Source organism: Ranitomeya imitator, chromosome 1 (assembly GCF_032444005.1).
Source record: "Ranitomeya imitator isolate aRanImi1 chromosome 1, aRanImi1.pri, whole genome shotgun sequence".
Classification (NCBI taxonomy): Eukaryota; Metazoa; Chordata; class Amphibia; order Anura; family Dendrobatidae; genus Ranitomeya; species Ranitomeya imitator.
This window is the reverse complement of record NC_091282.1, coordinates 709,231,062-709,302,759: the sequence shown is the minus strand read 5'-3', so window position 1 is coordinate 709,302,759 and position 71,698 is coordinate 709,231,062.

Genomic DNA, 71,698 nt, shown 5'->3' with positions numbered 1-71,698 from the left:
GTCAGGGTGACCGACGCTGCTGTAGGGTCCGCTGGGGTGATGGAATGGCAGCTGGATGGTATACCTTCCCACAGGTGAAGTATGTCCCCAGGGCTTCCCAGTAGGGTGGATGGTGATGGTGTGAGGTGCAGGCAATAACGAGGACACAGGGTTGCAGTCTCTTTACCTTTTACTGAAGGCTTCAGTACACTCAGTCCAGCGCACGTTCAACCAGGCTATCAGAGACTGGCCGGTCCGATGGGCACATCCAGAGTTTCCCTCGCAGATGGAAATCGTTGCCTACCAATAGCGCCTGTGTGTTGTAGTCCTACCCTGCTGAGCATTCGGAATAGTCCTCATGACTGCTGTTCTCTTTTGTTCGTTCTCTACAGCTTTCTCTCTCTCTCTCTTTCTTTGGTTCCAGATGTTGCTAGTTTCTAACGTCCCCCAGATATGTTATGGCTAGGACGCCACCCGTTTGACGGGAAGGCTTGGAGGTCTTCTGGGACCCTAGAGACGCCCCTCTCCCAATGTTGCCCCCTATGTCTTCGTAGGTGTAGAAGGTAGACAGCCAACCTATAATTGACTGTCCAGCGGAATTTGAAGTAATGCGTGAAGTCAGTTACTCCTACGGTGATCCGGCCACCGACTACGCGCCTCAGTAAGATGTTGCCTTCCTCTCTCGGCACGACTCTTACTGGCTCTCCTTTGTGCTGATCTCATTTACACTGTTCTACAATATTCTTCCCCTCTTGTCTCTTCCTTAGGATACCGCCGCAAGGTGTGCAGGTGCGGTTCCGTAACGTTCTGTTCTGTCGCTAGGCACCTGCCAGGTTGCCACGCCTGACAGGGACCCCCCTGTGTCTTCTCCCCGCAACACCCCCTGCCACGGGATGTTGCCTAGTTCCAACCCAGTCAGCTTCTGACTAACTTCCTCCCCAGCCCCTAGTTTTACCAGTGTGAGGAGTGGCCCAATAAATGAAGCCTTTTTCTCCCCCTAGTGGCCGGAGTGTGAAGTGTAAAGTGTTCTGGTGATACCTGGTCAGGAGAACTCTTTAGTGCCATCGGACGTACCGCTACTCGCATTGGGGCCATACTGCAATGACCAGGTCTCTGGGGCACTGCACTCTTCCCCGGTTAAATCCAGTACTCCTGGACTGGTGAGAAGAACAACAATATAATGCAGTGAAAGACATACAAAATTTTTAAATGCTAAGAACAATAAATAGAAAAGGTGCTTCCCTTTATGGGAGGTAAGGACACTTGAACGTTACAAACAAAAATAACAGTTAAATATTTTTAAATAACATTATGACTATAAATTACTCTCTGTACCCAGCCGGGTATTCTACTAAGTGCAAAATTTTCGAACATTAAACTAACTCTTCCTTTAAGGGAGTATAAGCTGAAACCACTAAAGGCCTACTAACAAGTACTATAACAACTCGACCTTCTTTTCCGTTCTCACTTCGCCAATGCAGGACCGCCTAGCTCCTTTGGCTGAGCCTACTGCCATTGCGCCGACCATCTTTCTACGTTTCTCAGGAGGACACTCTCTCTAACCCCTACGGGCTCACTTCAGACTTTCCTGTCCTCAATTTTTATTAACATTATCAAAACTTTCTAAATCCTTCAACATTATTAACGTTTCAGTAAAACAATCATCAACATTCCCTTTAAGAGGGACCCAAGTCTCTGTGCAGATTCTCTTTTCGGCAAGCAAGTTTTTCTGCAGCAGGTCTTCACAAAGTCTTCGCAAAGTCTTCGCAAAGTCTTCTTTGACTTATAAAACCAGTAGGGGGCACCTTTAAGAAGGTGCAACTATTTACAAGACCAGTTTGTGAATCATTCACCGTCCATGATTCGGCAGTCTTTAAACAGTGATGAACAGTAGAAAAAGACAAACAATAGAAAACTATAGGGATCCCGGGTCAACAAAGGGATCCCTAGGAGTTAACCCTGGACGGGTTGAAGGTAGCAGCAGGAAACAGTTAACTATTTACAAATCGGGTTTTCGAGGTTTAGTGCTGTAATGGGTGACACGACGTCGGCCGGTGGCGACCACATCCCATCCGGGAAAAGCCTGGCTCCGTGTCACCTTCCAGCACCATCGTATCAGCAGCGATCTGGATGTGAACGTTGATACCGGTGGCAGACTCCGCAAGCAGAGCACCACACATCGGGGTGGTAGTGCGGGGTCCTATGGGGTCAGGGGTCAGTGGAGTCCTGCCACCAGTTTCAGTCGTGATCATCGATGGCGCAACCACTACTGCACAGCGTTTGACTCTCTTGGCATACCACCCTCGCTCACTCCAGTGGCGGGTGTAAGTCACATGGTCCCCTCTGTACAAATTGCGGAGTGGAGGGACACTGCGGGACTGGGGTTCCACGTTGCAGCTAGTCACATAGACTTCGGTCAGCAGCCCTGGCTCCAATATGAAGCCGCAACCCCTCCCCCGGTGGAAGGCCAGCACAATCCCCTGTTTTATCAGACTCTCAGGGCAACAATTGACAAGGGGCACCCGTTCCTCGGGTCGGACGGTCTGTTCCATTCTTTCTCGATCTTCCCATTGCGAGATTAGGCTTCGCCTATACTGATCCCAGGTGAGCCTGATGACGTAGGAGCCCTCCTGTCGGGACCCGTCTGTCTGAAACCGGGGGGCATTCCACTCAAAGACCAATCCCTTGGGGCTGATGTTGATCGGTATACCCAGCGGTGTTGGTAGTGGGGGCAGGATCCCCTTCATGGCGTACAGGGCCGCCACCACAATCTCAGTAGCGGGATACCAGTCATCAATGGGCTGGGGAGCGGTCGCCGGAGCCGGAGCGGTCGGTGGGGCAGGGCGCTGCTGGTACCTGCATCTGATGTGGTTCCACCGATGTCGGTCGGCTCCACTGACGAGGACGCTGGAGTCTGCTGCGGCCCTGACCACGGCTTCCCCTGGGCGGCCTTCCAGCACAGCTTTGACTTCCATTTCCTCGCCGTCGCCAACCCCCCGTCTGGAGTTGGGTGGCCCAAGGCCTCCTCCGGCAACTCCAGGGGATCCGGGTCCCCCTGTGACGGCAAGCTCTGGTTCGGCTCCGCTTGGCTGCGGTGCTCCGGGGTCACTCTGTCGTCGTTCGGGTACCCGCTGGTCATCGGCTCCGCTCCTGGGTCTGCAGCAGCACTCGCACGAGGCTCCGTCATTTTCTGGGGTTTGAGCTCCTCTATTCCTGAGTTCGTCATCCTGCAGCCGTAGTCGGAGTGGGCGGGTTCTGCTGTTTGTGCCGTTTTCTCGATCTCCTCCCATGACACGCCCTTCTTCTTCTCCTGCGCTCCTCGTGGCGCGGCAATGGCGGCGGTTTTGGCGGGAATCATGCGTCAATAGCAATTCACAGTCTTTGCAATAAATCACAGTCCAACACGTTTCAATCACAGTTCCAAGGCACACATGACCTGCTTCTGAGGCTTAAGTACGATCCTGTTCATGACGCCAAGTTGGAGCGCCCCCAGACACAGGGCCATGACGTTTCGGTACCGGGCCTCCCTGGTTCGGTTCTGAGGCTGTCACGGTGGCTAGACCCGGTCCGCGACCCTGCTAAGGGGCGTCCAATGAAGGTGATAGTATAGTCTGTCAGGAATTCGTGACGCCACCTGTGGTGTTTGGTCAGGGTGACCGACGCTGCTGTAGGGTCCGCTGGGGTGATGGAATAGCAGCTGGATGGTATACCTTCCCACAGGTGAAGTATGTCCTCAGGGCTTCCCAGTAGGGCGGATGGTGATGGTGTGAGGTGCAGGCAATAACGAGGACACAGGGTTGCAGTCTCTTTACCTTTTACTGAAGGCTTCAGTACACTCAGTCCAGAGCACGTTCAACCAGGCTATCAGAGACCGGCCGGTCCGATGGGCACATAGTTTTACCAGTGTGAGGAGTGGCCCAATAAATGAAGCCTTTTTCTCCCCCTAGTGGCCGGAGTGTGAAGTGTAATGTGTTCTGGTGATACCTGGTCAGGAGAACTCTTTAGTGCCATCGGACGTACCGCTACTCGCCTTGGGGCCATACTGCAACGACCAGGTCTCTGGGGCGCTGCATATGAGGGGCTTCTGCTGGGCTGTATATATATATATGAGGAGCTGGTGCTGGGCTGTATATATATGAGGGGCTTCTACTGAGCTGTATATATATGAAGGGCTTCTGCTGAGCTGTATATATATATATGAGGAGCTTCTGCTGAGCTGTATATATATATATATATATATATGAGGGGCTTCTGCTGGGCTGTATATATATATATATATATATATATATATATATATATATATATATATATAAGGGGCTGCTGCCGGGCTGAATATATATCTCAAGGCTGTTGCTGTGCTAGCTGTATACTGTATGTATGAGAGGCTGCTGCTGGGCTGTATATATATGAAGGGATTCTGCTCGGCTGTATATGTATGAGAGGCTTCTGCTGGGCTGTATATATATGAGGGGCTTCTGCTGGGCTGTATATATATATATATATATATATTTATATATGAGGGGTTTCTGCTGGGCTGTATGTATATATATGTATTTAGGGTCTTGAACTTGGAAATGTAGCAGAAGGTACAAGAAGGCTGAGAAAATGCCGAGAACCAGCTGATGGAACTGGAACTCGGATGGCTACCCGAAGGTCCAAGAGCCAATGGAACTACCGAGGACCAGCTGACGTTACTGGAACCCGGTTACTAAGCAGGAGGTACCCGTGCCAGAAAGCACTACCAAGGACCACCTGACGTAGGTGGAACTCGGATACCCAGAAGGAGGCACCTAAGCCAAAGGCTCTGCCCGGAACCAGCTGACGGTACTGGAACCAGGATGGGGAGCAGAAGGCACAAGAGCAAAAGACACTGCCGAGAACCAGCTGACGGTACTTGAACCCGGATGGGTAGCCGAAGGTCCAAGAGCCAATGGAACTACCGAGGACCAGCTGACGTTACTGGAACCCGGTTACTAAGTATATATACATATATACTATTACTATATACATATATACATATACATATATACTATATATATACATATATATTATGTATATATATATATATACATAAGGGGCTGCTTCCGGGCTATATATATCAGAGGCTATTTGCCTGTATATATCAGAGGCTGTTGCTGTGCTGGCTGTATATGTATGAGAGGCTTCTTCTGGGCTGTATATGTATGAGAGGATTCTGCTGGGCTTTATATATATGAGGGGCTTCTTCTGAGCTGTATATATATATATGAGGGGCTGCTGGGCTGTATATATTAGAAGCTGCTGTTTGGCTGTAGATATATGAGGGGCTGCTGCCGGGCTGTATATATCAGAGGCTGTTGTGTTGCTGGCTGTATATAGAATAGAGGCTGAAGGGCTGTATAAAGTGTATACACAGCACTATACTGTAAACAGGTCCACACTATATACATACAGTATACACAGACACACTGTAATGCAGGATACAGTGTGGACCTGCATATACAGTATGCTACTGTGTAGGACAGGAGCTGCAAGAAAGATACACAGACAGACACACACACACAGACAGACACACAGACAGACAGAGATCATACTCACCCACCGTGACACTGTGATGACTGACCATTTCACCTCTGGATCTTTAGTGACTGAAGATCCAGAGAGAAGTCCTGCCGCGCTCTGACATTTGTCCGCGTTCAGTTTGGCCTGCAGCATCAGGCTTTATCCAGGGGCACCACGAGGAGGAACGGACTCACCCCCATACACTGCTTAGTCTTCTTCTGCATATAATTTAGATAATATCTTTTGCTCTGATATTAAGTGTTATGCTTAATGTTCTTCTGCTCTTTGTTCTGCAGCCTCTTGTTCTTCTGCCTCTCGGTCTTCCATGTCGTCGTCTCCAGGGTCGTCGTCTCCAGGGTCATCGTCTCCGGAGTCGTCATCGTCGTCGTCGTCATCGGGGTGGTCTTCAGGGTCGTCGTCTCCAGGGTCGCCGTCATCTCAGTGGTTGTCGTCTCTGGTGTCGTCGTCATCTTAGGGGTGGTCTTCCGGGTCGTTGTCTTTAGGGTCTTGAACTTGGAAATGTAGCAGAAGGTACAAGAAGGCTGAGAAAATGCCGAGAACCAGCTGATGGAACTGGAACTCTGATGGCTACCCGAAGGTCCAAGAGCCAATGGAACTACCTAGGACCAGCTGACGTTACTGGAACCCGGTTACTAAGCAGGAGGTACCCGTGCCAGAAAGCACTACCAAGGACCACCTGACGTAGGTGGAACTCGGATACCCAGAAGGAGGCACCTAAGCCAAAGGCTCTGCCCGGAACCAGCTGACGGTACTGGAACCAGGATGGGGAGCAGAAGGCACAAGAGCAAAAGACACTGCCGAGAACCAGCTGACGGTACTGGAACCCGGATGGGTAGCCGAAGGTCCAAGAGCCAATGGAACTACCGAGGACCAGCTGACGTTACTGGAACCCGGTTACTAAGTAGGAGGTACCCGTGCCAGAAAGCACTACCAAGGACCACCTGACGTAGGTGGAACTCGGATACCCAGAAGGAGGCACCTAAGCCAAAGGCTCTGCCCGGAACCAGCTGACAGTACTGGAACTAGGATGGGGAGCAGAAGGCACAAGAGCAAAGGACACTGCCGAGAACCAGCTGACGGTACTGGAACCCGGATGGGTAGCCGAAGGTCCAAGAGCCAATGGAACTACTGAGGACCAGCTGACGTTACTGGAACCTGGTTACAAAGCAGGAGGTACCCGTGCCTGAAAGCACTACCAAGGACCACCTGACGTTGGTGGAACTCGGATACCCAGAAGGAGGCACCTAAGCCAAAGGCTCTGCCCGGAACCAGCTGACGGTACTGGAACCAGGATGGGAAGCAGAAGGTACAAGAGCAAAAGACACTGCCGAGAACCAGCTGATGGTACTGGAACCCGGATGCGTTGGCCAAGTGTGCAAGAGCCAATGGCACGACCGAGGACCAGCTGACGGTGCTAGAACCCGGTTACTAAGCAGGAGGTACCCATGCTAAAAAGCACTACCAAGGACCGCCTGACGTTGGCGGAACTCGGATACCCAGAAGGAGGCACCTAAGCCAAAGGCTCTGCCCGGAACCATCTGACGGTGCTGGAACTAGGATGTGGACCAGAAGGTCCACAGGAGAGGAGAGAACAGCTAGGCCGCGAGGCTGCCGCAGTTACCGAGCACCAACAGTCCTACAGGGGGAGCTTGGCCTACTGGCACTACAGAACCAGCCTTGATTGCCAATTACCGCAGCCCACATAGGAAGCTCCTAAACTGGAGGCACCATGGAGTTGGCTAACCCGACCGCAACACGATGGGACAACGTATTGGAGTCTAAGTGACTTTGACACTACCCGGAACCAGCTGACGGTGCTGGAACCAGGCTGGGCACGAGGGAGTACCCGTGACAAAGACACTGCCGAGAACCAGCTGACGGTACTGGAACCCGGATGCGTTGGCCAAGTGTGCAAGAGCCAATGGCACGACCGAGGACCAGCTGACGGTGCTAGAACCCAGTTACTAAGCAGGAGGTACCCATGCTAAAAAGCACTACCAAGGACCGCCTGACGTTGGCGGAACTCGGATACCCAGAAGGAGGCACCTAAGCCAAAGGCTCTGCCCGGAACCAGCTGACGGTGCTGGAACTAGGATGTGGACCAGAAGGTCCACAGGAGAGGAGAGAACAGCTAGGCCGCGAGGCTGCCGCAGTTACCGAGCACCAACAGTCCTACAGGGGGAGCTTGGCCTACTGGCACTACAGAACCAGCCTTGATTGCCAATTACCGCAGCCCACATAGGAAGCTCCTAAACTGGAGGCACCATGGAGTTGGCTAACCCGACCGCAACACGATGGGACAACGTATTGGAGTCTAAGTGACTTTGACACTACCCGGAACCAGCTGACGGTGCTGGAACCAGGCTGGGCACGAGGGAGTACCCGTGACAAAGACACTGCCGAGAACCAGCTGACGGTACTGGAACCCGGATGCGTTGGCCAAGTGTGCAAGAGCCAATGGCACGACCGAGGACCAGCTGATGGTGCTGGAACCCGGTTACTAAGCATGAGGTACCCGCGCTAAAAAGCACTACCAAGGACCGCCTGGCGTTGGCGGAACTCGGATACCCAGAAGGAGGCACCGAAGCCAAAGGCTCTGCCCGGAACCAGCTGACGGTGCTGGAACCAGGATGTGGACTGTTATGACCTGGTGGTAAGGACAATAATGGACCTGGTGGTTAAGAGCACACGGAATGACCTGATAGTTACTAATAATATAGGACGAACTCTGAGACGTGGGAACTCTGCTGACCGCAATCCCTAATCCTATCACACACACTAGAAATAGCCGTGGATTGCTCCTAACGCTCCCTATGCAACTCGACTGTGAGTAAAGATGAAAATTACAAACACAGAGATTAAATAGATTTAGCAAAGTGAGGCCCGACTTACTGAACAGACAGAGGATAGGAAAGGTAACTTTGCGGTCAGCACAAAAAACTACAAAAAGACCACGCAGAGGGCGCAAAAAGACTCTCCGCACCGACTCACGGTGCGGAAGCGCTCCCTCTGCGTCCCAGAGCTTCCAGCAAGCAAGACAAAAATCAAAATAGCAAGCTGGACAGAAAAATAGCAAACCAGAGAAAAACAAGCAGGAACTTAGCTTCTGCTGGGAAGACAGGTCACAAGAACGATCCAGGAGCGAACTAGACCAATACTGGAACATTGACAGGTGGCATGGAGCAATGATCTAAGTGGAGTTAAATAGAGCAGCCAGCTAACGAATTAACCTCGTCACCTGTGGAAGGAAACTCAGAAGCCGCAGCTCCACTCACAACCACCAGAGGAAGCCCATGGACAGAACCAGCCGAAGTACCATTCATGACCACAGGAGGGAGCTTGACAACAGAATTCACAACAGTACCCCCCACTTGAGGAGGGGTCACCGAACCCTCACCAGAGCCCCCCGGCCGACCAGGATGAGCCAAATGAAAGGCACGAACCAGATCGGCAGCATGAACATCGTAGGCAAAGACCCAGGAATTATCTTCCTGACCATAACCCTTCCATTTGACCAAGTACTGGAGTTTCCATCTCGAAATACGAGAATCCAAAATCTTCTCCACCACATACTCCAACTCCCCCTCAACCAACACCGGGGCAGGAGGATCAACGGATGGAACCACAGGCGCCATGTATCTCCGCAACAATGACCTATGGAATACATTATGGATGGCAAAAGAAGCTGGAAGGGTCAAACGAAATGACACAGGATTGAGAACCTCAGAAATCTTATACGGACCAATGAAATGAGGCTTAAACTTAGGAGCGGAAACCTTCATGGGAACATAACGAGACGACAACCAAACCAAATCCCCAACATGAAGTCGGGGACCCACACAGCGCCGGCGGTTAGCGAAACGTTGAGCCTTCTCCTGGGACAATGTCAAATTGTCCACCACATGAGTCCAAATCTGCTGCAACCTATCCACCACAGTATCTACACCAGGACAGTCCGAAGACTCAACCTGCCCTGAAGAGAAACGAGGATGGAAACTAGAATTGCAGAAAAACGGCGAAACCAAAGTAGCCGAGCTGGCCCGATTATTAAGGGCGAACTCAGCCAAAGGCAAAAAGGGCACCCAATCATCCTGATCAGCTGAAACAAAGCATCTCAGATATGTCTCCAAAGTCTGATTAGTTCGTTCGGTTTGGCCATTTGTCTGAGGATGGAAAGCCGAGGAAAAAGACAAATCAATGCCCATCCTAGCACAAAAGGCTCGCCAAAACCTCGAAACAAACTGGGAACCTCTGTCCGAAACGATGTTCTCCGGAATGCCATGTAAACGAACCACATGCTGGAAAAACAATGGCACCAAATCGGAGGAGGAAGGCAATTTAGACAAGGGTACCAAATGGACCATCTTAGAGAAGCGATCACAAACCACTCAAATGACCGACATCTTTTGAGAGACAGGGAGATCCGAAATAAAATCCATAGAGATATGCGTCCAGGGCCTCTTCGGGACCGGCAAGGGCAAAAGCAACCCACTGGCACGAGAACAGCAGGGCTTAGCCCGAGCACAAGTCCCACAGGACTGCACAAAAGAACGCACATCCCGCGACAAAGACGGCCACCAAAAGGATCTAGCCACCAAATCTCTGGTACCAAAGATTCCAGGATGACCAGCCAACACCGAACAATGAACCTCAGAGATAACTCTACTAGTCCATTTATCAGGGACAAACAGTTTCTCCGCTGGGCAACGGTCAGGTCTATCAGCCTGAAATTTTTGCAGCACCCGCCGCAAATCAGGGGAGATGGCAGACAAAATTACCCCCTCTTTGAGAATACCGGCCGGCTCAGGAACACCCGGAGAGTCGGGCACAAAACTCCTTGACAGGGCATCAGCCTTCACATTCTTAGAGCCTGGAAGGTACGAAACCACAAAATCAAAACGGGAGAAAAATAGCGACCAACGAGCCTGTCTAGGATTCAACCGTTTGGCAGACTCGAGATAAGTCAAATTCTTGTGATCCGTCAAGACCACCACGCGATGCTTGGCTCCTTCAAGCCAATGACGCCACTCCTCGAATGCCCACTTCATGGCCAACAACTCTCGATTGCCAACATCATAATTGCGCTCAGCAGGCGAAAACTTTCTAGAAAAGAAGGCACATGGTTTCATCACCGAGCCATCAGAACTTCTTTGCGACAAAACAGCCCCTGCTCCAATCTCAGAAGCATCAACCTCGACCTGAAACGGGAGCGAAACATCTGGTTGGCACAACACAGGGGCAGAAGAAAAACCACGCTTCAACTCCTGAAAAGCCTCTACAGCCGCCGAGGACCAATTGACCACATCAGCACCATTCTTGGTCAAATCAGTCAATGGTTTAGCAACACTAGAAAAATTACTGATGAAGCGACGATAAAAATTAGCAAAGCCCAGGAACTTTTGCAGACTCTTCACAGATGTCGGCTGAGTCCAATCATAAATGGCCTGGACTTTAACAGGGTCCATCTCGATAGTAGAAGGGGAAAAAATGAAACCCAAAAATGAAACCTTCTGAACTCCAAAGAGACACTTTGACCCCTTCACAAACAAAAAATTTGCACGAAGGACCTGGAACACCATTCTGACCTGCTTCACGTGAGACTCCCAATCATCCGAGAAGACCAAAATATCATCCAAATATACAATCAGGAATTTATCCAGGTACTCTCGGAAGATGTCATGCATAAAGGACTGAAATACTGATGGAGCATTGGAAAGCCCGAATGGCATAACCAGGTACTCAAAATGGCCCTCGGGCGTATTAAATGCTGTTTTCCATTCATCGCCCTGTTTAATACGCACAAGATTATACGCACCACGAAGATCTATCTTGGTGAACCAACTAGCCCCCTTAATCCGAGCAAATAAATCCGACAGCAGCGGCAAAGGGTACTGAAATTTGACTGTGATCTTATTAAGAAGGCGGTAATCAATACAAGGTCTCAAAGAACCATCCTTCTTGGCCACAAAAGAGAACCCTGCTCCCAATGGTGACGACGACGGGTGAATATGACCCTTCTCCAAGGATTCCTTTACATAACTCCGCATAGCGGCGTGCTCTGGCACAGATAAATTGAACAGTCGGCCCTTAGGAAACTTACTACCAGGAATCAAATTAATAGCACAATCGCAATCCCTATGAGGAGGTAGGGCACCAGATTTGGGCTCATCAAATACATCCCGGTAATCCGACAAAAACTCCGGGACTTCAGAAGGGGTGGATGACGAAATAGACAAAAATGGAACATCACCATGTACTCCCTGACAACCCCAGCTGGACACAGACATAGATTTCCAATCCAATACTGGATTATGGACCTGTAGCCATGGCAACCCCAAAACGACCACATCATGCAGATTATGCAACACCAAAAAGCGAATATCCTCCTGATGTGCAGGAGCCATGCACTTGGTCAATTGGGTCCAGTACTGAGGCTTATTCTTGGCCAAAGGCGTAGCATCAATTCCTCTCAATGGAATAGGATACTGCAAGGGCTCCAAGAAAAAACCACAGCGCCTAGCAAACTCCAAGTCCATCAAATTCAGGGCAGTGCCTGAATCCACAAATGCCATAACAGAATAGGATGACAAAGAGCAAATCAGAGTAACGGACAAAAGAAATTTTGACTGTACCATACCAATGGTGGCAGACCTAGCGAAACGCTTAGTGCGCTTAGGACAATCGGAGATAGCATGAGTGGAATCACCACAGTAAAAACACAGCCCATTCCGATGTCTGTGTTCTTGCCGTTCAGCTCTGGTCAAAGTCCTATCACATTGCATAGGCTCAGGTCTATGCTCAGATAATACCGCCAAATGGTGCACAGCTTTACGCTCACGCAAGCGTCGATCGATCTGAATGGCTAAAGACATAGACTCATTCAGACCAGCAGGCATGGGAAATCCCACCATGACATCCTTAAGGGCTTCAGAGAGACCCTTTCTGAAAATTGCTGCCAGGGCACATTCATTCCACTGAGTGAGTACAGACCACTTCCTAAACTTCTGACAATATATTTCTACCTCATCCTGACCCTGACACAGCCAGCAAGATTTTCTCTGCCTAATCCACTGAATTAGGTTCATCATAAAGCAATCCGAGCGCCAGAAAAAACGCATCAACATCACGCAATGCCGGATCTCCTGGCGCAAGGGAAAATGCCCAGTCTTGAGGGTCGCCACGTAACAAAGAAATAATGATCTTTAGTTGTTGAACAGGGTCACCTGAGGAGCGAGGTTTCAAAGCAAGAAACAATTTACAATTATTTTTGAAATTCAGAAACTTAGATCTATCCCCAAAAAACAAATTAGGAATTGGAATCCTAGGCTCTAACATCGGATTCTGAACCACAAAATCTTGAATGTTTTGTACCCTTGCAGTGAGATTATCCATACAAGAGGACAGACCTTGAATGTCCATATCTACACCTGTATCTTGAACCACCCAGAGGTAAAGGGGAAAAGAGAGACAAAACACACTGCAAAGAAAAAAAAATGGTCTCAGAACTTCTCTTATCCCTCTATTGAGATGCATTAATACTTTGGGCCACGTGTACTGTTATGACCTGGTGGTAAGGACAATAATGGACCTGGTGGTTAAGAGCACACGGAATGACCTGATAGTTACCGTACTAATAATATAGGACGAGCTCTGAGACGTGGGAACTCTGCTGACCGCAATCCCTAATCCTATCACACACACTAGAAATAGCCGTGGATTGCTCCTAACGCTCCCTATGCAACTCGACACAGCCTAAGAAACTAGCTAGCCCTAGAGATAGAAAAATAAAGCCTACCTTGCCTCAGAGAAATTCCCCAAAGGAAAAGGCAGCCCCCCACATATAATGACTGTGAGTAAAGATGAAAATTACAAACACAGAGATTAAATAGATTTAGCAAAGTGAGGCCCGACTTACTGAACAGACAGAGGATAGGAAAGGTAACTTTGCGGTCAGCACAAAAAACTACAAAAAGACCACGCAGAGGGCACAAAAAGACCCTCCGCACCGACTCACGGTGTGGAGGCGCTCCCTCTGCATCCCAGAGCTTCCAGCAAGCAAGACAAAAATCAAAATAGCAAGCTGGACAGAAAAATAGCAAACCAGAGAAAAACAAGCAGGAACTTAGCTTCTGCTGGGAAGACAGGTCACAAGAACGATCCAGGAGCGAACTAGACCAATACTGGAACATTGACAGGTGGCATGGAGCAATGATCTAAGTGGAGTTAAATAGAGCAGCCAGCTAACGAATTAACCTCGTCACCTGTGGAAGGAAACTCAGAAGCCGCAGCTCCACTCACAACCACCAGAGGAAGCCCATGGACAGAACCAGCCGAAGTACCATTCATGACCACAGGAGGGAGCTTGACAACAGAATTCACAACAGTGGACCAGAAGGTCCACAGGAGAGGAGAGAACAGCTAGGCCGCGAGGCTGCCGCAGTTACCGAGCACCAACAGTCCTACAGGGGGAGCTTGGCCTACTGGCACTACAGAACCAGCCTTGATTGCCAATTCCCGCAGCCCACATAGGAAGCTCCTAAACTGGAGGCACCATGGAGTTGGCTAACCCGACCGCAACATGACGGGACAACGTATTGGAGTCTAAGTGACCTTGACACTCCCCAGAACCAGCTGACGGTGTTGGAACCAGAATGTGGACCTATTCAAGATTGTCTTCCTAGAGCCCCAACTAGCGGTGTTGGAGCAAAGGGAAAACAGGGGGAGCAGAGTGTAGGCCGAAGCCTGCACTGGAAGCAGCTTTGTGTCTGCGTTGCGTTTGCAGGACACGTTGCCGGCTACACAGCAGGGGAACAGCTGGCGTTGCTGAACCCCACTGACACAATGGCGGGTGTTTTGCTCTGTGCAGCCAGCACTTCCAGGCACCAACTGGCGGTGTTAGAGCCCAGGGTCTGCAGGAGGAGCAGAGTGTAGGCCGAAGCCTAATTGAACAAATTTCAAAGGTAACCTTTAACCCCCCCTCAGGTGTTACAAACTAGAAGCTGCACAAGTAAAAGGTTGCTCTATGAATTTTGATACTTGCACACGCTGAATGAAACACGTATACAATTTAGCCCCTTATACAGTCAAACTGTCTTGGAGGCGTGACTTGCCTTCTTAATGAGACGCAGCACAGCTGTCAAAAAATCCCACCTTGGTGCTGGGCGCAGCCTCCTGAGCGTCGTTATTTGCTGTACAGAAGTCTGCGCTCTTGTGTTATCCCTTGGCCATGCGCTTTTAGCGTTGCCTGTCTTCTCACCTCATTTCATGTCGGCCGGTGCGGTTAGCGATGGCCATGAATCCCAGACCCGCAGTGTCTTTTCATAAATTCACACTGCGGGGCTGGGATTCATGGCCTTGCCCAGTAAATATGTTCGCCTCTCACTCGTGTCCTTACACCCGCTTCAGACTATGCGGCGTCAGCTGATCCCTTATCGCATGCCACGGCCATGAAGCCGCACAGTCTGAAGAAGGCGGAAGGAGATGAGTGAAGACAGGCGAAGATATGGACTGCTCATGCCCATCAATCACACCCTCGCAGTCAAAATAAATAAGACAACGAGGGGCGTTGTGTCGGGCAGGGAGGACGCACAGGCGCAGCCAGCCAACCAATGATGTCATAAAATGGGCAGTGCTACCAAGGGGGTTGCTGCGTATCATTAGAAAGGCAAGTCACACCTCGGGGACGGTGTAATGGTCTCAGGGGACACATTTTTTACGTGTTGAGTTCGACGTGTGCAAGGAGAAAAAAATTTGAACCACCTTGTACAAATGCAGCATTACAGCTGTACAAGATGGCTGTTATACATACAAATGCCGGGGGGGGGGGCAGGGTCCCTATAACTTCAGTTCAGGTGTCTGCGTGGCGTTTGCAGGACACGTTGCCGGCTACACAGCAGGGGAACAGCTGGCGTTGCTGAACCCCACTGACACATTGGCGGGTGTTTTCCTCTGTGCAGCTAGCCTGGGCCCCCTACCAGGAGGACATCCAATCTAGCCTGGGTCCTTTACCAGGAGCCCATCCATTCTAGCCTGGGTCCCCTACCAGGAGTCCATCCATTCTAGCCTGGGCCCCCTACCAGGAGCCCATCCATTTTAGCCTGGGTCCCCTACCAGGAGCCCATCGATTCTAGCCTGGGCCCCCTACCAGGAGCACATCCATTCTAGACAGGGCCCTCTACCAGGAGCCCATCCATTCTAGCCTGGGTCCCCTACCAGGAGCCCATCCATTCTAGCCTGGGTCCCCTACCAGGAGCCCATCCATTCCACCCTGGTCTCCCTACCCAGGAGCCCATCCATTCTAGTCTGGGCCCCCTACCAGGAGCCCATCCATTCTAGCCTGGGCCCCCTACCAGGAGCCCATCCATTCTAGCCTGGGCCCCCTACCAGGAGCCCATCCATTCTAGCCAGGGCCCCCTACCAGGAGCCCATCCATTCTAGCCTGGGTCCCCTACCAGGAGTCCATCGATTCTAGCCTGGGTCCCCTAACAGGAGCCCATCCATTCTAGCCTGGGTCCCCTACCAGGAGCCCATCCATTCTAGCCTGGGCCCCCTACCAGGAGACCATCCATTCTAGCCTGGGTCCCCTACCAGGAGACCATCCATTCTAGCCTGGGTCCCCTACCAGGAGCCCATCCATTCTAGCCTGGGTCCCTACCAGGAGCCCATCCATTCTAGCCTGGGTCCCCTACCAGGAGCCCATCCATTCTAGCCTGGCCCCCCTACCAGGAGCCCATCCATTCTAGCCAGGGCCCTCTACCAGGAGCCCATCCATTCTAACCTGGGTCCCCAACCAGGAGCCCATCCATTCTAGCCTGGGTCCCCTACCAGGAGCCCATCCATTCTAGCCTGGGTCCCCTACCAGGAGTCCATCCATTCTAGCCTGGGCCCCCTACCAGGAGCCCATCCATTTTAGCCTGGGTCCCCTACCAGGAGCCCATCGATTCTAGCCTGGGCCCCCTACCAGGAGCACATCCATTCTAGACAGGGCCCTCTACCAGGAGCCCATCCATTCTAGCCTGGGTCCCCTACCAGGAGCCCATCCATTCTAGCCTGGGTCCCCTACCAGGAGCCCATCCATTCCACCCTGGTCTCCCTACCCAGGAGCCCATCCATTCTAGTCTGGGCCCCCTACCAGGAGCCCATCCATTATAGCCTGGGCCCCCTACCAGGAGCCCATCCATTCTAGCCTGGGCCCCCTACCAGGAGCCCATCCATTCTAGCCAGGGCCCCCTACCAGGAGCCCATCCATTCTAGCCTGGGTCCCCTACCAGGAGTCCATCGATTCTAGCCTGGGTCCCCTAACAGGAGCCCATCCTTTCTAGCCTGGGTCCCCTACCAGGAGCCCATCCATTCTAGCCTGGGCCCCCTACCAGGAGACCATCCATTCTAGCCTGGGTCCCCTACCAGGAGACCATCCATTCTAGCCTGGGTCCCCTACCAGGAGCCCATCCATTCTAGCCTGGGTCCCTACCAGGAGCCCATCCATTCTAGCCTGGGTCCCCTACCAGGAGCCCATCCATTCTAGCCTGGCCCCCCTACCAGGAGCCCATCCATTCTAGCCAGGGCACTCTACCAGGAGCCCATCCATTCTAACCTGGGTCCCCAACCAGGAGCCCATCCATTCTAGCCTGGGTCCCCTACCAAGAGCCCATCCATTCTAGCCTGGGTCCCCTACCAGGAGCCCATCCATTCTAGCCTGGGTCCCCTACCAGGAGCCCATCCATTCTAGCCTGGGTCCCCTACCAGGAGCCCATCCATTCTAGCATGGGCCCCCTACCAGGAGCCCATCCATTCTAGCCAGGGCCCCCTACCAGGAGCCCATCCATTCTAGCCTGGGTCCCCTACCAGGAGTCCATCGATTCTAGCCTGGGTCCCCTAACAGGAGCCCATCCATTCTAGCCTGGGTCCCCTACCAGGAGCCCATCCATTCTAGCCTGGGCCCCCTACCAGGAGACCATCCATTCTAGCCTGGGTCCCCTACCAGGAGACCATCCATTCTAGCCTGGGTCCCCTACCAGGAGCCCATCCATTCTAGCCTGGGTCCCTACCAGGAGCTAATCCATTCTAGCCTGGGTCCCCTACCAGGAGCCCATCCATTCTAGCCTGGCCCCCCTACCAGGAGCCCATCCATTCTAGCCAGGGCCCTCTACCAGGAGCCCATCCATTCTAACCTGGGTCCCCAACCAGGAGCCCATCCATTCTAGCCTGGGTCCCCTACCAGGAGCCCATCCATTCTAGCCTGGGTCCCCTACCAGGAGCCCATCCATTCTAGCCTGGGTCCCCTACCTGGAGCCCATCCATTCTAGCCTGGGTCCCCTACCAGGAGCCCATCCATTCTAGCCTGGGCCCCCTACCAGGAGCCCATCCATTCTAGCCTGGGTCCCCTACCAGGAGCCCATCCAATCTAGCCTTGGTCACATACCAGGAGCCCATCCATTCTAGCCTGGGCCCCCTACCAGGAGCCCATCCATTCTAGCCTGGGTCCCTACCAAGAGCCCATCCATTCTAGCCTGGGCCCCCTACCAGGAGCCCATCCATTCTAGCCTGGGCCCCCTACCAGGAGCCCATCCATTCTAGCCTGGGCCACCTACCAGGAGCCCATCCATTCTAGCTTGGGCCCCCTCCCAGGTGCCCATCCATTCTAGCCTGGGCCCCCTACCAGGAGCCCATCCATTCGAGCCTGGGTCCCCTACCAGGAGCCCATCCATTCTAGCCTGGGTCCCCTACCAGGAGCCCATCCATTCTAGCCTGGGCCCCCTACCAAGAGCCCATCCATTTTAGGCTGGGCCCCCTACCAGGAGCCCATCCATTCTAGCCTGGGCCCCCTACCAGGAGCCCATCCATTCTAGCCTGGGCCCCCTACCAGGAGCCCATCCATTCTAGCCAGGGCCCTCTACCAGGAGCCCATCCATTCTAGCCTGGGCCCCCTACCAGGAGCCCATCCATTCTAGCCTGGGCCCCCTACCAGGAGCCCATCCATTCTAGCCTGGGCCCCCTACCAGGAGCCCATCCATTCTAGCCTGGGTCCCCTACCAGGAGCCCATCCATTCTAGCCTGGGTCCCCTACCAGGAGCCGATCCATTCTAGCCTGGGTCCCCTACCAGGAGCCCATCCATTCTAGCCTGGGTCCCCTACCAGGAGCCCATCCATTCTAGCCTGGGCCCCCTACCAGGAGCCCATCCATTCTAGCCTGGGCCCCCTACCAGAAGCCCATCCATTCTAGCCTGGGTCCCCTACCAGGAGCCCATCCATTCTAGCCTGGGTCCCCTACCAGGAGCCCATCCATTCTAGCCTGGGTCCCCTACCAGGAGCCCATCCATTCTAACCTAGGTCCTCAACCAGGAGCCCATCCATTCTAGCCTGGGTCCCCAACCAGGAGCCCATCCATTTTAGCCTGGACCCCCTACCAGGAGCCCATCCATTCTAGCATGGGTCCCCTACCAAGAGCCCATCCATTCTAGCCTTGGTCACCTACCAGGAGCCCATCCATTCTAGCCTGTGCCCCCTACCAGGAACCCATCCATTCTAGCCTGGGTCCCTACCAGGAGTCCATCCATTATAGCCTGGGCCCTCTACCAAGAGCCCATCATTTCTAGCCTGAGTCCCCTACCAGGAGCCCATCCATTCTAGCCTTGGTCCCCTACCAGGAGCCCATCCATTCTAGCCTGGGTCCCTTACCAGGAGCCCATCCATTCTAGCCTGGGCCCCCTACCAGGAGCCCATCCATTTTAGCCTGGGCCCCCTACCAGGAGCCCATCCATTCTAGTCTGGGTCCACTACCAGGAGCCCATCCATTCTAGCTTGGGCCTCCTACCAGGATCCCATCCATTCTAGCCTGGGTCCCTACCAGGAGCCCATCCATTCTAGCCTGGGTCCCCTACCAGGAGCCCATCCATTCTAGCCTGGCCCCCCTACCAGGAGCCCATCCATTCTAGCCAGGGCCCTCTACCAGGAGCCCATCCATTCTAGCCTGGGTCCCCTACCAGGAGCCCATCCATTCTAGCCTGGGTCCCCTACCAGGAGCCCATCCATTCTAGCCTGGGTCCCCTACCAGGAGCCCATCCATTCTAACCTAGGTCCTCAACCAGGAGCCCATCCATTCTAGCCTGGGTCCCCAACCAGGAGCCCATCCATTTTAGCCTGGACCCCCTACCAGGAGCCCATCCATTCTAGCCTGGGTCCCCTACCAAGAGCCCATCCATTCTAGCCTTGGTCACCTACCAGGAGCCCATCCATTCTAGCCTGGGCCCCCTACCAGGAGCCCATCCATTCTAGCCTCGGTCCCTACCAGGAGCCCATCCATTCTAGCCTGGGCCCCCTACCAGGAGCCCATCCATTCTAGCCTGGGCCCCCTACCAGGAGCCCATCCAATCTAGCCTGGGCCACCTACCAGGAGCCCATCCATTTTAGCTTGGGCCCCGTACCAGGAGCCCATCCATTCAAGCCTGGGTCCCCTACCAGGAGCCCATCCATTCTAGCCTGGGTCCCCTACCAGGAGCCCATCCATTCTAGCCTGGGTCCCCTACCAGGAGCCCATCCAATCTAGCCTTGGTCACATACCAGGAGCCCATCCATTCTAGCCTGGGCCCCCTACCAGGAGCCCATCCATTCTAGCCTGGGTCCCCTACCAGGAGCGCATCCATTCTAGCCTGGGTCCCCTACCAGAAGCCCATCCATTCTAGCCTGGGTCCCTACCAGGAGCCCATCCATTCTAGCCTGGGTCCCCTACCAGGAGCCCATCCATTCTAGCCTGGGTCCCCTACCAGGAGCCCATCCATTCTAGCCTAGCCCCCCTACCAGGAGCCCGTCCATTCTAGCCAGGGCCCTCTACCAGGAGCCCATCCATTCTAGCCAGGGCCCTCTACCAGGAGCCCATCCATTCTAGCCTGGGTCCCCTACCAGGAGCCCATCCATTCAAGCCTGGGTCCCCTACCAGGAGCCCATCCATTCTAGCCTGGGTCCCCTACCAGGAGCCCATCCATTCTTGCCTGGGTCCCCTACCAGGAGCCCATCCATTCTAGCCTGGGCCCCCTACCAGAAGCCCATCCATTCTAGCCTGGGTCCCCTACCAGGAGCCCATCCAATCTAGCCTTGGTCACATACCAGGAGCCCATCCATTCTAGCCTGGGCCCCCTACCAGGAGCCCATCCATTCTAGCCTGGGCCCCTACCAGGAGCCCATCCATTCTAGCCTGGGCCCCCTACCAGGAGCCCATCCATTCTAGACTGGGCCTCCTCCCAGGAGCCCATCCATTCTAGCCTGGGCCCCCTACCAGGAGCCCATCCATTCTAGCCTGGGTCCCCTACCAGGAGCCCATCCATACTAGCCTTGGTCCCCTACCAGGAGCCCATCCATTCTAGCCTGGGCCCCCTACCAGGAACCCATCCATTCAAGCCTGGGTCCCCTACCAGGAGCCCATCCATTCTAGCCTGGGTCCCCTACCAGGAGCCCATCCATTCTAGCCTGGGTCCCCTACCAGGAGCCCATCCAATCTAGCCTTGGTCACATACCAGGAGCCCATCCATTCTAGCCTGTGCCCCCTACCAGGAGCCCATTCATTCTAGCCTGGCCCCCCTACCAGGAGCCCATCCATTCTAGCCAGGGCCCTCTACCAGGAGCCCATCCATTCTAGCCTGGGTCCCCTACCAGGAGCCCATCCATTCTAGCCTGGGTCCCCTACCAGGAGCCCATCCATTCTAGCCTGGGTCCCCTACCAGGAGCCCATCCATTCTAGCCTGTGCCCCAACCAGAAGCCCATCCATTCTAGCCTGGGTCCCCTACCAGGAGCCCATCCAATCTAGCCTTGGTGACATACCAGGAGCCCATCCATTCTAGCCTGGGCCCTCTACCAGGAGCCCATCCATTCTAGCCTGTGCCCCCTACCAGGAGCCCATCCATTCTAGCCTGGCCCCCCTACCAGGAGCCCATCCATTCTAGCCAGGGCCCTCTACCAGGAGCCCATCCATTCTAGCCTGGGTCCCCTACCAGGAGCCCATCCATTCTAGCCTGGGTCCCCTACCAGGAGCCCATCCATTCTAGCCTGGGTCCCCTACCAGGAGCCCATCCATTCTAGCCTGGGCCCCCTACCAGAAGCCCATCCATTCTAGCCTGGGTCCCCTACCAGGAGCCCATCCAATCTAGCCTTGGTCACATACCAGGAGCCCATCCATTCTAGCCTGGGCCCTCTACCAGGAGCCCATCCATTCTAGCCTGCGTCCCTTACCAGGAGCCCATCCATTCTAGCCTGGGCCCCCTACCAGGAGCCCATCCATTCTAGCCTGGGCCCCCTACCAGGAGCCCATCCATTCTAGTCTGGGTCCACTACCAGGAGCCCATCCATTCTAGCTTGGGCCCCCTACCAGGAGCCCATCCATTCTAGCCTGGGTCCCTACCAGGAGCCCATCCATTCTAGCCTGGGTCCCCTACCAGGAGCCCATGCATTCTAGCCTGGCCCCCCTACCAGGAGCCCATCCATTCTAGCCAGGGCCCTCTACCAGGAGCCCATCCATTCTAGCCTGGGTCCCCTACCAGGAGCCCATCCATTCTAGCCTGGGTCCCCTACCAGGAGCCCATCCATTCTAGCCTGGGTCCCCTACCAGGAGCCCATCCATTCTAACCTAGGTCCTCAACCAGGAGCCCATCCATTCTAGCCTGGGTCCCCAACCAGGAGCCCATCCATTTTAGCCTGGACCCCCTACCAGGAGCCCATCCATTCTAGCCTGGGTCCCCTACCAGGCGCCCATCCATTCTAGCCTTGGTCACCTACCAGGAGCCCATCCATTCTAGCCTGGGCCCCCTACCAGGAGCCCATCCATTCTAGCCTGGGTCCCTACCAGGAGCCCATCCATTCTAGCCTGGGCTCCCTACCAGGAGCCCATCCATTCTAGCCTGGGCCCCCTACCAGGAGCCCATCCAATCTAGCCTGGGCCACCTACCAGGAGCCCATCCATATTAGCTTGGGCCCCCTACCAGGAGCCCATCCATTCAAGCCTGGGTCCCCTACCAGGAGCCCATCCATTCTAGCCTGGGTCCCCTACCAGGAGCCCATCCAATCTAGCCTGGGCCCCCTACCAGGAGCCCATCCATTCTAGCCTGGGTCCCCTACCAGGAGCCCATCCATTCTAGCCTGGGCCCCAACCAGAAGCCCATCCATTCTAGCCTGGGTCCCCTACCAGGAGCCCATCCAATCTAGCCTTGGTCACATACCAGGAGCCCATCCATTCTAGCCTGGGCCCTCTACCAGGAGCCCATCCATTCTAGCCTGTGCCCCCTACCAGGAGCCCATCCATTCTAGCCTGGCCCCCCTACCAGGAGCCCATCCATTCTAGCCAGGGCCCTCTACCAGGAGCCCATCCATTCTAGCCTGGGTCCCCTACCAGGAGCCCATCCATTCTAGCCTGGGTCCCCTACCAGGAGCCCATCCATTCTAGCCTGGGTCCCCTACCAGGAGCCCATCCATTCTAGCCTGGGTCCCCTACCAGGAGCCCATCCATTCTAGCCTGGGCCCCCTACCAGAAGCCCATCCATTCTAGCCTGGGTCCCCTACCAGGAGCCCATCCAATCTAGCCTTGGTCACATACCAGGAGCCCATCCATTCTAGCCTGGGCCCTCTACCAGGAGCCCAACCATTCTAGCCTGCGTCCCTTACCAGGAGCCCATCCATTCTAGCCTGGGCCCCCTACCAGGAGCCCATCCATTCTAGCCTGGGCCCCCTACCAGGAGCCCATCCATTCTAGTCTGGGTACACTACCAGGAGCCCATCCATTCTAGCTTGGGCCCCCTACCAGGAGCCCATCCATTCTAGCCTGGGTCCCTACCAGGAGCCCATCCATTCTAGCCTGGGTCCCCTACCAGGAGCCCATCCATTCTAGCCTGGCCCCCCTACCAGGAGCCCATCCATTCTAGCCAGGGCCCTCTACCAGGAGCCCATCCATTCTAGCCTGGGTCCCCTACCAGGAGCCCATCCATTCTAGCCTGGGCCCCCTACCAGGAGCCCATCCATTCTATCCTGGGTCCCCTACCAGGAGCCCATCCATTCTAACCTAGGTCCTCAACCAGGAGCCCATCCATTCTAGCCTGGGTCCCCAACCAGGAGCCCATCCATTTTAGCCTGGACCCCCTACCAGGAGCCCATCCATTCTAGCCTGGGTCCCCTACCAGGCGCCCATCCATTCTAGCCTTGGTCACCTACCAGGAGCCCATCCATTCTAGCCTGGGCCCCCTACCAGGAGCCCATCCATTCTAGCCTGGGTCCCTACCAGGAGCCCATCCATTCTAGCCTGGGCCCCCTACCAGGAGCCCATCCATTCTAGCCGGGGTCCCCTACCAGGAGCCCATCCAATCTAGCCTTGGTCACATACCAGGAGCCCATCCATTCTAGCCTGGGCCCCCTACCAGGAGCCCATCCATTCTAGCCGGGGTCCCCTACCAGGAGCCCATCCAATCTAGCCTGGGTCCCTACCAGGAGCCCATCCATTCTAGCCTGGGTCCCCTACCAGGAGCCCATCCATTCTAGCCTGGCCCCCCTACCAGGAGCCCATCCATTCTAGCCAGGGCCCTCTACCAGGAGCCCATCCATTCTAGCCTGGGCCCCCTACCAGGAGCCCATCCATTCTAGCCTGGGTCCCCTACCAGGAGCCCATCCATTCTAGCCTGGGTCCCCTACCAGGAGCCCATCCATTCTAGCCTGGGTCCCTACCAGGAGCCCATCCATTCTAGCCTGGGTCCCCTACCAGGAGCCCATCCATTCTAGCCTGGCCCCCCTACCAGGAGCCCATCCATTCTAGCCAGGGCCCTCTACCAGGAGCCCATCCATTCTAGCCTGGGCCCTCTACCAGGAGCCCATCCATTCTAGCCTGGGTCCCCTACCAGGAGCCCATCCATTCTAGCCTGGGTCCCCTACCAGGAGCCCATCCATTCTAGCCTGGGCCCCCTACCAGGAGCCCATCCATTCTAGCCTGGGTCCCCTACCAGGAGCCCATCCAATCTAGCCTTGGTCACATACCAGGAGCCCATCCATTCTAGCCTGGGTCCAATACCAGGAGCCCATCCATTCTAGCCTGGGTCCCCTACCAGGAGCCCATCCATTCTAGCTTGGGCCCCCTCCCAGGTGCCCATCCATTCTAGCCTGGGCCCCCTACCAGGAGCCCATCCATTCTAGCCTGGGTCCCCTACCAGGAGCCCATCCATTCTAGCCTGGGTCCAATACCAGGAGCCCATCCATTCTAGCCTGGGTCCCCTACCAGGAGCCCATCCATTCTAGCCTGGGCCCCCTACCAAGAGCCCATCCATTTTAAGCTGGGCCCCCTACCAGGAGCCCATCCATTCTAGCCTGGGCCCCCTACCAGGAGCCCATCCATTTTAGGCTGGGCCCCCTACCAGGAGCCCATCCATTCTAGCCTGGGCCCCCTACCAAGAGCCCATCCATTTTAGGCTGGGCCCCCTACCAAGAGCCCATCCATTTTAGGCTGGGCCCCTACTAGGAGCCCATCCATTCTAGCCCGGGCCCCCTACCAGGAGCCCATCCATTCTAGCCTGGGCCCCCTACCAGGAGCCCATCCATTCTAGCCTGGGTCCCTACCAGGAGCCCATCCATTCTAGCCTGGGCCCCCTACCAGGAGCCCATTCATTCTAGCCTGGGCCCCCTACCAGGAGCCCATCCAATCTAGCCTGGGCCACCTACCAGGAGCCCATCCATTTTAGCTTGGGCCCCCTACCAGGAGCCCATCCATTCAAGCCTGGGTCCCCTACCAGGAGCCCATCCATTCTAGCCTGGGTCCCCTACCAGGAGCCCATCCATTCTAGCCTGGGTCCCCTACCAGGAGCCCATCCAATCTAGCCTTGGTCACATACCAGGAGCCCATCCATTCTAGCCTGGGCCCCCTACCAGGAGCCCATTCATTCTAGCCTGGGTCCCCTACCAGGAGCCCATCCATTCTAGCCTGGGTCCCCTACCAGGAGCCCATCCATTCTAGCCTGGGTCCCTACCAGGAGCCCATCCATTCTAGCCTGGGTCCCCTACCAGGAGCCCATCCATTCTAGCCTGGCCCCCCTACCAGGAGCCCATCCATTCTAGCCAGGGCCCTCTACCAAGAGCCCATCCATTCTAGCCAGGGCCCTCTACCAGGAGCCCATCCATTCTAGCCTGGGTCCCCTACCAGGAGCCCATCCATTCTAGCCTGGGTCCCCTACCAGGAGCCCATCCATTCTAGCCTGGGTCCCCTACCAGGAGCCCATCCATTCTAGCCTGGGTCCCCTACCAGGAGCCCATCCATTCTAGCCTGGGCCCCCTACCAGAAGCCCATCCATTCTAGCCTGGGTCCCCTACCAGGAGCCCATCCAATCTAGCCTTGGTCACATACCAGGAGCCCATCCATTCTAGCCTGGGCCCCCTACCAGGAGCCCATCCATTCTAGCCTGGGCCCCTACCAGGAGCCCATCCATTCTAGCCTGGGCCCCCTACCAGGAGCCCATCCATTCTAGCCTGGGCCCCCTACCAGGAGCCCATCCATTCTAGCCTGGGCCCCCTACCAGGAGCACATCCATTCTAGCCTGGGTCCCCTACCAGGAGCCCATCCATACTAGCCTTGGTCCCCTACCAGGAGCCCATCCATTCTAGCCTGGGCCCCCTACCAGGAACCCATCCATTCAAGCCTGGGTCCCCAACCAGGAGCCCATCCATTCTAGCCTAGGTCCCCTACCAGGAGCCCATCCATTCTAGCCTGGGTCCCCTACCAGGAGCCCATCCAATCTAGCCTTGGTCACATACCAGGAGCCCATCCATTCTAGCCTGGGCCCCCTACCAGGAGCCCATCCATTCTAGCCTGGGTCCCCTACCAGGAGCCCATCCATTCTAGCCTGGGTCCCCTACCAGGAGCCCATCCATTCTAGCCTGGGTCCCTACCAGGAGCCCATCCATTCTAGCCTGGGTCCCCTACCAGGAGCCCATCCATTCTAGCCTGGCCCCCCTACCAGGAGCCCATCCATTCTAGCCAGGGCCCTCTACCAGGAGCCCATCCATTCTAGCCTGGGCCCTCTACCAGGAGCCCATCCATTCTAGCCTGGGTCCCCTACCAGGAGCCCATCCATTCTAGCCTGGGTCCCCTACCAGGAGCCCATCCATTCTAGCCTGGGTCCCCTACCAGGAGCCCATCCATTCTAGCCTGGGTCCCCTACCAAGAGCCCATCCATTCTAGCCTGGGCCCCCTACCAGGAGCCCATCCATTCTAGCCTGGGTCCCCTACCAGGAGCCCATCCAATCTAGCCTTGGTCACATACCAGAAGCCCATCCATTCTAGCCTGGGCCCCCTACCAGGAGCCCATCCATTCTAGCCTGGGTCCCTACCAGGAGCCCATCCATTCTAGCCTGGGCCCCCTACCAGGAGCCCATCCATTCTAGCCTGGGCCCCCTACCAGGAGCCCATCCATTCTAGCCTGGGCCACCTACCAGGAGCCCATCCATTCTAGCTTGGGCCCCCTCCCAGGTGCCCATCCATTCTAGCCTGGGCCCCCTACCAGGAGCCCATCCATTCTAGCCTGGGTCCCCTACCAGGAGCCCATCCATTCTAGCCTGGGTCCAATACCAGGAGCCCATCCATTCTAGCCTGGGTCCCCTACCAGGAGCCCATCCATTCTAGCCTGGGCCCCATACCAAGAGCCCATCCATTTTAGGCTGGGCCCCCTACCAGGAGCCCATCCATTCTAGCCTGGGCCCCCTATCAGGAGCCCATCCATTTTAGGCTGAGCCCCCTACCAGGAGCCCATCCATTCTAGCCTGGGCCCCCTCCCAAGAGCCCATCCATTTTAGGCTGGGCCCCCTACCAAGAGCCCATCCATTTTAGGCTGGGCCCCTACTAGGAGCCCATCCATTCTAGCCTGGGCCCCCTACCAGGAGCCCATCCATTCTAGCCTGGGCCCCCTACCAGGAGCCCATCCATTCTAGCCAGGGCCCTCTACCAGGAGCCCATCCATTCTAGCCTGGGCCCCCTACCAGGAGCCCATCCATTCTAGCCTGGGCCCCCTACCAGGAGCCCATCCATTCTAGCCTGGGCCCCCTACCAGGAGCCCATCCATTCTAGCCAGGGCCCTCTACCAGGAGCCCATCCATTCTAGCCTGGGTCCCCTACCATGAGCCCATCCATTCTAGCCTGGGTCCCCTACCAGGAGCTCATCCATTCTAGCCTGGGTCCCCTACCAAGAGAGCATCCATTCTAGCCTGGGCCCCCTACCAGGAGCCCATCCATTCTAACCTGGGCCCCCTACCAGGAGCCCATCCATTCTAGCCTGGGTCCCCTACCAGGAGCCCATCCATACTAGCCTTGATCACCTACCAGGAGCCCATCCATTCTAGCCTGGGCCCCCTACCAGGAACCCATCCATTCTAGCCTGGGTCCCTACCAGGAGTCCATCCATTATAGCCTGGGCCCTCTACCAAGATCACATCATTTCTAGCCTGGGTCCCCTACCAGGAGCCCATCCATTCTAGCCTGGGTCCCCTACCAGGAGCCCATCCATTCTAGCCTGGGTCCCTTACCAGGAGCCCATCCATTCTAGCCTGGGCCCCCTACCAGGAGCCCATCCATTCTAGCCTGGGCCCCCTACCAGGAGCCCATCAATTCTAGCCTGGGTCCCCTACCAGATGCCCATCCATTCTAGCCTGGGCCCCCTAACAGGAGCCCATCCATTCTAGCCTGGGTCCCAACCAGGAAAACATCCATTCTAGCCTGGGTCCCCTACCAGGAGCCCATCCATTCTAGCCTGGCCCCCCTACCAGGAGCCCATCCATTCTAGCCAGGGCCCTCTACCAGGAGCCCATCCATTCTAGCCTGGGTCCCCTACCAGGAGCCCATCCATTCTAGCCTGGGTCCCCTACCAGGAGCCCATCCATTCTAGCCTGGGTCCCCTACCAGGAGCCCATCCATTCTAACCTAGGTCCTCAACCAGGAGCCCATCCATTCTAGCCTTGATCCCCAACCAGGAGCCCATCCATTTTAGCCTGGACCCCCTACCAGGAGCCCATCCATTCTAGCCTGGGTCTCCTACCAGGAGCCCATCCATTCTAGCCTGGGTCCAATACCAGGAGCCCATCCATTCTAGCCTGGGTCCCCTACCAGGAGCCCATCCATTCTAGCCTGGGCCCCATACCAAGAGCCCATCCATTTTAGGCTGTGCCCCCTACCAGGAGCCCATCCATTCTTGCCTGGGCCCCCTACCAGGAGCCCATCCAATCTAGCCTGGGCCACCTACCAGGAGCCCATCCATTTTAGCCTGGGCCCCCTACCAGGAGCCCATCCATTCTAGCCTGGGTCCCCTACCAGGAGCCCATCCATTCTAGCCTGGGTCCCCTATCAGGAGCCCATCCATTCTAGCCTGGGTCCCCTACCAGGATCCCATCCATTCTAGCCTGGGTCCCCTACCAGGAGCCCATCCATTCTAGCCTGGGCCCCCTACCAGGAGCCCATCCATTCTAGCCTGGGTCCCCTACCAGCAGCCCATCCATTCTAGCCTGGGTCCCCTACCAGGATCCCATCCATTCTAGCCTGGGTCCCTTACCAGGAGCCCCTCCATTCTAGGCTAGGCCCCCTACCAGGAGCCCATCCATTTTAGCCTGGGCCCCTTACCAGGAGCCCATCCATTCTAGCCTGGGCCCCCGTCCAGGAGCCCATCCATTCTAGCCTTGGCCCCTTATAAGGAGCCCATCCATTCTATCCTGGGCCCCCTCCCAGGTGCCCATCCATTCTAGCTTGGGCCCCCTACCAGGATCCCATCCATTCTAGCCTGGGTCCCCTACCAGGAGTCCATCCATTCTAGCCACAGCCCCCTACCAGGATCCCATCCATTCTAGCCTGGGTCCCCTACCAGGAACCCATCCATTCTAGCCTGGGTCCCCTACCAGGAGCCCATCCATTCTAGCCTTGGTCACCTACCAGGAGCCCATCCATTCTAGCCTGGGCCCCCTACCAGTACCCCATCGATTCTAGCCTGGGTCCCCTACCAGGAGCCCATCCATTCTAGCCTGGGCCCCCTACCAGGAGCCCATCCATTCTTGCCTGGGACCCCTACCAGGAGCCCATCCATTCTAGCCTGGGCCCCGTACCAGGAGCCCATCCATTCTAGCCAGGGCCCCCTACCAGGAGCCCATCCATTCTAGCCTGGGTCCCCTACCAGGAGTCCATCCATTCTAGCCTGGGCACCCTACCAGGAGCCCATCCATTCTAGCCTGGGCCCCCTACCAGGAACCCATCCATTCTAGCCAGGGCCCCCTAAAAGGAGCCTATCCATTCTAGCCTGGGTCCCCTACCAGGAGTCCATCGATTCCAGCCTGGGTCCCCTACCAGGAGCCCATCCATTCTAGCCTGGGTCCCCGACCAGGAGCCCATCCATTCTAGCCTGGGCCCTCTACCAGGAGCCCATCCATTCTAGTCTGGGTCCCTACCAGGAGCCCATCCATTCTAGCCTGGGTCCCCTACCAGGAGCCCATCCATTCTAGCCTGGGTCCCCTACCAGGAGCCCATCCATTCTAGCCTGGGCCACCTACCAGGAGCCCAATCATTCTAGCCTGGGTCCCCTGCCAGGAGCCCATCCATTCTAGCCTGGGTCCCCTACCAGGAGCCCATCCATTCTTGCCTGGGTCCCCTACCAGGAGCCCATCCATTCTAGCCTGGGTCCCTTACCAGGAGCCCATCCATTCTAGCCTGGGCCCCCTACCAGGAGCCCATCCATTCTAGCCTGGGTCCCCTACCTGGAGCCCATCCATTCTAGCCTGGGTCCCCTATCAGGAGCCCATCCATTCTAGCCAGGGCCCTCTACCAGGAGCCCATCCATTCTAGCCTGGGTCCCCTACCAGGAGCCCATCCATTCTAGCCTAGGTCCCCTACCAGGAGCCCATCCATTCTAGCCTGGGTCCCCTACCAGGAGCCCATCCATTCTAGCCTGGGTCCTCTACCAGGAGCCCATCCATTCTAGCCTGGGCCCCCTACCAGGAGCCCATCCATTCTAGCCTGGTTCCCCTACCAGGAGCCCATCCATTCTAGCCTTGGTCACCTACCAGGAGCCCATCCATTCTAGCCTGGGTCCCCTACCAGGAGCCCATCCATTCTAGCCTGGGCCCCCTACCAGGAGCCCATCCATTCTAGCCTGGGCCCCCTACCAGGAGCCCATCCATTCTAGCCTGGGCCACCTACCAGGAGCCCATCCATTCTAGCTTGGGCCCCCTACCAGGAGCCCATCCATTCTAGCCTGGGTCCCATACCAGAAGACCATCCATTCTAGCCTGGGTCCCCTACCAGGATCCCATCCATTCTAGCCTGGGTCCCTTACCAGGAGCCCATCCATTCTAGGCTAGGCCCCCTACCAGGAGCCCATCCATTTTAGCCTGGGCCCCTTACCAGGAGCCCATCCATTCTAGCCTGGGCCCCCGTCCAGGAGCCCATCCATTCTAGCCTTGGCCCCTTACAAGGAGCCCATCCATTCTATCCTGGGCCCCCTCCCAGGTGCCCATCCATTCTAGCTTGGGCCCCCTACCAGGAGCCCATCCATTCTAGCCTGGGTCCCCTAACAGGAGTCCATCCATTCTAGCCACAGCCCCCTACCAGGATCCCATCCATTCTAGCCTGGGTCCCCTACCAGGAACCCATCCATTCTAGCCTGGGTCCCCTACCAGGAGCCCATCCATTCTAGCCTTGGTCACCTACCAGGAGCCCATCCATTCTAGCCTGGGCCCCCTACCAGTACCCCATCGATTCTAGCCTGGGTCCCCTACCAGGAGCCCATCCATTCTAGCCTGGGCCCCCTACCAGGAGCCCATCCATTCTTGCCTGGGACCCCTACCAGGAGCCCATCCATTCTAGCCTGGGCCCCGTACCAGGAGCCCATCCATTCTAGCCAGGGCCCCCTACCAGGAGCCCATCCATTCTAGCCTGGGTCCCCTACCAGTAGTCCATCCATTCTAGCCTGGGCACCCTACCAGGAGCCCATCCATTCTAGCCTGGGCCCCCTACCAGGAGCCCATCCATTCTAGCCAGGGCCCCCTAAAAGGAGCTTATCCATTCTAGCCTGGGTCCCCTACCAGGAGTCCATCGATTCCAGCCTGGGTACCCTACCAGGAGCCCATCCATTCTAGCCTGGGTCCCCTACCAGGAGCCCATCCATTCTAGCCTGGGCCCTCTACCAGGAGCCCATCCATTCTAGTCTGGGTCCCTACCAGGAGCCCATCCATTCTAGCCTGGGTCCCCTACCAGGAGCCCATCCATTCTAGCCTGGGTCCCCTACCAGGAGCCCATCCATTCTAGCCTGGGCCCCCTACCAGGAGCCCAATCATTCTAGCCTGGGTCCCCTGCCAGGAGCCCATCCATTCTAGCCTGGGTCCCCTACCAGGAGCCCATCCATTCTTGCCTGGGTCCCCTACCAGGAGCCCATCCATTCTAGCCTGGGTCCCTTACCAGGAGCCCATCCATTCTAGCCTGGGCCCCCTACCAGGAGCCCATCCATTCTAGCCTGGGTCCCCTACCTGGAGCCCATCCATTCTAGCCTGGGTCCCCTATCAGGAGCCCATCCATTCTAGCCAGGGCCCTCTACCAGGAGCCCATCCATTCTAGCCTGGGTCCCCTACCAGGAGCCCATCCATTCTAGCCTAGGTCCCCTACCAGGAGCCCATCCATTCTAGCCTGGGTCCCCTACCAGGAGCCCATCCATTCTAGCCTGGGTCCTCTACCAGGAGCCCATCCATTCTAGCCTGGGCCCCCTACCAGGAGCCCATCCATTCTAGCCTGGTTCCCCTACCAGGAGCCCATCCATTCTAGCCTTGGTCACCTACCAGGAGCCCATCCATTCTAGCCTGGGTCCCCTACCAGAAGCCCATCCATTCTAGCCTGGGCCCCCTACCAGGAGCCCATCCATTCTAGCCTGGGCCCCCTACCAGGAGCCCATCCATTCTAGCCTGGGCCACCTACCAGGAGCCCATCCATTCTAGCTTGGGCCCCCTACCAGGAGCCCATCCATTCTAGCCTGGGTCCCATACCAGAAGCCCATCCATTCTAGCCTGGGTCCCCTACCAGGATCCCATCCATTCTAGCCTGGGTCCCTTACCAGGAGCCCCTCCATTCTAGGCTAGGCCCCCTACCAGGAGCCCATCCATTTTAGCCTGGGCCCCTTACCAGGAGCCCATCCATTCTAGCCTGGGCCCCCGTCCAGGAGCCCATCCATTCTAGCCTTGGCCCCTTACAAGGAGCCCATCCATTCTATCCTGGGCCCCCTCCCAGGTGCCCATCCATTCTAGCTTGGGCCCCCTACCAGGAGCCCATCCATTCTAGCCTGGGTCCCCTACCAGGAGTCCATCCATTCTAGCCACAGCCCCCTACCAGGATCCCATCCATTCTAGCCTGGGTCCCCTACCAGGAACCCATCCATTCTAGCCTGGGTCCCCTACCAGGAGCCCATCCATTCTAGCCTTGGTCACCTACCAGGAGCCCATCCATTCTAGCCTGGGCCCCCTACCAGTACCCCATCGATTCTAGCCTGGGTCCCCTACCAGGAGCCCATCCATTCTAGCCTGGGTCCCCTACCAGGAGCCCATCCATTCTAGCCTGGGCCCTCTACCAGGAGCCCATCCATTCTAGTCTGGGTCCCTACCAGGAGCCCATCCATTCTAGCCTGGGTCCCCTACCAGGAGCCCATCCATTCTAGCCTGGGTCCCCTACCAGGAGCCCATCCATTCTAGCCTGGGCCCCCTACCAGGAGCCCATCCATTCTAGCCAGGGCCCTCTACGAGGAGCCCATCCATTCTAGCCTGGGTCCCCTACCAGGAGCCCATCCATTCTAGCCTGGGTCCCCAACTAGGAGCCCATCCATTCAAGCCTGGGCCCCCTACTAGTAGCCCATCCATTCTAGCCTGGGTCCCTACCAGGAGCCCATCCATTTTAGCCTGGGTCCCCTACCAGGAGCCCATCCATTCTAGCCTGGCCCCCCTACCAGGAGCCCATCCATTCTAGCCAGGGCCCTCTACCAGGAGCCCATTCATTCTAGCCTGGGCCCCCTACCAGGAGCCCATCCATTCTAGCCTGGGTCCCCTACCAGGAGCCTATCCCTTCTAGCCTGGGTCCCCTACCAGCAGCCCATCCATTCTAGCCTGGGTCCCCTACCAGGAGCCCATCCATTCTAGCCTGGGTCCCCTACCAGGAGCCCATCCATTCTAGCCTGGGCCCCCTACCAGGAGCCCATCCATTCTAACCTGGGTCCCCTACCAGGAGCCCATCCATTCTAGCCTTGGTCACATACCAGGAGCCCATCCATTCTAGCCTGGGCCCCCTACCAGGAGCCCATGCATTCTAGCCCGGGTCCTTACCAGGAGCCCATCCATTCTAGCCTGGGCCCCCTACCAGGAGACCATCCATTCTAGCCTGGGTCCCTTACCAGGAGCCCATCTATTCTAGCCTGGGCCCCCTACCAGGAGCCCATCCATTCTAGCCTGGGCCCCCTACCAGGAGCCCATCCATTCTAGCCTGGTTCCCCTACCTGGAGCCCATCCATTCTAGCCTGCGCCCAATACCAGGAGCCCATCCATTCTAGCCTGGGTCCCTACCAGGAGCCCATCCATTCTAGCCTGGGACCCCTACCAGGAGCCCATCCATTCTAGCCTGGCCCCCCTACAAGGAGCCCATCCATTCTAGCCAGGGCCCTCTACCAGGAGCCCATCCATTCTAGCCTGGGTCCCCTACCAGGAGCCCATCCATTCTAGCCTGGGTCCCCTACCAGGAGCCCATCCATTCTAGACTGGGTCCCCTACCAGGAGCCCATCCATTCTAACCTGGGTCCCCAACCAGGAGCCCATCCATTCTAGCATGGGTCCCCAACCAGGAGCCCATCCATTCTAGCCTTGGCCCCTACCAGGAGCCCATCCATTGTAGCCTGGGTCCCCTACCAGGAGTCCATACATTCTAGCCTTGGTCACCTACCAGGAGCCCATCCATTCTAGCCTGGGCCCCCTACCAGGAGCCCATCCATTCTAGCCTGGGTTCCTACCAGGAGCCCATCCATTCTAGCCTGGGCCCCCTACCAGGAGCCCATCCATTCTAGCCTGGGCCCCCTACCAGGAGCCCATCCATTCTAGCCTGGGCCACCTACCAGGAGCCCATCCATTTTAGCTTGGGCCCCCTACCAGGAGCCCATCCATTCTAGCCTGGGTCCCCTACCAGGAGCCCATCCATTCTAGCCTGGGTCCTCTATCAGGAGCCCATCCATTCTAGCCTGGGACCCCTACCAGGATCCCATCCATTCTAGCCTGGGTCCCCTACCAGGAGCCCATTTATTTTAGGCTGGGCCCCTTACCAGGAGCCCATCCATTCTATCCTGGGCCCCCTCCCAGGTGCCCATCCATTCTAGCCTGGGCCCCCTCCCAGGAGCCCATCCATTCTAGCCTGGGTCCCCTGCCAGGAGCCCATCCATTCTAGCCTGGGTCCCCTACCAGGAGCCCATCCATTCTAGCCAGGGCCCTCTACGAGGAGCCCATCCATTCTAGCCTGGGTCCCCAACTAGGAGCCCATCCATTCAAGCCTGGGCCCCCTACTAGTAGCCCATCCATTCTAGCCTGGGTCCCTACCAGGAGCCCATCCATTTTAGCCTGGGTCCCCTACCAGGAGCCCATCCATTCTAGCCTGGCCCCCCTACCAGGAGCCCATCCATTCTAGCCAGAGCCCTCTACCAGGAGCCCATTCATTCTAGCCTGGGTCCCCTACCAGGATCCCATCCATTCTAGCCTGGGTCCCCTACCAGGATCCCATCCATTCTAGCCTGGGTCCCCTACCAGGAGCCTATCCATTCTAGCCTGGGTCCCCTACCAGGAGCCCATCCATTCTAGCCTGGGTCCCCTACCAGGAGCCCATCCATTCTAGCCTGGGTCCCCTACCAGGAGCCCATCCATTCTAGCCTGGGTCCCCTACCAGGAGCCCATCCATTCTAGCCTGGGCCCCCTACCAGGAGCCCATCCATTCTAGCCTGGGTCCCCTACCAGGAGCCCATCCATTCTAGCCTTGGTCATATACCAGGAGCCCATCCATTCTAGCCCGGCCCCCTACCAGGAGCCCATCCATTCTAGCCCGGGTCCCTACCAGGAGCCCATCCATTCTAGCCTGGGCCCCCTACCAGGAGCCCATCCATTCTAGCCTGGGTCCCTTACCAGGAGCCCATCTATTCTAGCCTGGGCCCCCTACCAGGAGCCCATCCATTCTAGCCTGGGCCCCCTACCAGGAGCCCATCCATTCTAGCCTGGTTCCCCTCCCTGGAGCCCATCCATTCTAGCCTGGGTCCCCTACCAGGAGCCCATCCATTCTAGCCTGGGCCCCCTACCAGGAACCCATACATTCTAGCCTAGGTCCCTACCAGGAGTCCATCCATTCTAGCCTGGGTCCCTTACCAGGAGCCCATCCATTCTAGCCTGGGCCCCCTACCAGGAGCCCTACCATTTTAGCCTGGGCCCCCAACCAGGAGCCCATCCATTCTAGCCTGGGTCCCGTACCAGGAGCCCATCCATTCTAGCCTGGGCCCCCTACCAGGAGCCCATCCATTCTAGCCAGGGCCCCCTACCAGGAGCCCATCCATTCTAGTCTGGGTCCCCTACCAGGAGCCCATCCATTCTAGCCTGGGTCCCCTACCAGGAGTCCATCCATTCTAGGCTGGGTCCCCTACCAGGAGCCCATCAATTCTAGCCTGGGCCCCCCTACCAAGAGCCCATCCATTCTAGCCTGGGTCCCTACCAGGAGCCCATCCATTCTAGCCTGGGCCCCCTACCAGGAGCCCATCCATTCTAGCCTGGGTCCCCTATCAGGAGCCCATCCATTCTAGCCTGGGCCCCCTACCAGGAACCCATCCATTCTAGCCTAGGTCCCTACCAGGAGCCCATCCATTCTAGCCTGGGTCCCCTACCAGGAGCCCATCCATTCTAGCCTGGGCCCCCTACCAGGAGCCCATCCATTCTAGCCTGGGCCCCCTACCAGGAGCCCATCCATTCTAGCCTGGGTCCCCTACCAGGAGCCCATCCATTCTAGCCTGGGCCCCCTACCAGGACCCCATCCATTCTAACCTAGGTCCCTACCAGGAGCCCATCCTATCTAGCCTGGGTCCCCTACCAGGAGCCCATCCATTCTAGCCTGGGCCCGCTACCAGGAGCCCATCCATTCTAGCCTAGGTCCCTACCAGGAGCCCATCCATTCTAGCCTGGGTCCCCTACCAGGAGCCCATCCATTCTAGGCTGGGCCCCCTACCAGGAGCCCATCCATTCTAGCCTGGCCCCCCACCAGGAGCCCATCCATTCTAGCCTGGCCCCTCTACCAGGAGCCCATCCATTCTAGCCTGGGCCCACCTACCAGGAGCCCATCCATTCTAGCCTGGGCCACCTACCAGGAGCCCATCCATTCTAGCTTGGGCCCCCTACCAGGAGCCCATCCATTCTAGCCTGGGTCCCCTACCAGGAGCCCATCCATTCTAGCCTGGGTCCCCTACCAGGAGCCCATCCATTCTAGCATGGGTCCCCTACCAGGAGCCCATCCATTCTAGCCTGGGTCCCCTACCAGGAGCCCATCCATTTTAGCCTGGGCCCACTACCAGGAGCCCATCCATTCTAGCCAGGGCGCCCTACGAGGAGCCCATCCATTCTAGCCTGGGTCCCCTACCAGGAGCCCATCCATTCTAGCCTGGGTCCCCTACCAGGAGCCCATCCATTCTAGCCTGGGTCCCCTACCAGGAGCCCATCCATTCTAGCCTGGGTCCCCTACCAGGAGCCCATCCATTCTAGCCTGGGTCCCCTACCAGGAGCCCATCCATTCTAGCCTGGGCCCCCTACCAGGAGCCCATCCATTCTAGCCAGGGCCCCCTACCAGGAGCCCATCCATTCTAGTCTGGGTCCCCTACCAGGAGCCCATCCATTCTAGCCTGGGTCCCCTACCAGGAGCCCATCCATTCCAGCCTGGGTCCCCTACCAGGAGCCCATCCATTCTAGCCTGGGCCCCCCTACCAAGAGCCCATCCATTCTAGCCTGGGTCCCTACCAGGAGCCCATCCATTCTAGCCTGGGCCCCCTACCAGGAGCCCATCCATTCTAGCCTGGGTCCCCTACCAGGAGCCCATCCATTCTAGCCTGGGCCCCCTACCAGGAACCCATCCATTCTAGCCTAGGTCCCTACCAGGAGTCCATCCATTCTAGCCTGGGTCCCCTACCAGGAGCCAATCCATTCTAGCCTGTGTCCCTTACCAGGAGCCCATCCATTCTAGCCTGGGCCCCCTACCAGGAGCCCTACCATTTTAGCCTGGGCCCCCAAAAAGGAGCCCATCCATTCTAGCCTGGGTCCCCTACCAGAAGCCCATCCATTCTAGCCTGGACCCCCTACCAGGAGCCCATCCATTCTAGCCAGGGCCCCCTACCAGGAGCCCATCCATTCTAGTCTGGGTCCCCTACCAGGAGCCCATCCATTCTAGCCTGGGTCCCCTACCAGGAGACCATCCATTCCAGCCTGGGTCCCCTACCAGGAGCCCATCCATTCTAGCCTGGGCCCCCCTACCAAGAGCCCATCCATTCTAGCCTGGGTCCCTACCAGGAGCCCATCCATTCTAGCCTGGGCCCCCTACCAGGAGCCCATCCATTCTAGCCTGTGTCCCCTACCAGGAGCCCATCCATTCTAGCCTGGGCCCCCTACCAGGAACCCATCCATTCTAGCCTAGGTCCCTACCAGGAGAACATCCATTCTAGCCTGGGTCCCCTACCAGGAGCCCATCCATTCTTGCCTGGGCCCCCTACCAGGAGCCCATCCATTCTAGCCAGGGCCCCCTACCAGGAGCCCATCCATTCTAGTCTGGGTCCCCTACCAGGAGCCCATCCATTCTAGCCTGGGTCCCCTACCAGGAGCCCATCCATTCCAGCCTGGGTCCCCTACCAGGAGCCCATCCATTCTAGCCTGGGCCCCCCTACCAAGAGCCCATCCATTCTAGCCTGGTTCCCTACCAGGAGCCCATCCATTCTAGCCTGGGCCCCCTACCAGGAGCCCATCCATTCTAGCCTGGGTCCCCTACCAGGAGCCCATCCATTCTAGCCTGGGCCCCCTACCAGGAACCCATCCATTCTAGCCTAGGTCCCTACCAGGAGCCCATCCATTCTAGCCTAGGTCCCCTACCAGGAGCCCATCCATTCTACCCTGGGCCCCCTACCAGGAGCCCATCCATTCTAGCCTGGGCCCCCTACCAGGAGCCCATCCATTCTAGCCTGGGTCCCCTACCAGGAGCCCATCCATTCTAGCCTGGGCCCGCTACCAGGACCCCATCCATTCTAACCTAGGTCCCTACCAGGAGCCCATCCTATCTAGCCTGGGTCTCCTACCAGGAGCCCATCCATTCTAGCCTGGGCCCGCTACCAGGAGCCCATCCATTCTAGCCTAGGTCCCTACCAGGAGCCCATCCATTCTAGCCTGGGTTACCTACCAGGAGCCCATCCATTCTAGCCTGGGTCCCCTACCAGAAGCCCATCCATTCTAGCCTGGGTCCCCTACCAGGAGCCCATCCATTCTAGGCTGGGCCCCCTACCAGGAGCCCATCCATTCTAGCCTGGCCCCCCACCAGGAGCCCATCCATTCTACCCTGGCCCCTCTACCTGGAGCCCATCCATTCTAGCCTGGGCCCACCTACCAGGAGCCCATCCATTCTAGCCTGGGCCACCTACCAGGAGCCCATCCATTCTAGCTTGGGCCCCCTACCAGGAGCCCATCCATTCTAGCCTGGGTCCCCTACCAGGAGCCCATCCATTCTAGCCTGGTTCTCCTACCAGGAGCCCATCCATTCTTGCCTGGGTCCCCTACCAGGATCCCATCCATTCTAGCCTGGGTCATTTACCAGGAGCCTATCCATTCTAGCCTGGGCCCCCTATCAGGAGCCCATCCATTCTAGCTTGGGCCCCCTACCAGGAGCCCATCCATTCTAGCCTGGGCCACCTACCAGGAGCCCATCCATTCTAGCTTGGGCCCCCTACCAGGAGCCCATCCATTCTAGCCTGGGTCCCATACCAGAAGCCCATCCATTCTAGCCTGGGTCCCCTACCAGGATCCCATCCATTCTAGCCTGGGTCCCTTACCAGGAGCCCCTCCATTCTAGGCTAGGCCCCCTACCAGGAGCCCATCCATTTTAGCCTGGGCCCCTTACCAGGAGCCCATCCATTCTAGCCTGGGCGCCCGTCCAGGAGCCCATCCATTCTAGCCTTGGCCCCTTACAAGGAGCCCATCCATTCTATCCTGGGCCCCCTCCCAGGTGCCCATCCATTCTAGCATGGGCCCCCTACCAGGAGCCCATCCATTCTAGCCTGGGTCCCCTACCAGGAGTCCATCCATTCTAGCCACAGCCCCCTACCAGGATCCCATCCATTCTAGCCTGGGTCCCCTACCAGGAACCCATCCATTCTAGCCTTGGTCACCTACCAGGAGCCCATCCATTCTAGCCTGGGCCCCCTACCAGTACCCCATCGATTCTAGCGTGGGTCCCCTACCAGGAGCCCATCCATTCTTGCCTGGGACCCCTACCAGGAGCCCATCCATTCTAGCCTGGGCCCCGTACCAGGAGCCCATCCATTCTAGCCAGGGCCCCCTACCAGGAGCCCATCCATTCTAGCCTGGGTCCCCTACCAGTAGTCCATCCATTCTAGCCTGGGCACCCTACCAGGAGCCCATCCATTCTAGCCTGGGCCCCCTACCAGGAGCCCATCCATTCTAGCCAGGGCCCCCTAAAAGGAGCCTATCCATTCTAGCCTGGGTCCCCTACCAGGAGTCCATCGATTCCAGCCTGGGTCCCCTACCAGGAGCCCATCCATTCTAGCCTGGGTCCCCTACCAGGAGCCCATCCATTCTAGCCTGGGCCCTCTACCAGGAGCCCATCCATTCTAGTCTGGGTCCCTACCAGGAGCCCATCCATTCTAGCCTGGGTCCCCTACCAGGAGCCCATCCATTCTAGCCTGGGTCCCCTACCAGGAGCCCATCCATTCTAGCCTGGGCCCCCTACCAGGAGCCCAATCATTCTAGCCTGGGTCCCCTGCTGGAGCCCATCCATTCTAGCCTGGGTCCCCTACCAGGAGCCCATCCATTCTTGCCTGGGTCCCCTACCAGGAGCCCATCCATTCTAGCCTGAGTCCCTTACCAGGAGCCCATCCATTCTAGCCTGGGCCCCCTACCAGGAGCCCATCCATTCTAGCCTGGGTCCCCTACCTGGAGCCCATCTATTCTAGCCTGGGTCCCCTATCAGGAGCCCATCCATTCTAGCCAGGGCCCTCTACCAGGAGCCCATCCATTCTAGCCTGGGTCCCCTACCAGGAGCCCATCCATTCTAGCCTAGGTCCCCTACCAGGAGCCCATCCATTCTAGCCTGGGTCCCCTACCAGGAGCCCATCCATTCTAGCCTGGGTCCTCTACCAGGAGCCCATCCATTCTAGCCTGGGCCCCCTACCAGGAGCCCATCCATTCTAGCCTGGTTCCCCTACCAGGAGCCCATCCATTCTAGCCTTGGTCACCTACCAGGAGCCCATCCATTCTAGCGTGGGTCCACTACCAGAAGCCCATCCATTCTAGCCTGGGCCCCCTACCAGGAGCCCATCCATTCTAGCCTGGGCCCCCTACCAGGAGCCCATCCATTCTAGCCTGGGCCACCTACCAGGAGCCCATCCATTCTAGCTTGGGCCCCCTACCAGGAGCCCATCCATTCTAGCCTGGGTCCCATACCAGAAGCCCATCCATTCTAGCCTGGGTCCCCTACCAGGATCCCATCCATTCTAGCCTGGGTCCCTTACCAGGAGCCCCTCCATTCTAGGCTAGGCCCCCTACCAGGAGCCCATCCATTTTAGCCTGGGCCCCTTACCAGGAGCCCATCCATTCTAGCCTGGGCCCCCGTCCAGGAGCCCATCCATTCTAGCCTTGGCCCCTTACAAGGAGCCCATCCATTCTATCCTGGGCCCCCTCCCAGGTGCCCATCCATTCTAGCTTGGGCCCCCGACCAGGAGCCCATCCATTCTAGCCTGGGTCCCCTACCAGGAGTCCATCCATTCTAGCCACAGCCCCCTACCAGGATCCCATCCATTCTAGCCTGGGTCCCCTACCAGGAACCCATCCATTCTAGCCTGGGTCCCCTACCAGGAGCCCATCCATTCTAGCCTTGGTCACCTACCAGGAGCCCATCCATTCTAGCCTGGGCCCCCTACCAGTACCCCATCGATTCTAGCCTGGGTCCCCTACCAGGAGCCCATCCATTCTAGCCTGGGCCCCCTACCAGGAGCCCGTCCATTCTTGCCTGGGACCCCTACCAGGAGCCCATCCATTCTAGCCTGGGCCCCGTACCAGGAGCCCATCCATTCTAGCCAGGGCCCCCTACCAGGAGCCCATCCATTCTAGCCTGGGTCCCCTACCAGGAGTCCATCCATTCTAGCCTGGGCACCCTACCAGGAGCCCATCCATTCTAGCCTGGGCACCCTACCAGGAGCCCATCCATTCTAGCCTGGGCCCCCTACCAGGAGCCCATCCATTCTAGCCAGGGCCCCCTAAAAGGAGCCTATCCATTCTAGCCTGGGTCCCCTACCAGGAGTCCATCGATTCCAGCCTGGGTCCCCTACCAGGAGCCCATCCATTCTAGCCTGGGTCCCCTACCAGGAGCCCATCCAGTCTAGCCTGGGCCCTCTACCAGGAGCCCATCCATTCTAGTCTGGGTCCCTACCAGGAGCCCATCCATTCTAGCCTGGGTCCCCTACCAGGAGCCCATCCATTCTAGCCTGGGTCCCCTACCAGGAGCCCATCCATTCTAGCTTGGGCCCCCTACCAGGAGCCCATCCATTCTAGCCAGGGCCCTCTACGAGGAGCCCATCCATTCTAGCCTGGGTCCCCTACCAGGAGCCCATCCATTCTAGCCTGGGTCCCCAACTAGGAGCCCATCCATTCAAGCCTGGGCCCCCTACTAGTAGCCCATCCATTCTAGCCTGGGTCCCTACCAGGAGCCCAACCATTTTAGCCTGGGTCCCCTACCAGGAGCCCATCCATTCTAGCCTGGCCCCCCTACCAGGAGCCCATCCATTCTAGCCAGGGCCCTCTACCAGGAGCCCATCCATTCTAGCCTGGGTCCCCTACCAGCAGCCCATCCATTCTAGCCTGGGTCCCCTACCAGGAGCCCATCCATTCTAGCCTGGGTCCCCTACCAGGAGCCCATCCATTCCAGCCTGGGCCCCCTACCAGGAGCCCATCCATTCTAACCTGGGTCCCCTACCAGGAGCCCATCCATTCTAGCCTTGGTCACATACCAGGAGCCCATCCATTCTAGCCTGGGCCCCCTACCAGGAGCCCATGCATTCTAGCCCGGGTCCTTACCAGGAGCCCATCCATTCTAGCCTGGGCCCCCTACCAGGAGACCATCCATTCTAGCCTGGGTCCCTTACCAGGAGCCCATCTATTCTAGCCTGGGCCCCCTACCAGGAGCCCATCCATTCTAGCCTGGGCCCCCTACCAGGAGCCCATCCATTCTAGCCTGGTTCCCCTACCTGGAGCCCATCCATTCTAGCCTGGGCCCCCTACCAGGAGCCCATCCATTCTAGCCTGGGTCCCTACCAGGAGCCCATCCATTCTAGCCTGGGACCCCTACCAGGAGCCCATCCATTCTAGCCTGGCCCCCCTACAAGGAGCCCATCCATTCTAGCCAGGGCCCTCTAACAGGAGCCCATCCATTCTAGCCTGGGTCCCCTACCAGGAGCCCATCCATTCTAGCCTGGGTCCCCTACCAGGAGCCCATCCATTCTAGACTGGGTCCCCTACCAGGAGCCCATCCATTCTAACCTGGGTCCCCAACCAGGAGCCCATCCATTCTAGCATGGGTCCCCAACCAGGAGCCCATCCATTCTAGCCTTGGCCCCTACCAGGAGCCCATCCATTGTAGCCTGGGTCCCCTACCAGGAGTCCATACATTCTAGCCTTGGTCACCTACCAGGAGCCCATCCATTCTAGCCTGGGCCCCCTACCAGGAGCCCATCCATTCTAGCCTGGGTTCCTACCAGGAGCCCATCCATTCTAGCCTGGGCCCCCTACCAGGAGCCCATCCATTCTAGCCTGGGCCCCCTACCAGGAGCCCATCCATTCTAGCCTGGGCCACCTACCAGGAGCCCATCCATTTTAGCTTGGGCCCCCTACCAGGAGCCCATCCATTCTAGCCTGGGTCCCCTACCAGGAGCCCATCCATTCTAGCCTGGGTCCTCTATCAGGAGCCCATCCATTCTAGCCTGGGACCCCTACCAGGATCCCATCCATTCTAGCCTGGGTCCCCTACCAGGAGCCCATTTATTTTAGGCTGGGCCCCTTACCAGGAGCCCATCCATTCTATCCTGGGCCCCCTCCCAGGTGCCCATCCATTCTAGCCTGGGCCCCCTCCCAGGAGCCCATCCATTCTAGCCTGGGTCCCCTGCCAGGAGCCCATCCATTCTAGCCTGGGTCCCCTACCAGGAGCCCATCCATTCTAGCCAGGGCCCTCTACGAGGAGCCCATCCATTCTAGCCTGGGTCCCCAACTAGGAGCCCATCCATTCAAGCCTGGGCCCCCTACTAGTAGCCCATCCATTCTAGCCTGGGTCCCTACCAGGAGCCCATCCATTTTAGCCTGGGTCCCCTACCAGGAGCCCATCCATTCTAGCCTGGCCCCCCTACCAGGAGCCCATCCATTCTAGCCAGAGCCCTCTACCAGGAGCCCATTCATTCTAGCCTGGGTCCCCTACCAGGATCCCATCCATTCTAGCCTGGGTCCCCTACCAGGATCCCATCCATTCTAGCCTGGGTCCCCTACCAGGAGCCTATCCATTCTAGCCTGGGTCCCCTACCAGGAGCCCATCCATTCTAGCCTGGGTCCCCTACCAGGAGCCCATCCATTCTAGCCTGGGTCCCCTACCAGGAGCCCATCCATTCTAGCCTGGGTCCCCTACCAGGAGCCCATCCATTCTAGCCTGGGCCCCCTACCAGGAGCCCATCCATTCTAGCCTGGGTCCCCTACCAGGAGCCCATCCATTCTAGCCTTGGTCATATACCAGGAGCCCATCCATTCTAGCCTGGGCCCCCTACCAGGAGCCCATCCATTCTAGCCCGGGTCCCTACCAGGAGCCCATCCATTCTAGCCTGGGCCCCCTACCAGGAGCCCATCCATTCTAGCCTGGGTCCCTTACCAGGAGCCCATCTATTCTAGCCTGGGCCCCCTACCAGGAGCCCATCCATTCTAGCCTGGGCCCCCTACCAGGAGCCCATCCATTCTAGCCTGGTTCCCCTCCCTGGAGCCCATCCATTCTAGCCTGGGCCCCCTACCAGGAGCCCATCCATTCTAGCCTGGGTCCCCTACCAGGAGCCCATCCATTCTAGCCTGGCCCCCCTACCAGGAGCCCATCCATTCTAGCCAGGGCCCTCTACCAGGAGCCCATCCATTCTAGCCTGGGTCCCCTACCAGGAGCCCATCCATTCTAGCCTGGGTCCCCTACCAGGAGCCCATCCATTCTAGCCTGGGTCCCCTACCAGGAGCCCATCCATTCCAGCCTGGGTCCCCTACCAGGAGCCCATCCATTCTAGCCTGGGTCCCTTTCCAGGAGCCCATCCATTCTAGCCTGGGCCCCCTACCAGGAGCCCATCCATTTTAGCCTGGGCCCCCTGCCAGGAGCCCATCCATCCTAGCCTGGGCCCCCAACCAGGAGCCCATCCATTCTAGCAGGGGTCCCCTACCAGGAGCCCATCCATTCTAGCCTGGGCCCCCTACCAGGAGCCCATCCATTCTAGCCAGGGCCACCTACCAGGAGCCCATCCATTCTAGCCTGGGTCCCCTACCAGGAGCCCATCCATTCTAGCCTGGATCCCCTACCAGGAGCCCATCCATTCTAGCCTGGGTCCCCTACCAGGAGCCCATCCATTATAGCCTGGGCCCTCCTACCAAGAGCCCATCCATTCTTGCCTGGGTCCCTACCAGGAGCCCATCCATTCTTGCCTGGGTCCCTACCTGGAGCCCATCCATTCTAGCCTGGGCCCCCTACCAGGAGGCCATCCATTCTAGCCAGGGCGCCCTACCAGGAGCCCATCCATTCTAGCCTGGGTCCCTACCAGGAGCCCATCCATTCTAGCCTGGGACCCCTACCAGGAGCCCATCCATTCTAGCCTGGCCCCCCTACAAGGAGCCCATCCATTCTAGCCAGGGCCCTCTAACAGGAGCCCATCCATTCTAGCCTGGGCCCCCTACCAGGAGCCCATCCATTCTAGCCTGGGTCCCTACCAGGAGCCCATCCATTCTAGCCTGGGACCCCTACCAGGAGCCCATCCATTCTAGCCTGGCCCCCCTACAAGGAGCCCATCCATTCTAGCCAGGGCCCTCTAACAGGAGCCCATCCATTCTAGCCTGGGTCCCCTACCAGGAGCCCATCCATTCTAGCCTGGGTCCCCTACCAGGAGCCCATCCATTCTAGACTGGGTCCCCTACCAGGAGCCCATCCATTCTAACCTGGGTCCCCAACCAGGAGCCCATCCATTCTAGCATGGGTCCCCAACCAGGAGCCCATCCATTCTAGCCTTGGCCCCTACCAGGAGCCCATCCATTGTAGCCTGGGTCCCCTACCAGGAGTCCATACATTCTAGCCTTGGTCACCTACCAGGAGCCCATCCATTCTAGCCTGGGCCCCCTACCAGGAGCCCATCCATTCTAGCCTGGGTTCCTACCAGGAGCCCATCCATTCTAGCCTGGGCCCCCTACCAGGAGCCCATCCATTCTAGCCTGGGCCCCCTACCAGGAGCCCATCCATTCTAGCCTGGGCCACCTACCAGGAGCCCATCCATTTTAGCTTGGGCCCCCTACCAGGAGCCCATCCATTCTAGCCTGGGTCCCCTACCAGGAGCCCATCCATTCTAGCCTGGGTCCTCTATCAGGAGCCCATCCATTCTAGCCTGGGACCCCTACCAGGATCCCATCCATTCTAGCCTGGGTCCCCTACCAGGAGCCCATTTATTTTAGGCTGGGCCCCTTACCAGGAGCCCATCCATTCTATCCTGGGCCCCCTCCCAGGTGCCCATCCATTCTAGCCTGGGCCCCCTCCCAGGAGCCCATCCATTCTAGCCTGGGTCCCCTGCCAGGAGCCCATCCATTCTAGCCTGGGTCCCCTACCAGGAGCCCATCCATTCTAGCCAGGGCCCTCTACGAGGAGCCCATCCATTCTAGCCTGGGTCCCCAACTAGGAGCCCATCCATTCAAGCCTGGGCCCCCTACTAGTAGCCCATCCATTCTAGCCTGGGTCCCTACCAGGAGCCCATCCATTTTAGCCTGGGTCCCCTACCAGGAGCCCATCCATTCTAGCCTGGCCCCCCTACCAGGAGCCCATCCATTCTAGCCAGAGCCCTCTACCAGGAGCCCATTCATTCTAGCCTGGGTCCCCTACCAGGATCCCATCCATTCTAGCCTGGGTCCCCTACCAGGATCCCATCCATTCTAGCCTGGGTCCCCTACCAGGAGCCTATCCATTCTAGCCTGGGTCCCCTACCAGGAGCCCATCCATTCTAGCCTGGGTCCCCTACCAGGAGCCCATCCATTCTAGCCTGGGTCCCCTACCAGGAGCCCATCCATTCTAGCCTGGGTCCCCTACCAGGAGCCCATCCATTCTAGCCTGGGCCCCCTACCAGGAGCCCATCCATTCTAGCCTGGGTCCCCTACCAGGAGCCCATCCATTCTAGCCTTGGTCATATACCAGGAGCCCATCCATTCTAGCCTGGGCCCCCTACCAGGAGCCCATCCATTCTAGCCCGGGTCCCTACCAGGAGCCCATCCATTCTAGCCTGGGCCCCCTACCAGGAGCCCATCCATTCTAGCCTGGGTCCCTTACCAGGAGCCCATCTATTCTAGCCTGGGCCCCCTACCAGGAGCCCATCCATTCTAGCCTGGGCCCCCTACCAGGAGCCCATCCATTCTAGCCTGGTTCCCCTCCCTGGAGCCCATCCATTCTAGCCTGGGCCCCCTACCAGGAGCCCATCCATTCTAGCCTGGGTCCCCTACCAGGAGCCCATCCATTCTAGCCTGGCCCCCCTACCAGGAGCCCATCCATTCTAGCCAGGGCCCTCTACCAGGAGCCCATCCATTCTAGCCTGGGTCCCCTACCAGGAGCCCATCCATTCTAGCCTGGGTCCCCTACCAGGAGCCCATCCATTCTAGCCTGGGTCCCCTACCAGGAGCCCATCCATTCCAGCCTGGGTCCCCTACCAGGAGCCCATCCATTCTAGCCTGGGTCCCTTTCCAGGAGCCCATCCATTCTAGCCTGGGCCCCCTACCAGGAGCCCATCCATTTTAGCCTGGGCCCCCTGCCAGGAGCCCATCCATCCTAGCCTGGGCCCCCAACCAGGAGCCCATCCATTCTAGCAGGGGTCCCCTACCAGGAGCCCATCCATTCTAGCCTGGGCCCCCTACCAGGAGCCCATCCATTCTAGCCAGGGCCACCTACCAGGAGCCCATCCATTCTAGCCTGGGTCCCCTACCAGGAGCCCATCCATTCTAGCCTGGATCCCCTACCAGGAGCCCATCCATTCTAGCCTGGGTCCCCTACCAGGAGCCCATCCATTATAGCCTGGGCCCTCCTACCAAGAGCCCATCCATTCTTGCCTGGGTCCCTACCAGGAGCCCATCCATTCTTGCCTGGGTCCCTACCTGGAGCCCATCCATTCTAGCCTGGGCCCCCTACCAGGAGGCCATCCATTCTAGCCAGGGCGCCCTACCAGGAGCCCATCCATTCTAGCCTGGGTCCCCTACCAGGAGCCCATCCATTCTAGCCTGGGTCCCCTACCAGGAGCCCATCAATTCCAGCCTGGGTCCCCTACCAGGAGCCCATCAATTCTAGCCTGGGTCCCCTACCAGGAGCCCATCCATTCTAGCCTGGGTCCCCTACCAGGAGCCCATCCATTCTAGCCTGGGCCCCCTACCAGGAGCCCATCCATTCTAGCCAGGGCCCCCTACCAGGAGCCCATCCATTCTAGTCTGGGTCCCCTACCAGGAGCCCATCCATTCTAGCCTGGGTCCCCTACCAGGAGTCCATCCATTCTAGGCTGGGTCCCCTACCAGGAGCCCATCAATTCTAGCCTGGGCCCCCCTACCAAGAACCCATCCATTCTAGCCTGGGTCCCTACCAGGAGCCCATCCATTCTAGCCTGGGCCCCCTACCAGGAGCCCATCCATTCTAGCCTGGGTCCCCTACCAGGAGCCCATCCATTCTAGCCTGGGCCCCCTACCAGGAACCCATCCATTCTAGCCTAGGTCCCTACCAGGAGCCCATCCATTCTAGCCTGGGTCCCCTACCAGGAGCCCATCCATTCTAGCCTGGGCCCCCTACCAGGAGCCCATCCATTCTAGCCTGGGCCCCCTACCAGGAGCCCATCCATTCTAGCCTGGGTCCCCTACCAGGAGCCCATCCATTCTAGCCTGGGCCCCCTACCAGGACCCCATCCATTCTAACCTAGGTCCCTACCAGGAGCCCATCCTATCTAGCCTGGGTCCCCTACCAGGAGCCCATCCATTCTAGCCTGGGCCCGCTACCAGGAGCCCATCCATTCTAGCCTAGGTCCCTACCAGGAGCCCATCCATTCTAGCCTGGGTCCCCTACCAGGAGCCCATCCATTCTAGCCTGGGTCCCCTACCAGGAGCCCATCCATTCTAGCCTGGGTCCCCTACCAGGAGCCGTTCCATTCTAGCCTGGGTCCCCTACCAGGAGCCCATCCATTCTAGCCTGGGCCCCCTACCAGGAGTCCATCCATTCTAGCCTGGGCCCCCTACCAGGAGCCCATCCATTCTAGGCTGGGCCCCCTACCAGGAGCCCATCCATTCTAGCCTGGCCCCCCACCAGGAGCCCATCCATTCTAGCCTGGCCCCTCTACCAGGAGCCCATCCATTCTAGCCTGGGCCCACCTACCAGGAGCCCATCCATTCTAGCCTGGGCCACCTACCAGGAGCCCATCCATTCTAGCTTGGGCCCCCTACCAGGAGCCCATCCATTCTAGCCTGGGTCCCCTACCAGGAGCCCATCCATTCTAGCCTGGGTCCCCTACCAGGAGCCCATCCATTCTAGCATGGGTCCCCTACCAGGAGCCCATCCATTTTAGCCTGGGTCCCCTACCAGGAGCCCATCCATTCTAGCCTGGGCCCACTACCAGGAGCCCATCCATTCTAGCCAGGGCGCCCTACGAGGAGCCCATCCATTCTAGCCTGGGTCCCCTACCAGGAGCCCATCCATTCTAGCCTGGGTCCCCTACCAGGAGCCCATCCATTCTAGCCTGGGTCCCCTACCAGGAGCCCATCCATTCTAGCCTGGGTCCCCTACCAGGAGCCCATCCATTCTAGCCTGGGTCCCCTACCAGGAGCCCATCCATTCTAGCCTGGGCCCCCTACCAGGAGCCCATCCATTCTAGCCAGGGCCCCCTACCAGGAGCCCATCCATTCTAGTCTGGGTCCCCTACCAGGAGCCCATCCATTCTAGCCTGGGTCCCCTACCAGGAGCCCATCCATTCCAGCCTGGGTCCCCTACCAGGAGCCCATCCATTCTAGCCTGGGCCCCCCTACCAAGAGCCCATCCATTCTAGCCTGGGTCCCTACCAGGAGTCCATCCATTCTAGCCTGGGCCCCCTACCAGGAGCCCATCCATTCTAGCCTGGGTCCCCTACCAGGAGCCCATCCATTCTAGCCTGGGCCCCCTACCAGGAACCCATCCATTCTAGCCTAGGTCCCTACCAGGAGTCCATCCATTCTAGCCTGGGTCCCCTACCAGGAGCCAATCCATTCTAGCCTGTGTCCCTTACCAGGAGCCCATCCATTCTAGCCTGGGCCCCCTACCAGGAGCCCTACCATTTTAGCCTGGGCCCCCAAAAAGGAGCCCATCCATTCTAGCCTGGGTCCCCTACCAGGAGCCCATCCATTCTAGCCTGGACCCCCTACCAGGAGCCCATCCATTCTAGCCAGGGCCCCCTACCAGGAGCCCATCCATTCTAGTCTGGGTCCCCTACCAGGAGCCCATCCATTCTAGCCTGGGTCCCCTACCAGGAGACCATCCATTCCAGCCTGGGTCCCCTACCAGGAGCCCATCCATTCTAGCCTGGGCCCCCCTACCAAGAGCCCATCCATTCTAGCCTGGGTCCCTACCAGGAGCCCATCCATTCTAGCCTGGGCCCCCTACCAGGAGCCCATCCATTCTAGCCTGGGTCCCCTACCAGGAGCCCATCCATTCTAGCCTTGGCCCCCTACCAGGAACCCATCCATTCTAGCCTAGGTCCCTACCAGGAGAACATCCATTCTAGCCTGGGTCCCCTACCAGGAGCCCATCCATTCTTGCCTGGGCCCCCTACCAGGAGCCCATCCATTCTAGCCAGGGCCCCCTACCAGGAGCCCATCCATTCTAGTCTGGGTCCCCTACCAGGAGCCCATCCATTCTAGCCTGGGTCCCCTACCAGGAGCCCATCCATTCCAGCCTGGGTCCCCTACCAGGAGCCCATCCATTCTAGCCTGGGCCCCCCTACCAAGAGCCCATCCATTCTAGCCTGGTTCCCTACCAGGAGCCCATCCATTTTAGCCTGGGCCCCCTACCAGGAGCCCATCCATTCTAGCCTGGGTCCCCTACCAGGAGCCCATCCATTCTAGCCTGGGCCCCCTACCAGGAACCCATCCATTCTAGCCTAGGTCCCTACCAGGAGCCCATCCATTCTAGCCTGGGTCCCCTACCAGGAGCCCATCCATTCTACCCTGGGCCCCCTACCAGGAGCCCATCCATTCTAGCCTGGGCCCCCTACCAGGAGCCCATCCATTCTAGCCTGGGTCCCCTACCAGGAGCCCATCCATTCTAGCCTGGGCCCGCTACCAGGACCCCATCCATTCTAACCTAGGTCCCTACCAGGAGCCCATCCTATCTAGCCTGGGTCTCCTACCAGGAGCCCATCCATTCTAGCCTGGGCCCGCTACCAGGAGCCCATCCATTCTAGCCTAGGTCCCTACCAGGAGCCCATCCATTCTAGCCTGGGTTACCTACCAGGAGCCCATCCATTCTAGCCTGGGTCCCCTACCAGAAGCCCATCCATTCTAGCCTGGGTCCCCTACCAGGAGCCGTTCCATTCTAGCCTGGGTCCCCTACCAGGAGCCCATCCATTCTAGCCTGGGCCCCCTACCAGGAGCCCATCCATTCTAGCCTGGGCCCCCTACCAGGAGCCCATCCATTCTAGGCTGGGCCCCCTACCAGGAGCCCATCCATTCTAGCCTGGCCCCCCACCAGGAGCCCATCCATTCTACCCTGGCCCCTCTACCAGGAGCCCATCCATTCTAGCCTGGGCCCACCTACCAGGAGCCCATCCATTCTAGCCTGGGCCACCTACCAGGAGCCCATCCATTCTAGCTTGGGCCCCCTACCAGGAACCCATCCATTCTAGCCTGGGTCCCCTACCAGGAGCCCATCCATTCTAGCCTGGGTCTCCTACCAGGAGCCCATCCATTCTTGCCTGGGTCCCCTACCAGGATCCCATCCATTCTAGCCTGGGTCATTTACCAGGAGCCTATCCATTCTAGCCTGGGCCCCCTATCAGGAGCCCATCCATTTTAGCCTGGGCACCCTACCAGGAGCCCATCCATTCTAGCCTGGGCCCCCTACCAGGAGCCCATCCATTCTAGCCTGGGTCCCCTACCAGGAGCCCATCCATTCTAGCCTGGGTCCCCTACCAGGAGCCCATCCATTCTAGCCTGGGACCCCTACCAGGAGCCCATCCATTCTAGCCTGGGTCCCCTCCCAGGAGCCCATCCATTCTAGCCTGGGTCCCTTACCAGGAGCCCATCCATTCTAGCCTGGGCCCCCTACCAGGAGCCCATCCATTCTAGCCTGGGCCCCCTACCAGGAGCCCTACCATTTTAGCCTGGGCCCCCAACCAGGAGCCCATCCATTCTAGCCTGAGTCCCCTACCAGAAGCCCATCCATTCTAGCCTGGGCCCGCTACCAGGACCCCATCCATTCTAACCTAGGTCCCTACCAGGAGCCCATCCTATCTAGCCTGGGTCTCCTACCAGGAGCCCATCCATTCTAGCCTGGGCCCGCTACCAGGAGCCCATCCATTCTAGCCTAGGTCCCTACCAGGAGCCCATCCATTCTAGCCTGGGTTACCTACCAGGAGCCCATCCATTCTAGCCTGGGTCCCCTACCAGGAGCCCATCCATTCTAGCCTGGGTCCCCTACCAGGAGCCCATCCATTCTAGCATGGGTCCCCTACCAGGAGCCCATCCATTTTAGCCTGGGTCCCCTACCAGGAGCCCATCCATTCTAGCCTGGGCCCACTACCAGGAGCCCATCCATTCTAGCCAGGGCGCCCTACGAGGAGCCCATCCATTCTAGCCTGGGTCCCCTACCAGGAGCCCATCCATTCTAGCCTGGGTCCCCTACCAGGAGCCCATCCATTCTAGCCTGGGTCCCCTACCAGGAGCCCATCCATTCTAGCCTGGGTCCCCTACCAGGAGCCCATCCATTCTAGCCTGGGTCCCCTACCAGGAGCCCATCCATTCTAGCCTGGGCCCCCTACCAGGAGCCCATCCATTCTAGCCAGGGCCCCCTACCAGGAGCCCATCCATTCTAGTCTGGGTCCCCTACCAGGAGCCCATCCATTCTAGCCTGGGTCCCCTACCAGGAGCCCATCCATTCCAGCCTGGGTCCCCTACCAGGAGCCCATCCATTCTAGCCTGGGCCCCCCTACCAAGAGCCCATCCATTCTAGCCTGGGTCCCTACCAGGAGTCCATCCATTCTAGCCTGGGCCCCCTACCAGGAGCCCATCCATTCTAGCCTGGGTCCCCTACCAGGAGCCCATCCATTCTAGCCTGGGCCCCCTACCAGGAACCCATCCATTCTAGCCTAGGTCCCTACCAGGAGTCCATCCATTCTAGCCTGGGTCCCCTACCAGGAGCCAATCCATTCTAGCCTGTGTCCCTTACCAGGAGCCCATCCATTCTAGCCTGGGCCCCCTACCAGGAGCCCTACCATTTTAGCCTGGGCCCCCAAAAAGGAGCCCATCCATTCTAGCCTGGGTCCCCTACCAGGAGCCCATCCATTCTAGCCTGGACCCCCTACCAGGAGCCCATCCATTCTAGCCAGGGCCCCCTACCAGGAGCCCATCCATTCTAGTCTGGGTCCCCTACCAGGAGCCCATCCATTCTAGCCTGGGTCCCCTACCAGGAGACCATCCATTCCAGCCTGGGTCCCCTACCAGGAGCCCATCCATTCTAGCCTGGGCCCCCCTACCAAGAGCCCATCCATTCTAGCCTGGGTCCCTACCAGGAGCCCATCCATTCTAGCCTGGGCCCCCTACCAGGAGCCCATCCATTCTAGCCTGGGTCCCCTACCAGGAGCCCATCCATTCTAGCCTTGGCCCCCTACCAGGAACCCATCCATTCTAGCCTAGGTCCCTACCAGGAGAACATCCATTCTAGCCTGGGTCCCCTACCAGGAGCCCATCCATTCTTGCCTGGGCCCCCTACCAGGAGCCCATCCATTCTAGCCAGGGCCCCCTACCAGGAGCCCATCCATTCTAGTCTGGGTCCCCTACCAGGAGCCCATCCATTCTAGCCTGGGTCCCCTACCAGGAGCCCATCCATTCCAGCTTGGGTCCCCTACCAGGAGCCCATCCATTCTAGCCTGGGCCCCCCTACCAAGAGCCCATCCATTCTAGCCTGGTTCCCTACCAGGAGCCCATCCATTTTAGCCTGGGCCCCCTACCAGGAGCCCATCCATTCTAGCCTGGGTCCCCTACCAGGAGCCCATCCATTCTAGCCTGGGCCCCCTACCAGGAACCCATCCATTCTAGCCTAGGTCCCTACCAGGAGCCCATCCATTCTAGCCTGGGTCCCCTACCAGGAGCCCATCCATTCTACCCTGGGCCCCCTACCAGGAGCCCATCCATTCTAGCCTGGGCCCCCTACCAGGAGCCCATCCATTCTAGCCTGGGTCCCCTACCAGGAGCCCATCCATTCTAGCCTGGGCCCGCTACCAGGACCCCATCCATTCTAACCTAGGTCCCTACCAGGAGCCCATCCTATCTAGCCTGGGTCTCCTACCAGGAGCCCATCCATTCTAGCCTGGGCCCGCTACCAGGAGCCCATCCATTCTAGCCTAGGTCCCTACCAGGAGCCCATCCATTCTAGCCTGGGTTACCTACCAGGAGCCCATCCATTCTAGCCTGGGTCCCCTACCAGAAGCCCATCCATTCTAGCCTGGGTCCCCTACCAGGAGCCGTTCCATTCTAGCCTGGGTCCCCTACCAGGAGCCCATCCATTCTAGCCTGGGCCCCCTACCAGGAGCCCATCCATTCTAGCCTGGGCCCCCTACCAGGAGCCCATCCATTCTAGGCTGGGCCCCCTACCAGGAGCCCATCCATTCTAGCCTGGCCCCCCACCAGGAGCCCATCCATTCTACCCTGGCCCCTCTACCAGGAGCCCATCCATTCTAGCCTGGGCCCACCTACCAGGAGCCCATCCATTCTAGCCTGGGCCACCTACCAGGAGCCCATCCATTCTAGCTTGGGCCCCCTACCAGGAACCCATCCATTCTAGCCTGGGTCCCCTACCAGGAGCCCATCCATTCTAGCCTGGGTCTCCTACCAGGAGCCCATCCATTCTTGCCTGGGTCCCCTACCAGGATCCCATCCATTCTAGCCTGGGTCATTTACCAGGAGCCTATCCATTCTAGCCTGGGCCCCCTATCAGGAGCCCATCCATTTTAGCCTGGGCACCCTACCAGGAGCCCATCCATTCTAGCCTGGGCCCCCTACCAGGAGCCCATCCATTCTAGCCTGGGTCCCCTACCAGGAGCCCATCCATTCTAGCCTGGGTCCCCTACCAGGAGCCCATCCATTCTAGCCTGGGACCCCTACCAGGAGCCCATCCATTCTAGCCTGGGTCCCCTCCCAGGAGCCCATCCATTCTAGCCTGGGTCCCTTACCAGGAGCCCATCCATTCTAGCCTGGGCCCCCTACCAGGAGCCCTACCATTTTAGCCTGGGCCCCCAACCAGGAGCCCATCCATTCTAGCCTGAGTCCCCTACCAGAAGCCCATCCATTCTAGCCTGGGCCCGCTACCAGGACCCCATCCATTCTAACCTAGGTCCCTACCAGGAGCCCATCCTATCTAGCCTGGGTCTCCTACCAGGAGCCCATCCATTCTAGCCTGGGCCCGCTACCAGGAGCCCATCCATTCTAGCCTAGGTCCCTACCAGGAGCCCATCCATTCTAGCCTGGGTTACCTACCAGGAGCCCATCCATTCTAGCCTGGGTCCCCTACCAGAAGCCCATCCATTCTAGCCTGGGTCCCCTACCAGGAGCCGTTCCATTCTAGCCTGGGTCCCCTACCAGGAGCCCATCCATTCTAGCCTGGGCCCCCTACCAGGAGCCCATCCATTCTAGCCTGGGCCCCCTACCAGGAGCCCATCCATTCTAGGCTGGGCCCCCTACCAGAAGCCCATCCATTCTAGCCTGGCCCCCCACCAGGAGCCCATCCATTCTACCCTGGCCCCTCTACCAGGAGCCCATCCAATCTAGCCTGGGCCCACCTACCAGGAGCCCATCCATTCTAGCCTGGGCCACCTACCAGGAGCCCATCCATTCTAGCTTGGGCCCCCTACCAGGAGCCCATCCATTCTAGCCCGGGTCCCCTACCAGGAGCCCATCCATTCTAGCCTGGGTCTCCTACCAGGAGCCCATCCATTCTTGCCTGGGTCCCCTACCAGGATCCCATCCATTCTAGCCTGGGTCATTTACCAGGAGCCTATCCATTCTAGCCTGGGCCCCCTATCAGGAGCCCATCCATTTTAGCCTGGGCACCCTACCAGGAGCCCATCCATTCTAGCCTGGGCCCCCTACCAGGAGCCCATCCATTCTAACCTGGGTCCCCTACCAGGAGCCCATCCATTCTAGCCTGGGCCCCCTACCAGGAGCCCATCCATTCTAGCCTGGGACCCCTACCAGGAGCCAATCCATTCTAGCCTGGGTCCCCTCCCAGGAGCCCATCCATTCTAGCCTGGGTCCCTTACCAGGAGCCCATCCATTCTAGCCTGGGCCCCCTACCAGGAGCCCTACCATTTTAGCCTGGGCCCCCAACCAGGAGCCCATCCATTCTAGCCTGAGTCCCGTACCAGAAGCCCATCCATTCTAGCCAGGGCCCCCTACCAGGAGCCCATCCATTCTAGTCTGGGTCCCCTACCAGGAGCCCATCCATTCTAGACTGGGTCCCCTACCAGGAGCCCATCCATTCCAGCCTGGGTCCCCTACCAGGAGCCCATCCATTCTAGCCTGGGCCCCCCTACCAAGAGCCCATCCATTCTAGCCTGGGTCCCTACCAGGAGCCCATCCATTCTAGCCTACGCCCCCTCCCAGGAGCCCATCGATTCTAGCCTGGGCCCCCTACCAGGAGCCCATCCATTTTAGCCTGGGGCCCCTACCAGGAGCCCATCCATTCTAGCCTGGGTCCCCTACCAGGAGCCCATCCATTCTAGCCTGGGTCCCCTACCAGGAGCCCATCCATTCCAGCCTGGGTCCCCTACCAGGAGCCCATCCATTCTAGCCTGGGTCCCTTTCCAGGAGCCCATCCATTCTAGCCTGGGCCCCCTACCAGGAGCCCATCCATTTTAGCCTGGGCCCCCTACCAGGAGCCCATCCATCCTAGCCTGGGCCCCCAACCAGGAGCCCATCCATTCTAGCAGGCGTCCCCTACCAGGAGCCCATCCATTCTAGCATGGGCCCCCTACCAGGAGCCCATCCATTCTAGCCAGGGCCACCTACCAGGAGCCCATCCATTCTAGCCTGGGTCCCCTACCAGGAGCCCATCCATTCCAGCCTGGATCCCCTACCAGGAGCCCATCCATTCTAGCCTGGGTCCCCTACCAGGAGCCCATCCATTATAGCCTGGGCCCCCCTACCAAGAGCCCATCCATTCTTGCCTGGGTCCCTACCAGGAGCCCATCCATTCTTGCCTGGGTCCCTACCTGGAGCCCATCCATTCTAGCCTGGGCCCCCTACCAGGAGGCCATCCATTCTAGCCAGGGCGCCCTACGAGGAGCCCATCCATTCTAGCCTGGGTCCCCTACCAGGAGCCCATCCATTCTAGCCTGGGTCCCCTACCAGGAGCCCATCCATTCTAGCCTGGGTCCCCTACCAGGAGCCCATCCATTCTGGCCTGGGTCCCCTACCAGGAGCCCATCCATTCTAGCCTGGGTCCCCTACCAGGAGCCCATCCATTCTAGCCTGGGCCCCCTACCAGGAGCCCATCCATTCTAGCCAGGGCCCCCTACCAGGAGCCCATCAATTCTAGTCTGGGTCCCCTACCAGGAGCCCATCCATTCTAGCCTGGGTCCCCTACCAGGAGCCCATCCATTCCAGCCTGGGTCCCCTACCAGGAGCCCATCCATTCTAGCCTGGGCCCCCCTACCAAGAGCCCATCCATTCTAGCCTGGGCCCCCCTACCAAGAGCCCATCCATTCTAGCCTGGGTCCCTACCAGGAGCCCATTCATTCTAGCCTGGGTCCCCTACCAGGAGCCCATCCATTCTAGCCTGGGCCCCCTACCAGGAACCCATCCATTCTAGCCTAGGTCCCTACCAGGAGTCCATCCATTCTAGCCTGGGTCCCCTACCAGGAGCCCATCCATTCTAGCTTGGGTCCCTTACCAGGAGCCCATCCATTCTAGCCTGGGCCCCCTACCAGGAGCCCTACCATTTTAGCCTGGGCCCCCAAAAAGGAGCCCATCCATTCTAGCCTGGGTCCCCTACCAGGAGCCCATCCATTCTAGCCTGGGCCCCCTACCAGGAGCCCATCCATTCTAGCCAGGGCCCCCTACCAGGAGCCCATCCATTCTAGTCTGGGTCCCCTACCAGGAGCCCATCCATTCTAGCCTGGGTCCCCTACCAGGAGCCCATCCATTCCAGCCTGGGTCCCCTACCAGGAGCCCATCCATTCTAGCCTGGGCCCCCCTACCAAGAGCCCATTTATTCTAGCCTGGGTCCCTACCAGGAGCCCATCCATTCTAGCCTGGGCCCCCTACCAGGAGCCCATCCATTCTAGCCTGGGTCCCCTACCAGGAGCCCATCCATTCTAGCCTGGGTCCCCTACCAGGAGCCCATCCATTCTAGCCTGTGTCCCTTACCAGGAGCCCATCCATTCTAGCCTGGGCCCCCTACCAGGAGCCCTACCATTTTAGCCTGGGCCCCCAAAAAGGAGCCCATCCATTCTAGCCTGGGTCCCCTACCAGGAGCCCATCCATTCTAGCCTGGGCCCCCTACCAGGAGCCCATCCATTCTAGCCAGGGCCCCCTACCAGGAGCCCATCCATTCTAGTCTGGGTCCCCTACCAGGAGCCCATCCATTCTAGCCTGGGTCCCCTACCAGGAGCCCATCCATTCCAGCCTGGGTCCCCTACCAGGAGCCCATCCATTCTAGCCTGGGCCCCCCTACCAAGAGCCCATCCATTCTAGCCTGGGTCCCTACCAGGAGCCCATCCATTCTAGCCTGGGCCCCCTACCAGGAGCCCATCCAATCTAGCCTGGGTCCCCTACCAGGAGCCCATCCATTCTAGCCTGGGCCCCCTACCAGGAACCCATCCATTCTTGCCTAGGTCCCTACCAGGAGAACATCCATTCTAGCCTGGGTCCCCTACCAGGAGCCCATCCATTCTTGCCTGGGCCCCCTACCAGGAGCCCATCCATTCTAGCCTGGGCCCCCTACCAGGAGCCCATCCATTCTAGCCTGGGTCCCCAACCAGGAGCCCATCCATTCTAGCCTGGGCCCCCTACCAGGACCCCATCCATTCTAACCTAGGTCCTTACCAGGAGCCCATCCTATCTAGCCTGGGTCCCCTACCAGGAGCCCATCCATTCTAGCCTGGGCCCACTACCAGGAGCCCATCCATTCTAGCCTAGGTCCCTACCAGGAGCCCATCCATTCTAGCCTGGGTCCCCTACCAGGAGCCCATCCATTCTAGCCTGGGTCCCCTACCAGGAGCCCATCCATTCTAGCCTGGGTCCCCTACCAGGAGCCGTTCCATTCTAGCCTGGGTCCCCTACCAGGAACCCATCCATTCTAGCCTGGGCCCACTACCAGGAGCCCATCCATTCTAGCCTGGGTCCCCTACCAGGATCCCATCCATTCTAGACTGGGTCCCCTACCAGGAGCCCATCCATTCTAGCCTGGGTCCCCTACCAGGAGCCCATCCATTCTAGCCTGGCCCCCCACCAGGAGCCCATCCATTCTAGCCTGGCCCCTCTACCAGGAGCCCATCCATTCTAGCTTGGGCCCCCTACCAGGAGCCCATCCATTCTAGTCTGGGTCCCCTACCAGGAGCCCATCCATTCTAGCCTGGGTCCCCTACCAGGAGCCTATTAATTCTAGCTTGGGCCCCCTACCAGGAGCCCATCCATTCTAGCCTGGGTCCCCTACCAGGAGCCCATCCATTCTAGCCTGGGCCCACTACCAGGAGCCCATCCATTCTAGCCTGGGTCCCCTACCAGGATCCCATCCATTCTAGACTGGGTCCCCTACCAGGAGCCCATCCATTCTAGCCTGGGTCCCCTACCAGGAGCCCATCCATTCTAGCCTGGGTCCCTTACCAGGAGCCCATCCATTCTAGCCTGGGCCCCCTACCAGGAGCCCTACCATTTTAGCCTGGGCCCCCAACCAGGAGCCCATCCATTCTAGCCTGGGTCCCCTACCAGGAGCCCATCTATTCTAGCCTGGGCCCCCTACCAGGAGCCCATCCATTCTAGTCTGGGTCCCCTACCAGGAGCCCATCCTTTCTAGCCTGGGTCCCCTACCAGGAGCCCATCCATTCCAGCCTGGGTCCCCTACCAGGAACCCATCCATTCTAGCCTGGGCCCCCCTACCAAGAGCCCATCCATTCTAGCCTGGGTCCCTACCAGGAGCCCATCCATTCTAGCCTGGGCCCCCTACCAGGAGCCCATCCATTCTAACCTGGGTCCCCTACCAGGAGCCCATCCATTCTAGCCTGGGCCCCCTACCAGGAACCCATCCATTCTAGCCTAGGTCCCTACCAGGAGCCCATCCATTCTAGCCTGGGTCCCCTACCAGGAGCCCATCCATTCTAGCCTGGGTCCCTTACCAGGAGCCCATCCATTCTAGCCTGGGCCCCCTACCAGGAGCCCTACCATTTTAGCCTGGGCCCCCAACCAGGAGCCCATCCATTCTAGCCTGGGTCCCCTACCAGGAGCCCATCCATTCTAGCCTGGGCCCCCTACCAGGAGCCCATCCATTCTAGACTGGGTCCCCTACCAGGAGCCCATCCATTCTAGTCTGGGTCCCCTACCAGGAGCCCATCCATTCTAGCCTGGGTCCCCTACCAGGAGTCCATCCATTCTAGGCTGGGTCCCCTACCAGGAGCCCATCCATTCTAGCCTGGGCCCCCCTACCAAGAGCCCATCCATTCTAGCCTGGGTCCCTACCAGGAGCCCATCCATTCTAGCCTGGGCCTCCTACCAGGAGCCCATCCATTCTAGCCTGGGTCCTCTACCAGGAGCCCATCCATTCTAGCCTGGGCCCCCTACCAGGAACCCATCCATTCTAGCCTAGGTCCCTACCAGGAGCCCATCCATTCTAGCCTGGGTCCCCTACCAGGAGCCCATCCATTCTAGCCTGGGCCCCCTACCAGGAGCCCATCCATTCTAGCCTGGGCCCCCTACCAGGACCCCATCCATTCTAACCTAGGTCCCTACCAGGAGCCCATCCTATCTAGCCTGGGTCCCCTACCAGGAGCCCATCCATTCTAGCCTGGGCCCGCTACCAGGAGCCCATCCATTCTAGCCTAGGTCCCTACCAGGAGCCCATCCATTCTAGCCTGGGCCCCCTACCAGGACCCCATCCATTCTAACCTAGGTCCCTACCAGGAGCCCATCCTATCTAGCCTGGGTCCCCTACCAGGAGCCCATCCATTCTAGCCTGGGCCCGCTACCAGGAGCCCATCCATTCTAGCCTAGGTCCCTACCAGGAGCCCATCCATTCTAGCCTGGGACCCCTACCAGGAGCCCATCCATTCTAGCCTGGGCCCCCTCCCAGGAGCCCATCCATTCTAGCCTGGGTCCCTTACCAGGAGCCCATCCATTCTAGCCTGGGCCCCCTACCAGGAGCCCTACCATTTTAGCCTGGGCCCCCAACCAGGAGCCCATCCATTCTAGCCTGAGTCCCCTACCAGGAGCCCATCCATTCTAGCCAGGGCCCCCTACCAGGAGCCCATCCATTCTAGTCTGGGTCCCCTACCAGGAGCCCATCCATTCTAGCCTGGGTCCCCTACCAGGAGCCCATCCATTCCAGCCTGGGTCCCCTACCAGGAGCCCATCCATTCTAGCCTGGGCCCCCCTACCAAGAGCCCATCCATTCTAGCCTGGGTCCCTACCAGGAGCCCATCCATTCTAGCCTAGGCCCCCTCCCAGGAGCCCATCGATTCTAGCCTGGGCCCGCTACCAGGAGCCCATCCATTCTAGCCTAGGTCCCTACCAGGAGCCCATCCATTCTAGCCTGGGTCCCCTACCAGGAGCCCATCCATTCTAGCCTGGGTCCCCTACCAGGAGCCCATCCATTCTAGCCTGGGTCCCCTACCAGGAGCCGTTCCATTCTAGCCTGGGTCCCCTACCAGGAGCCCATCCATTCTAGCCTGGGCCCCCTACCAGGAGCCCATTCATTCTAGCCTGGGCCCCCTACCAGGAGCCCATCCATTCTAGGCTGGGCCCCCTACCAGGAGCCCATCCATTCTAGCCTGGCCCCCCACCAGGAGCCCATCCATTCTAGCCTGGCCCCTCTACCAGGAGCCCATCCATTCTAGCTTGGGCCCCCTACCAGGAGCCCATCCATTCTAGTCTGGGTCCCCTACCAGGAGCCCATCCATTCTAGCCTGGGTCCCCTACCAGGAGCCTATTCATTCTAGCTTGGGCCCCCTACCAGGAGCCCATCCATTCTAGCCTGGGTCCCCTACCAGGAGCCCATCCATTCTAGCCTGGGCCCACTACCAGGAGCCCATCCATTCTAGCCTGGGTCCCCTACCAGGATCCCATCCATTCTAGACTGGGTCCCCTACCAGGAGCCCATCCATTCTAGCCTGGGTCCCCTACCAGGAGCCCATCCATTCTAGCCTGGGTCCCTTACCAGGAGCCCATCCATTCTAGCCTGGGCCCCCTACCAGGAGCCCTACCATTTTAGCCTGGGCCCCCAACCAGGAGCCCATCCATTCTAGCCTGGGTCCCCTACCAGGAGCCCATCCATTCTAGCCTGGGCCCCCTACCAGGAGCCCATCCATTCTAGCCAGGGCCCCCTACCAGGAGCCCATCCATTCTAGTCTGGGTCCCCTACCAGGAGCCCATCCATTCTAGCCTGGGTCCCCTACCAGGAGCCCATCCATTCCAGCCTGGGTCCCCTACCAGGAACCCATCCATTCTAGCCTGGGCCCCCCTACCAAGAGCCCATCCATTCTAGCCTGGGTCCCTACCAGGAGCCCATCCATTCTAGCCTGGGCCCCCTACCAGGAGCCCATCCATTCTAGCCTGGGTCCCCTACCAGGAGCCCATCCATTCTAGCCTGGGCCCCCTACCAGGAACCCATCCATTCTAGCCTAGGTCCCTACCAGGAGCCCATCCATTCTAGCCTGGGTCCCCTACCAGGAGCCCATCCATTCTAGCCTGGGTCCCTTACCAGGAGCCCATCCATTCTAGCCTGGGCCCCCTACCAGGAGCCCTACCATTTTAGCCTGGGCCCCCAACCAGGAGCCCATCCATTCTAGCCTGGGTCCCCTACCAGGAGCCCATCCATTCTAGCCTGGGCCCCCTACCAGGAGCCCATCCATTCTAGCTTGGGTCCCCTACCAGGAGCCCATCCATTCTAGTCTGGGTCCCCTACCAGGAGCCCATCCATTCTAGCCTGGGTCCCCTACCAGGAGTCCATCCATTCTAGGCTGGGTCCCCTACCAGGAGCCCATCCATTCTAGCCTGGGCCCCCCTACCAAGAGCCCATCCATTCTAGCCTGGGACCCTACCAGGAGCCCATCCATTCTAGCCTGGGCCTCCTACCAGGAGCCCATCCATTCTAGCCTGGGTCCTCTACCAGGAGCCCATCCATTCTAGCCTGGGCCCCCTACCAGGAACCCATCCATTCTAGCCTAGGTCCCTACCAAGAGCCCATCCATTCTAGCCTGGGTCCCCTACCAGGAGCCCATCCATTCTAGCCTGGGCCCCCTACCAGGAGCCCATCCATTCTAGCCTGGGCCCCCTACCAGGAGCCCATCCATTCTAGCCTGGGTCCCCTACCAGGAGCCCATCCATTCTAGCCTGGGCCCCCTACCAGGACCCCATCCATTCTAACCTAGGTCCCTACCAGGAGCCCATCCTATCTAGCCTGGGTCCCCTACCAGGAGCCCATCCATTCTAGCCTGGGCCCGCTACCAGGAGCCCATCCATTCTAGCCTAGGTCCCTACCAGGAGCCCATCCATTCTAGCCTGGGCCCCCTACCAGGACCCCATCCATTCTAACCTAGGTCCCTACCAGGAGCCCATCCTATCTAGCCTGGGTCCCCTACCAGGAGCCCATCCATTCTAGCCTGGGCCCGCTACCAGGAGCCCATCCATTCTCGCCTAGGTCCCTACCAGGAGCCCATCCATTCTAGCCTGGGACCCCTACCAGGAGCCCATCCATTCTAGCCTGGGCCCCCTCCCAGGAGCCCATCCATTCTAGCCTGGGTCCCTTACCAGGAGCCCATCCATTCTAGCCTGGGCCCCCTACCAGGAGCCCTACCATTTTAGCCTGGGCCCCCAACCAGGAGCCCATCCATTCTAGCCTGAGTCCCCTACCAGGAGCCCATCCATTCTAGCCAGGGCCCCCTACCAGGAGCCCATCCATTCTAGTCTGGGTCCCCTACCAGGAGCCCATCCATTCTAGCCTGGGTCCCCTACCAGGAGCCCATCCATTCCAGCCTGGGTCCCCTACCAGGAGCCCATCCATTCTAGCCTGGGCCCCCCTACCAAGAGCCCATCCATTCTAGCCTGGGTCCCTACCAGGAGCCCATCCATTCTAGCCTAGGCCCCCTCCCAGGAGCCCATCGATTCTAGCCTGGGCCCCCTACCAGGAGCCCATCCATTCTAGCCTGGGGCCCCTACCAGGAGCCCATCCATTCTAGCCTGGGTCCCCTACCAGGAGCCCATCCATTCTAGCCTAGGCCCCCTCCCAGGAGCCCATCGATTCTAGCCTGGGCCCCCTACCAGGAGCCCATCCATTCTAGCCTGGGGCCCCTACCAGGAGCCCATCCATTCTAGCCTGGGTCCCCTACCAGGAGCCTATTCATCCTAGCTTGGGCCCCCTACCAGGAGCCCATCCATTCTAGCCTGGGTCCCCTACCAGGAGCCCATCCATTCTAGCCTGGGTCCCCTACCAGGAGCCCATCCATTCTAGTCTGGGTCCCCTACCAGGATCCCATCCATTCTAGCCTGGGTCATTTACCAGGAGCACATCCATTCTAGCCTGGGCCCCCTATCAGGAGCCCATCCATTTTAGCCTGGGCCCCCTACCAGGAGCCCATCCATTCTACCCTGGGCCCCCTACCAGGAGCCCATCCATTCTAGCCTGGGTCCCCTACCAGGAGCCCATCCATTCTAGCCTGGGTCCCCTACCAGGAGCCCATCCATTCTAGCCTGGGTCCCCTACCAGGAGCCCATCCATTCTAGCCTGGGTCCCCTACCAGGAGCCCATCCATTCTAGCCTGGGTCCCTTACCAGGAGCCCATCCATTCTAGTCTGGGCCCCCTCCCAGGAGCCCATCCATTCTACCCTGGGCCCCCTACCAGGAGCCCATCTATTCTAGCCTGGGCCCGCTACCAGGAGCCCATCCATTCTAGCCTAGGTCCCTACCAGGAGCCCATCCATTCTAGCCTGGGACCCCTACCAGGAGCCCATCCATTCTAGCCTGGGCCCCCTCCCAGGAGCCCATCCATTCTAGCCTGGGTCCCTTACCAGGAGCCCATCCATTCTAGCCTGGGCCCCCTACCAGGAGCCCTACCATTTTAGCCTGGGCCCCCAACCAGGAGCCCATCCATTCTAGCCTGAGTCCCCTACCAGGAGCCCATCCATTCTAGCCAGGGCCCCCTACCAGGAGCCCATCCATTCTAGTCTGGGTCCCCTACCAGGAGCCCATCCATTCTAGCCTGGGTCCCCTACCAGGAGCCCATCCATTCCAGCCTGGGTCCCCTACCAGGAGCCCATCCATTCTAGCCTGGGCCCCCCTACCAAGAGCCCATCCATTCTAGCCTGGGTCCCTACCAGGAGCCCATCCATTCTAGCCTAGGCCCCCTCCCAGGAGCCCATCGATTCTAGCCTGGGCCCCCTACCAGGAGCCCATCCATTCTAGCCTGGGGCCCCTACCAGGAGCCCATCCATTCTAGCCTGGGTCCCCTACCAGGAGCCCATCCATTCTAGCCTAGGCCCCCTCCCAGGAGCCCATCGATTCTAGCCTGGGCCCCCTACCAGGAGCCCATCCATTCTAGCCTGGGGCCCCTACCAGGAGCCCATCCATTCTAGCCTGGGTCCCCTACCAGGAGCCTATTCATCCTAGCTTGGGCCCCCTACCAGGAGCCCATCCATTCTAGCCTGGGTCCCCTACCAGGAGCCCATCCATTCTAGCCTGGGTCCCCTACCAGGAGCCCATCCATTCTAGCCTGGGTCCCCTACCAGGAGCCCATCCATTCTAGCCTGGGTCCCCTACCAGGAGCCCATCCATTCTAGCCTGGGTCCCTTACCAGGAGCCCATCCATTCTAGCCTGGGCCCCCTACCAGGAGCCCTACCATTTTAGCCTGGGCCCCCAACCAGGAGCCCATCCATTCTAGCCTGGGTCCCCTACCAGGAGCCGTTCCATTCTAGCCTGGGTCCCCTACCAGGAGCCCATCCATTGTAGCCTGGGCCCCCTACCAGGAACCCATCCATTCTAGCCTGGGCCCCCTACCAGGAGCCCATCCATTCTAGGCTGGGCCCCCTACCAGGAGCCCATCCATTCTAGTCTGGCCCCCCACCAGGAGCCCATCCATTCTAGCCTGGCCCCTCTACCAGGAGCCCATCCATTCTAGCCTGGGCCCACCTACCAGGAGCCCATCCATTCTAGCCTGGGCCACCTACCAGGAGCCCATCCATTCTAGCTTGGGCCCCCTACCAGGAGCCCATCCATTCTAGCCTGGGTCCCCTACCAGGAGCCCATCCATTCTAGCCTGGGTCTCCTACCAGGAGCCCATCCATTCTTGCCTGGGTCCCCTACCAGGCTCCCATCCATTCTAGCCTGGGTCATTTACCAGGAGCCCATCCATTCTAGCCTGGGCCCCCTATCAGGAGCCCATCCATATTAGCCTGGGCACCCTACCAAGAGCCCATCCATTCTAGCCTGGGCCCCCTACCAGGAGCCCATCCATTCTAGCCTGGGTCCCCTACCAGGAGCCCATCCATTCTAGCCTGGGTCCCCTACCAGGAGCCCATCCATTCTAGCCTGGGACCCCTACCAGGAGCCCATCCATTCTAGCCTGGGTCCCCTCCCAGGAGCCCATCCATTCTAGCCTGGGTCCCTTACCAGGAGCCCATCCATTCTAGCCTGGGCCCCCTACCAGGAGCCCTACCATTTTAGCCTGGGCCCGCAACCAGGAGCCCATCCATTCTAGCCTGAGTCCCCTACCAGGAGCCCATCCATTCTAGCCAGGGCCCCCTACCAGGAGCCCATCCATTCTAGTCTGGGTCCCCTACCAGGATCCCATCCATTCTAGCCTGGGTCCCCTACCAGGAGCCCATCCATTCCAGCCTGGGTCCCCTACCAGGAGCCCATCCATTCTAGCCTGGGGCCCCTACCAGGAGCCCATCCATTCTAGCCTGGGTCCCCTACCAGGAGCCCATCCATTCTAGCCTAGGCCCCCTCCCAGGAGCCCATCGATTCTAGCCTGGCCCCCCTACCAGGAGCCCATTCATTCTAGCCTGGGGCCCCTACCAGGAGCCCATCCATTCTAGCCTGGGTCCCCTACCAGGAGCCTATTCATTCTAGCTTGGGCCCCCTACGAGGAGCCCATCCATTCTAGCCTGGGTCCCCTACCAGGAGCCCATCCATTCTAGCCTGGGTCCCCTACCAGGAGCCCATCCATTCTAGCCTGGGTCCCCTACCAGGATCCCATCCATTCTAGCCTGGGTCATTTACCAGGAGCACATCCATTCTAGCCTGGGCCCCCTATCAGGAGCCCATCCATTTTAGCCTGGGCCCCCTACCAGGAGCCCATCCATTCTACCCTGGGCCCCCTACCAGGAGCCCATCCATTCTAGCCTGGGTCCCCTACCAGGAGCCCATCCATTCTAGCCTGGGTCCCCTACCAGGAGCCCATCCATTCTAGCCTGGGTCCCCTACCAGGAGCCCATCCATTCTAGCCTGGGTCCCCTACCAGGAGCCCATCCATTCTAGCCTGGGTCCCTTACCAGGAGCCCATCCATTCTAGCCTGGGCCCCCTACCAGGAGCCCTACCATTTTAGCCTGGGCCCCCAACCAGGAGCCCATCCATTCTAGCCTGGGTCCCCTACCAGGAGCCCATCCATTCTAGCCTGGGCCCCCTACCAGGAGCCCATCCATTCTAGCCAGGGCCCCCTACCAGGAGCCCATCCATTCTAGTCTGGGTCCCCTACCAGGAGCCCATCCATTCTAGCCTGGGTCCCCTACCAGGTGCCCATCCATTCCAGCCTGGGTCCCCTACCAGGAGCCCATCCATTCTAGCCTAGGCCCCCTCCCAGGAGCCCATCGATTCTAGCCTGGTCCACCTACCAGGAGCCCATTCATTCTAGCCTGGGGCCCCTACCAGGAGCCCATCCATTCTAGCCTGGGTCCCCTACCAGGAGCCTATTCATTCTAGCTTGGGCCCCCTACGAGGAGCCCATCCATTCTAGCCTGGGTCCCCTACCAGGAGCCCATCCATTCTAGCCTGGGTCCCCTACCAGGAGCCCATCCATTCTAGCCTGGGTCCCCTACCAGGATCCCATCCATTCTAGCCTGGGTCATTTACCAGGAGCACATCCATTCTAGCCTGGGCCCCCTATCAGGAGCCCATCCATTTTAGCCTGGGCCCCCTACCAGGAGCCCATCCATTCTACCCTGGGCCCCCTACCAGGAGCCCATCCATTCTAGCCTGGGTCCCCTACCAGGAGCCCATCCATTCTAGCCTGGGTCCCCTACCAGGAGCCCATCCATTCTAGCCTGGGTCCCCTACCAGGAGCCCATCCATTCTAGCCTGGGTCCCCTACCAGGAGCCCATCCATTCTAGCCTGGGTCCCTTACCAGGAGCACATCCATTCTAGCCTGGGCCCCCTACCAGGAGCCCTACCATTTTAGCCTGGGCCCCCAACCAGGAGCCCATCCATTCTAGCCTGGGTCCCCTACCAGGAGCCCATCCATTCTAGCCTGGGCCCCCTACCAGGAGCCCATCCATTCTAGCCAGGGCCCCCTACCAGGAGCCCATCCATTCTAGTCTGGGTCCCCTACCAGGAGCCCATCCATTCTAGCCTGGGTCCCCTACCAGGAGCCCATCCATTCCAGCCTGGGTCCCCTACCAGGAGCCCATCCATTCTAGCCTTGGCCCCCCTACCAAGAGCCCATCCATTCTAGCCTGGGTCCCTACCAGGAGCCCATCCATTCGAGCCTGGGCCCCCTACCAGGAGCCCATCCATTCTAACCTGGGCCCCCTACCAGGAGCCCATCCATTCTAGCCTGGGTCCCCTACCAGGAGCCCATCCATTCTAGCCTGGGCCCCCTACCAGGAACCCATCCATTCTAGCCTAGGTCCCTACCAGGAGCCCATCCATTCTAGCCTGGGTCCCCTACCAGGAGCCCATCCATTCTAGCCTGGGTCCCTTACCAGGAGCCCATCCATTCTAGCCTGGTCCCCCTACCAGGAGCCCTACCATTTTAGCCTGGGCCCCCAACCAGGAGCCCATCCATTCTAGCCTGGGTCCCCTACCAGGAGCCCATCCATTCTAGCCTGGGCCCTCTACCAGGAGCCCATACATTCTAGCCAGGGCCCCATACCAGGAGCCCATCCATTCTAGTCTGGGTCCCCTACCAGGAGCCCATCCATTCTAGCCTGGGTCCCCTACCAGGAGTCCATCCATTCTAGGCTGGGTCCCCTACCAGGAGCCCATCCATTCTAGCCTGGGCCCCCCTACCAAGAGCCCATCCATTCTAGCCTGGGTCCCTACCAGGAGCCCATCCATTCTAGCCTGGGCCCCCTACCAGGAGCCCATCCATTCTAGCCTGGGTCCCCTACCAGGAGCCCATCCATTCTAGCCTGGGCCCCCTACCAGGAACCCATCCATTCTAGCCTAGGTCCCTACCAGGAGCCCATCCATTCTAGCCTGGGTCCCCTACCAGGAGCCCATCCATTCTAGCCTGGGCCCTCTACCAGGAGCCCATCCATTCTAGCCTGGGCCCCCTACCAGGAGCCCATCCATTCTAGCCTGGGTCCCCTACCAGGAGCCCATCCATTCTAGCCTGGGCCCCCTACCAGGACCCCATCCATTCTAACCTAGGTCCCTACCAGGAGCCCATCCTATCTAGCCTGGGTCCCCTACCAGGAGCCCATCCATTCTAGCCTGGGCCCGCTACCAGGAGCCCATCCATTCTAGCCTAGGTCCCTACCAGGAGCCCATCCATTCTAGCCTGGCTCCCCTACCAGGAGCCCATCCATTCTAGCCTGGGTCCCCCACCAGGATCCCATCCATTCTAGCCTGGGTCATTTACCAGGAGCACATCCATTCTAGCCTGGGCCCCCTATCAGGAGCCCATCCATTTTAGCCTGGGCCCCCAACCAGGAGCCCATCCATTCTAGTCTGGGTCCCCTACCAGGAGCCCATCCATTCTAGCCTGGGTCCCCTACCAGGAGCCCATCCATTCTAGCCTGGGTCCCCTACCAGGAGCCCATCCATTCTAGCCTGGGTCCCCTACCAGGAGCCCATCCATTCTAGCCTGGGTCCCTTACCAGGAGCCCATCCATACTAGCCTGGGCCCCCTACCAGGAGCCCTACCATTTTAGCCTGGGCCCCCAACCAGGAGCCCATCCATTCTAGCCTGGGTCCCCTACCAGGAGCCCATCCATTCTAGCCTGGGCCCCCTACCAGGAGCCCATCCATTCTAGCCAGGGCTCCCTACCAGGAGCCCATCCATTCTAGTCTGGGTCCCCTACCAGGAGCCCATCCATTCTAGCCTGGGTCCCCTACCAGGAGCCCATCCATTCCAGCCTGGGTCCCCTACCAGGAGCCCATCCATTCTAGCCTGGGCCCCCCTACCAAGAGCCCATCCATTCTAGCCTGGGTCCCTACCAGGAGCCCATCCATTCGAGCCTGGGCCCCCTACCAGGAGCCCATCCATTCTAGCCTGGGTCCCCTACCAGGAGCCCATCCATTCTAGCCTGGGTCCCCTACCAGGAGCCCATCCATTCTAGCCTGGGCCCCCTACCAGGAACCCATCCATTCTAGCCTAGGTCCCTACCAGGAGCCCATCCAATCTAGCCTGGGTCCCCTACCAGGATCCATTCTAGCCTGGGTCCCTTACCAGGAGCCCATCCATTCTAGCCTGGGCCCCCTACCAGGAGCCCTACCATTTTAGCCTGGGCCCCCAACCAGGAGCCCATCCATTCTAGCCTGGGTTCCTCTACCAGGAGCCCATCCATTCTAGCCTGGGGCCCCTACCAGGAGCCCATCCATTCTAGCCAGGGCCCCCTACCAGGAGCCCATCCATTCTAGTCTGGGTCCCCTACCAGGAGCCCATCCATTCTAGCCTGGGTCCCCTACCAGGAGTCCATCCATTCTAGGCTGGGTCCCCTACCAGGAGCCCATCCATTCTAGCCTGGGCCCCCCTACCAAGAGCCCATCCATTCTAGCCTGGGTCCCTACCAGGAGCCCATCAATTCTAGCCTGGGCCCCCTACCAGGAGCCCATCCATTCTAGCCTGGGTCCCCTACCAGGAGCCCATCCATTCTAGCCTGGGCCCCCTACCAGGAACCCATCCATTCTAGCCTAGGTCCCTACCAGGAGCCCATCCATTCTAGCCTGGGTCCCCTACCAGGAGCCCATCCATTCTAGCC